At 46.5% G+C, this 60,432-nt stretch overlaps 2 protein-coding genes across 2 annotated transcripts; one reads left to right on the forward strand and one right to left on the reverse strand.

Annotated features, from left to right (window-relative positions):
• Window positions 1-1,561: 1,561 nt before the first annotated feature.
• Window positions 1,562-46,572, forward strand: LOC116629055 (ectopic P granules protein 5 homolog; the record flags this gene model as incomplete). The annotated part of the gene is made up of 19 exons (XM_032399341.1): window positions 1,562-1,664; window positions 2,770-2,932; window positions 10,879-11,021; window positions 12,644-12,800; window positions 15,298-15,492; window positions 16,544-16,757; window positions 18,820-18,968; window positions 19,532-19,733; window positions 20,291-20,363; window positions 21,767-21,867; window positions 26,410-26,585; window positions 29,006-29,191; window positions 29,697-29,906; window positions 30,634-30,778; window positions 36,739-36,981; window positions 38,465-38,681; window positions 38,869-39,084; window positions 41,369-41,483; window positions 43,810-46,572. Coding segments are annotated over 19 exons (3,191 nt in total), but the record flags the coding sequence as incomplete, so codon positions are not given.
• Window positions 46,573-53,880: 7,308 nt separating this feature from the next.
• Window positions 53,881-59,337, reverse strand: LOC116629056 (sialic acid-binding Ig-like lectin 15; the record flags this gene model as incomplete). Its single annotated transcript, XM_032399342.1, has 5 exons — window positions 53,881-53,962; window positions 55,655-55,685; window positions 57,096-57,476; window positions 58,522-58,905; window positions 59,278-59,337. Coding segments are annotated over 5 exons (938 nt in total), but the record flags the coding sequence as incomplete, so codon positions are not given.
• Between the last annotated feature and the right edge of the window lie 1,095 nt (window positions 59,338-60,432).

Below are 60,432 nucleotides of genomic sequence, written 5' to 3' on the forward strand. Positions count from 1 at the left end.
AACTTGCACAAAGCTAGGAGTCTTTTCCAGTGATGAATATCCAACTTTGTTACATTCTGTGCAGAGTAGTTGTTCTAGTGGAAAAACCCCGGCTTTACAGGTCGATCCCTCACTTGACCTGTTTGGAATGTTAAATTCCATCTGTTTGGGGTGCAAACAATACAGGTCTTTTTATGCCAAGTAAAATCCTGGCTATTAAGTTGTCTTAAATTTTCTTGAGAATAGAAAATGGAATGCTACATCTGGAATGAAGTTGGAAATTCATAGTAATCCCTTAAGTATTTGTTGACCTGACTTACTGATTGAAATTTCCTTGACCTCTCCTATCCCCTGTTATCTTTTGAAAAGAATCAGGTCTGTGGCAGCATTTTTCTTCATGTTCCTCAGTCCCCACCTGCTATATGGTATGTGTCCAGTGCAATACAGAGAGAGGGTGGGAAGATAGTAATTTACTGGATACCTGTGTGTGGTCAGCTCTGTACTAAGTGTAGAAATAAAAACACTGAAATTGGATTCACCAATATGGGATCACATGCAATTGAGTACAAAGTTGGATGGATAAATTTGCCTTTACTTTCTTACATGGCACCTGATTTCTTATTTGGACTCTATTATTTTAATGAGTAAGTGAATAAATGAATGCATGACAATATAATTATGTAATATAAGTACTGTAGTAGTTTGTGCCCATGTCTTTGTTCATTTTATACTAGTCTCAGCCCTCCTGTTCAAACTTTGGCCCAATTTAAGATTTTTCAGTCCGTCATATTCCTTAACACCCATTTTTTTTTCCTCCTCTTCCTATGAGGTTTATCTGGATGATTGCATTAAACTCTTTTTTTTTTTTAATTGTATTTATTGAGAGAGACACAGTGAGAGAGGGAACACAAGCCGGGGGAGTGGGAGAGGGAGAAGCAGGCTCCCCGCTGAGCCAGGAGCCCGATACGGGGCTCGGTTCCAGGAGCCTGGGATCATGACCTGAGCCGAAGGCAGATTCTTAACCGACTGAGCCGCCCAGGCGCCCTGCATTAAACTCTTAATGGGACTACCTGCCCTTTCCCCCAATCCATTGTCTGGTGATAGCTACCACCTTTCTCAGGCTTGTTGAGAGCTGTTCACTACTAGTATCAAGTCCAGGCACTGCAGCATGTCACGCAAGGCTGTCTAGGGTAATAATTTAAGATCATGAGCTTTAGCACTTAAACTGTCATTAAGGCTTTTTGGATAGGAATTCTGTTTATTAATCATACCACATGCTTGTGAGCTCCTAGCTCCCGGTAGAATATTAGTAGCTGGGTGGGGGCTCCCTCAAAACTTGTAAGTAACTGAAGATAATGATTTTATTCATTTAGGCCTCTGATGGTTTATGTAACTGTTCTATAGATCTTCAGCATTCTTCTCAAAAGTAATAGGCCAAGGCTTTGCACCCATTTAGTATGTTACTACCTAGTGGTAGCCATTGCTCGGTAAGTAGGACTTAATTTTCTTTCAGCTAAAGAAAGGGTTTTAAGTAACTTGCGGAAGCATGAGGCTCCCCAGCCTCCCCTTGACCTGCACCCAGTGAAGCCTCCTGTGCCAGTCATTTCCTCAGCCGTGCTCCTGAGTCAGAAGGATGCCACCCAGCTGGTGCGCACGGACCTGAATGTGTTACAGCAGCAGGCCAGGTAAGACCATGAGACCTCCAGGGCCGTGCCTTTGTGCTCGCTGCTGTGACAGCTTGGATGACTGCGTACCTAGAAGGGCTTCCTCATCAGCCACCTCTCCGTGAGGGTAATTTGACCAGGCTAGCCCAGTCAGTTACCTCAGCTAACCAAGTTGTGACAAGTCTCTTAATTTTACATTGAAATGATGTGGTGCTTACATGGACGATAAATTTTACATTTCCTATGGTGGCATTTCTGAGTGTCAGCGGTGCCAGCCAAGTGTTTCTTAAGCTTCTCCTGAGGAGACTTTCTGATATTGGAAAGATGGTGTTAAAAGGGTATCCAGTGAGATTTGCTTTCTTTTGTCACTGCTTCGCTCCCTAACTCTTCATGTTCTTTAACAAATTGCCACAGGCGCTTGATCAGAGTGTGGGAAAGTCATTTAGTGCTCTGAGTTGAAGTAGATACAGAATGATCAACTCTTGAAGGTTTGATTCTTGCTTGCTGTCTTGTGAGAAGGAGTGTGTGTGGAGTGAGTCTGTTTTATAAAGTAAAAGAGTCTTATCTTTGCAAAGACCATGGGAATCTATCTCTTACTGGCTTTTGTTTCCTTGGCTGTTTTTGGTCCAGGTATTTATTGTGTGTGTGTGCGCGCGTGCGCACGCGCGCCCCTGGCCCCACCAGCGCATGCGTACACACACGTAACAGTATCGACACCCATGTAAAAAGTTAGCTTCCTCCATCTTTGACAGTTCAGTTTGAGTTGCTAATACCTAAGAAATCACTGGTGCTTAGAAGTAAGGTACCCCTTTAGGAATGTTTTAATCAGGATGAAATACTCATTTGGTCTTGTTTATTTAAGGGTCTGTGAAAAAAACATTATTAATGTAATACAGATTCTAAATGAAGCTTTGTTCCTGGCTAAAAAGTCGTCCCACTTTCCCTTCTTTTCTTAACTTTCTTATCAAGGAAAAGAGAGGATTTACACACACCTTTGGTCTTTTGCTCCTGTAGAATACTAGGTCTTGTTGCTCTCTAGTGTAGGCTGGGGGTAACCGGAAGCCTTTATCACTTACCATGAAACCCTTCCTAAGCCGTTCTTCTACCTCCTGATGATGTTTTCCAGAACTGCAGCTCTTCGAGAATCCCAGCAGGTTGCCCTGGAGAGTGAGCTGTTGGACACAATGCCCAAACAGTACGTGAACAGGGAAGAACAGGCCACTCTGCATTTGGAGTGTAGAGGTAGTAGCGGTAAGAAATGCCAAGGACCAGCCGTTGTCACAGTTCAGGTAAGATTGTGGAAGCTTCTTCATGATTCACCGAATTTTTAATTGAGTCCCTAATATTGGCATATTGTTGAGAGAGACAGCAAGAAGTTCATAGCACATGATTCACGTCCCAAAACATTGAATAGTTTTGTGGGGGGGTGACGGCCCACACGGAGCTAATCATGTATTTCCGTAGTGCTAATGTGTCCTGCAAGACAAATTCACAGAAAAGCAGTTAACTGAGAAGATTCTTAGAGAGAGGGGCTCACACTGGTCCTTAGAAGACTTTGATGATGACGGTTTGGAGTCACTGGGAAGGAATGTGGGAATGGAGTTTTCTGGACATAGTTTAGGGGGCACCGGCTAGGTCAGTCTACTTCAGGTGGTTTCTGGCTGTGGTGGTGGGAATTCATATCAGAAAGGTTGGGGTTTACATCGGAAAAGAGGATCCTTTGGGAGCTCCAGCCGTGTGCTCTGGCCAGTGGGGAGCCACTGAAGACAGACGTGGAGGGCCGTGTGGAAAGCAGGTCAGTTGGGTGGAGCTTGCCAGGAGGCAGAAAGAAAGAGATGTGCAACTGTAAGATTAGGAATTCAGCCGCCTCTTAGAGTCAGCTTCTTGGGTTGGAAAAACAGGCTCAAGTTGGGTCTGTGACATCGTAAGGACGTCAGGGTGGAGCTTAGCTTTAGCCAGCACTGTCTAAACACGCTGCAGAACTTACTTTATCCTCCCCACAACCCTGTGAGGTGGGTATTCTTGTTATCTCCAGGAAATAAAGGCACAGAGAAGTTAAGCACACACCCGAAGTGGCACAGCCGCTGAGTGGCAGAACCAGGAAGGCCCGGGCAGTGTGGCTGCAGAGCGCCGCTCCCCCCCGCTGCACCCGAGTCCTGTGCGAGGGCCTTCAGGTCCCCAGAGCCGGGAAAGAACCACTCAGAGATAGACTGCCTGTTGCCTGACTCCATTTGCACAAACATGGCTCCTATTCTTTTGTTACCTTTTAGAAATTAGGGAAAATTTCTTTTACTGACTCTTGATTGTCTTTCCAGAATTTCCTTTTGTTCTAATCCACATTTGAGCAGTTCTGATGTATTCCTGATCAGTCTCCTTGGGAGCCTGTTTTCCCTAAAATGACTCCTCTGAAGTAACTTTTATACTTGTATTTTTCATTACCTTTAAAATTTGTTTCTGATAAAATAATATCTTTGTATGCATCTAAAGTTCAGAAGTTTGTTCTGGGATGGGAGACTTCTAAACACTGAGTAATGTATTTGGCCAGGTGCTTTATAAAGTTAATTTTCTTTCAGTGTAATTTTCCCCTCAGTTACAAATACTTTAGTAAGACTAGGTAGGAGCATTTAAGAAGGATCACTTGCTAAAGGAATAGTGCTGGAAGACAAGTCTGTCAGTTTCGGATGGAGTTTGAATTGGTGTGAAAAAAGCTGAAATGTATCCAGTTCTAATTAAAAAGGGTGTCTTTCAATCTGTGCCTTCACAAATACGGTATTTTTCCATATTTTGGAATTACATATCTTTGCCAGGCTGTTAATTCTATACAGAGAGGGGAAGTCTCCTCCGATGCATTTTTGTAAATGACTGGGTGAAGTGAGTACAAAAATGTTTTCCCAGTTCTGGCCAGTAGCTTGCTCTGTGAAGAGTTGTGAATATTTGCTGCCCCAGCCAAAGAACACGTCTCTTTGCCTGACCTGTTAACTCTCGGGGTCTTGCGGTGGAAAATACCACCAGGCAGACTTGGGAGCTTTAGCTCCCAGCCTACAGTGACTTGGCGCTTTTCCTTTCCTGAAGTAGTCTTGATTTGTCTGAACCCTTGAATTGAAATTTCTTTACAAACTTTTGCTTTGTTGATTCTGAAATAGAAAGGCATACCTTTCCTAAAATTCCTTCAAAGTGATTTTGATTAGAGGGAGATTGGAAAGCAGATGATTTATGATAAGAATTAAAATGAATATGGTTTAGATTTTATTTTTACAAACAAATAAAAATATTTCTTTCTTTTCTCAAAAGAAAAATTGGTAGATGCTAAGATTGCTTAAAGAAAGGAAGCAAAAAGAGAGGAGAGGGGGGAAAAAGATTTTATAGAAGCCTAAAGAATGTGAAAAAATAGCTGTGTTTTGTGGCCATAATCTCATTAGAAATATCCAAGTTTTCTTAAAGCACACGCTCTGATTTTCTGCTGGCCTTACTAGTTTGCCCAGTGCTCTTCCTTTCAGTTCCATTTGGGAAGACCTAGAAACTTGGGAACCCCCACTGATGGCTCCTAGAAGTACCAATATCGACACGGTATCTACTTCAGCCATTATTTTGCCTGGTGATGCAGATCTGCCAGGGAAATTAAAAATGTGAGGATAGTGAGCAGCTTTTGTAATCTGATTCAAGTAAGATTTCTTTGGAAAGTTATATAGAAATTGCTAACTAAGTCTATCCTAGGCAGTACTTGCTGGTTGATACTTCCAGGAATTGAAGACAAAAAAATTTTTTTGGCTACTCCTTGATAGCTAAGAGCAAGGTAGAAGAAAGTTGAAACTCTAGCTGTCATGAAGTTGGGGCATTATCTAATTGATGCAAGTCAGTTAGATTCGCTCTGAGTTTTGGTCAGAGATTGTACTTGAGTCTAAAGCTGTCTCTTACACAAATGGATGACTTTGGTTATGGATGTCGGGGTAGGGAAGGTGAGTTCTGACTGTTTAGGACTCATCATGGAACTGCCACTGGGAGAGCATATGCCATACAGAAGGTAGATTGTTATTCTTATACAGAGAATTGTAGCCCCTCTGTGTCTGTGTGTCCAGGGACCACTTTATGGCTATATCCAGTAGTTTTGATCCTGTTTAACATAATTCTATCATCTGGCGATGCTGAACGTCATGAGGTCTCTTCTAGTCCCTCCAGATCACTAGCCACTTTGCAGGTTCTGTCCAGGGTTCCTCTTCATCAACTCAACCCTTAGATTGCTGGTTGTGAGTTGCGCTTCCCCTGATCCCCTCCGTCATTGTGACATTAGCGGCTTTTGCCTACTATTTGTGTTGGAGTTGCTAATCTAGTGTGGGTGTGTGAATGGTCTTCAGTGGGTCAGTGAAGTCCCTGAAAGTATATGGAAATTTTTTTTCTGGAGAGTTCATAACTTCAGTAGATCCTCAGTAATCCATGACCCCCAAAGGGCTAACCCATATGTTGATGACTCCTGTTCTGCTTTTCTAGTCCAGAATTCTCTGAGTTCCAAATCTAGATTTCTACTTGCCTATGTAATGTTCTGTGAATGTCCAAAGATACCTCAAACTCCACAGGTCCCAAACTAATCCCACTTGGACCCTCCAAACCAGTTTTTCCTGTAACAGGAAATGGGGACCTAGGCATCAGTGTCATCGCCCCACCCTCATACGTCCCATCTAGTTACTTTCCAAGTCCTCCCGGCTCTGCTTCTGAAATGACTTTACATTTGTTTTCTTTCTCTTCGTTCCCATTGCCCCCAGGTAGCCCCGCATCACTTCTCCCCTGAACCATTACGTAAGGCTTCCTGTCCATAGACTCTCATCCTGTCCAGTCTGTTTTCCATTCTGCCACCATTCATCTTTTTATTTTTTTTATTTTTATTTTTTATTTTTTTAAAGATTTTATTTATTTATTTGACAGAGACACAGCGAGAGAGGGAACACAAGCAGGGTGAGTGGGAGAGGGAGAAGCAGACCTCCCGCGGAGCAGGGAACCCGATGTGGGGCTCAATCCCAGGACCCTGGGATCATGACCTGAGCCGAAGGCAGACGCTTAACGACTGAGCCACCCAGGCGCCCCACCATTCATCTTTTTAAACACAAAGCTCATCGCATTTGCAGGCTGACAACCAACATTGGCTCTCCAGTATCTATAAGGAATAGGACTCTTGGGACCCCCGTAATCTGTTCTTCATCAGTTTCTAGTGGCATCATTTACCCTTTCCTGATCCCTAAACATTGTTTTCTAGCCACTCAGGCTTTTTCCATTCTCTAAACATGACATGCACATTCCTACCTTCTGTCTTAGGCATGCGCTACTTGTCCCACGCTCCTGTTGTCGCATGAGAGCTCCTTCCTCTCATCCTTCCAGTCTGGGGTCAGGCAGTACGTCTTGAGGTCCTAGCCCCTCTAGTCAGATTGAGGTAGTCTCTCGTAGCAGCTCGTGCATAAATGCTGTGGTAGTCGCCTGCTGTCTTTCCTGCCAGTCTGTGAACTCCTCGGGGGTAGAGTTCCTGTCCTTAGTCGTCTGTGTTCCTGTACCATCGAGCATGGCTCCTGGAACATAATAGGTGCCCTTTCACGGCCCTGAATGAGTCCATGAAAACCACCAGCACATCACTCATTAGGCTGAGTTACAACTTGTTTTGCATTATGATCACCTCTGTCGCTGTGACTAGATTCTGAGTTCTGTGTGTCCGGGACCTTGTCTTACTCGTGTTTCTGTTGTCAGTGGCTCAGTCAGTGCCATAGAACTGAGGTGTTTGAAGGAGCAAACAACTGCAGATTTATACTCTTCACAAGTAAGATTTTAACTACCCTCAGGAATTTTGTAGATATTATTTGGCTGGAAGTTGGAACTTGTTCCTACTAGAAATTAGCAGTCACTCTTTGACTGTGTTTACCTTAGGCCAATTTATTGCTCAGTTGGCCGACTTAATGCTTTCCATACAAAATCTCGACTTAAGCACCACACTGCTGCGCTTTTTGCTCTAATACAAACGTCTCCTGGGCATTCCATCTTGGAAAGTGATAAGGATGGTCATACTTCAGTATATTACATTATTTCCCAGCTCTGTTCAGTATTTCTTCTTATCACTTGCTGGGGCACTCCCATATCCCAGGTAACATGCTGGTGACTCTGCATACATTATCTCACTTAATCTTCACAAAATGTGGGTGACGAAACAGGTTCAGAGAGTCTCAAGGACCTGCCATAGTCACACAGCTTGTAAGTGGCTCAGTTGAAATTCAAGCCCACGTCTATTTAAATTCAAGACCCATTCTTTCCCACTCAGTATTGGTAAATGAAGCCATTTGCTTTTAGCTATTTCTGCTCCAATTTTTAAGACTAGCTGTATCATTCTGAGAAAGCTGATCATGACCATCAATTTTCATTTAAATTAACAGGTATACCATTTTCTCTCTCTGAGTTGGTGTGATAGGATCACCTTCCCTTTCAGTGATTAGAAAATTCATTGATTGGATCCATTTTTAAAATCAGTTTCACGGACTTTATATTATATTATATATTTATATTATGTTATATATATTATATTATGACTATATTTTAAATATAAATTTTAAGATTAAAATGCATAAGTATATTTAAATGGCTCATTTATAAAGATTTCAAATTATATCATGAAAATATTTTATAGCTTCATAGAATTTTTCTGAGAGGGAAAGCCCTGGAAATTTCCAGCCATCTGCAAATGTTTGAACTATGTATAGCTTGTTAGGGGTATACAAAAGCCAAATATATTTTATGGGAAGTGAAACGTGCTTCTTCTGCGGTCGTCTCTCCCAGTAGAAGCCTCTAATAATTCAGTGATATTCCCTGAGGAAATGGTGTGATTTATAATAGGGTTCCTTTTGTTGTACTGTGGTATTGTGGGGCATGTTCGTGGGACCCAGGATTGATTTATTATCGTGTGAAAAATTTGCTCAGTCCTAGAAATGAAAGATGGAAAAGACCCACTGAAGGCCTCGCAGTATTGTAACAACTTACTTGCTTTTTTCAGCTTTTCCATCGCTTTGTCTCCTTACAGTGACTTAAGTGGAGGGGCTTCCAGCACGCGGCTTTGCTGTGTAGTCCACAACTTCTGGTGATTGTGAGCCGCCAGGCAGTCAGCCCCTCTTCCATCCTTGTGAGCAAAGAAAACTCTCAGTAGAGTTGGGCGCAATGAACAAAAACAAGTAGACTGGGAAATAATGATCATTGTGTGGTGTTTTTGGTGGGAATGTTGCTTTTCCTTACTCTTGGGCACTAGTAGTTTCCACAGCGTGGGGTGGCAGTTCTGAAGCTCCAGTTAACTTAGTCTTGTCTCTGCATTTCCCAATCTGGGGAACCTCTTTCCTTCTCTCTTACCCATTGTCTTTCTACTTCCCTTCATCCTCACTGTCTTCCTTCCTCCCCTCAGATTCCTTTTTTTCCTCCCTGTTTGGCTGCCTTCTCTCCAGGCCAGCCAAGGGCTGTGACCCTCAAAGACCCAGTCTAACCGCAGTTGGTGACATCGTAGGCACAAAACTGACTGCACATGCTCCTGATCACATTTTAGTTTATTAAACATTGGTCTTTTATTTGAAAGATTGGAAATTTAATATTTGTATTGATTCATTATGTGGTTTAATAGAGGTAATTTGATTATTTTATCTTTCATTTGTCCAAAAATTAAAATACTTGTTGTTAACATTATATGTTCTTATTCACTTTCATGCCTTTTGATTCAAACTGACAGTGTATTTTTTTCTTTAAGAAGTTTCGTAAAGCTTTTTAATACAACATTGCTGAGTTTTATGGAAAAAAGTTGTTCTCACGATTGTGAAAGTAGGTGCTCGGCATCCTGTCAGAGTCGTGTTGTACTGGGGTGCTGTGTAAAGCGGAAGAGACCAGACCATTGCACTCCAGGAGCCTTTCGTCTGGAATTTATGATAATAACTCTGGCAGGGACATAAGGGCCTCAGTTAAATAAATTTGTGAATTAAGTATTTATGTTATTTACAAACAAAGGTACCTATAATCATTGCAGTGGTGGGCTGAAGACTGGGTTTGGGTAGGTGCACATAAAGGAAAATGTAGACTGCATTGCTCATTCACATGATTGGGGGAGCCCATTTGAGGAGAATGCAGGATTTAACATTCCTGCCTTCTGAATGTTCTCATCTCTTCAGCATTCTCTGCTGTGCCTGCAGGATAAGTCCAAATTCCCTAGCTTGCTTCAAAGAACTCCCCCAGGACAGGACCCCTCCTCTCTAGACTGACTGCTCTGTGCTATTCATCCCTGACCTCCCTGCCAGGCGGGGCTTCTCCTTGTTGTCCCTGTGTCCTCCTGTCCTCCACAGTTGCTGCCTTAGTTCTATCTTTGTGTTGCAGCCTGGATGTAGGATATGCTCTGCATCTATTCATATCCAAGAAAGGACATTACAAAGCAGTTATCATATAGGTCACCACCAATTAATTAGAGAAAAGGGATATTAACAATCCCCTTAAATAAGAGAGATGTAATCTTAACTAAAGGCTAATCTTTTAAATTGAAATAGATTTAGTTTTTTTTTTTTAAGCTCAATAAATTCTCCTTTCTCACATCTTTACTGAGAATGAGTAAAAATTTTATCAGATGAGCTTCAGGGACCACTGAATCAGTCAACTGCTCTTTTGTAGGCTTGCAGCTGATTTATGCACTTCCTGTATTTTATCTTATTTTGTTGTTTATTTTATAATTACATATCCTTTCTTCCTTTCAGAATGGCAAGTGTTTTATTAACAGCATCTGTATCATGGTCTTTGTATGTGTGGCACCCTGCAGCCTTAGTGTTTTGAGTTGAACTGTGTGTGCTATTGGGTGGGGAGAACAGGGGGGTCAAGCTTCTGGGGAAGATGCCCAACAGAGGAGGGGCGTGGTGTGCTTCAAGGAAAACCTCAGTGGTAGAAGACATTAAGTCTGTTTTTGATGAGAGCTGGGGAGTCCAAACGTAAGTGACAGAGAACATATCCTACAAAAGACTGAACCAGCGATAAACTGACTCAGGTTTGATTCTTCATGAAAAACCTGAGGTTCTTGAATAGTTTTTTGACATTTTTTTTTCCCACCCCTGCCCCATTCAGCTGAGAATTTTGAGTTATAATATTAATTGTAGTAATAATTCTTCATTAAGTACTCAGTATATTTGTAATAAATCTTTGCTGTAGAAACATAATAGGAACAAAAAAGTCTGTTGACCATTTAAATTTTTCTTAGTTTGAAGGTATGCATAAAAATGAAGCAATAAGCCAGCAGCTTCATGTTTTGCGAAAAGAAGTGAAGCAGTTGCAAGCCGAAGCTGCTAAACCACCATCACTTAATACTGTGGAAGCTGCGGTCCATGCCGAAAACTTGATTACGTAAGTTTTGAGAGCATTGTAATTTAAAAATCTATTTTGTTACTACTGATAGTAATCCTACCTGCTACCACACCCCCAGGCACCTACTAATTAAATTAGTACAGGGATCAGCAAACAATGGCCGTTGGACCAAATCTGGCCTGCCACCTCTTTTTATAAATAAAGTTTTATTGAACACAGCCATGCCCATTTATTTACTTCATGTGTATGGCTTTATGCTATAATGGCAGAATTGAATAGTTGTGACAGTTTATGGCCCATAAAACATAAAATATTTACTATCTGGTCCTCGATAGAATAAGCTTACTGACCCCTGAATTATGAGATGACACAGCATATTGAAATTCAATCATGGAGAGATTTAGTGCTTAAGCTTTAGATTATAGTTACATTTACCAGAAAATCATCATCGTCAACTCAGATTACTGAGCAGAGTTTGAAGTGGAATTGCTCAGGGGAATTAGGGCTCTCAACTGTAGTTGTCAGTTTGCATTTGGCCATTGTGATTTTTTTCCCATGGAGCATCTGGCTTACACTCAATGTCCTCTTTCTTCTTAAAGCCACCAGGGCATGACTTGGGAGAGAGGTTGACCCTGCCTTTGATTTAAGGTGACTCCACATTCTAGTACCAGCAACTAATCCCCCAGTAGATTGGGGTGGTGATACGGAGGAGGGCATTGAGTCCTTTTGTAGGTTGGACTGGGGGACCTGGGAAGAAGAAGGAGGTGAGGTGAACAAGAAGTTAATGTTTCTTTTACCAGCAAAGGAACTCAAAAGAGTGTGAGACTTAGAAGAGGTGTCTTTATTCTAGGATCTTACTCTATACAAAAATCTTTTCAGTGTTTTGGATTTTAAAATTTAGAGAACTCAGTGTTCTTGTTTTTAAAAATATGTATTCTATAAGGAATACACAAAGTGAAAGAATAAATTATGAATTACATAGAAAATATGAAAGGGTAATTTTGATAAGGGTAAGAATGTTAATACAGCTGATCCCCACTCTCCCAGGAGGACATAAAAATCATTTCTGTGTATTAAAAATAAGTGTCGGGCCAAGTTGGAAGATACTTACCCCATGGAATATTTTATATTAAAGATTTTATTTATTAGGGCGCCTGGGTGGCTCAGTCGTTAAGCATCTGCCTTCGGCTCAGGTCATGATCCCAGGGTCCTGGGATCGAGCCCCGCGTCGGGCTCCCTGCTGGGCGGGAAGCCTGCTTCTCCCTCCCCCACTCCCCCTGCTTGTGTTCCCTCTCTCGCTGTGTCTCTCTCTGTCAAATCTTAAAAAAAAATAAATAAAAACTTAAAAAAAGATTTTATTTATTAGAGAGAGAGCACTCATGAGTGAGGGGATGGGCAGGGGATGTCTCCCTGCTGAGAGGGAGCTGACTTGGGGATCAATCCCAGGACCCCGGGATCATGACCTGAGCCAAAGGCAGACACCTAACTGACTGAGCCACCCAGGCGCCCCAATCTCATGGAATATTTTTAAAGTGACATTTGTATGGGGCTCTGAAGGACTCTTAAGAATATTGCCTGAGAAGTGTAGAGTACCAGAGAAATACTTGTGAGTCTGGATTCTCCTACTGTAGACCAATAGTCTCACCTACATTTTCCCACAGGGCCTTAGTGAATGCCTACAAGTTGCAGCCTACTCCTGGGGTTCAGAAGGTTGGCATTAGCCTCTTCTTTACTGTTGTGGATTATGTCAGCGATGAAACTCAGCGTCATCCTCCCACAAGGCAGTTCTTTACATCATGCATTGAGATCTTGGGACAGGTAAGGTACTTCTGTGTTTTTTAGCCTTATTCACATCTATTGAGTTCCTGCAGCATCCTCATTAGATATAGTCAGGGTTGACTTCAGGCTTCCATTACAGTTTCGGACTCTTACTTAAGTCAGAAGCCCCTTTGAATCTTGACGTCTCAAGATGTGATTAAAATTGTTGGTATAGAATTTTGCTTCTCATACAATAGATATAAAGTTGCTCATATTTGAAAGTCTCTGGGGAGACGTCAAACTCATATGCTTTTGGTATTGTTAACAATTAACATGATGAAGTTCTTTATTGTTTATAAAACGCTCTCCAGTTCATCCTCACAGTGACTCTATGTGACTGATACCATTCTCATTTTAAAGATGAGAAAACTGGTCTCTAATAGATGAAATGACTTGCCTAAGGAATCCAGCTGGTCAGTGCTGGAGCTGAGCCTGGATCCCATGTGTTCTGCCTTAGCAGTCCGTGTTCACTCTGCCTCCCCACTGCTGCCTCCCAGTTGCTGTTCTCGGTCCCTGTGTGTTTGTTTGTTTATTTATTTATTTGACTTACTGTTAAATATATGGATATTTAAAAAGGCAAGAGCAAGGTATGCATGCATAGTTATGAAATAAGTCGTTAAAGAAAGGAAAGCCACTTGATGGAAAATGTGTAAACACTAACCGTGTACTCTCACCCAGTTTCAGTGGAATGAGTACTTTGTTATTGGATACTTATAAAGAGGTGATGCAGAGCAGATATTAAGATAGATTTTTTAAAGTTTTCTTCCTGATTTTAAAATTGATGTGTGCTTACCATAAGCAATGCAGACAGTATAAAAAGTATAAAGAAGAAAAATTTCCATAATTCTAACCTCCTGAAGATACTGGTTAAATAGCTAACATTTTATTATAGTTTGTCTTGTGTATATGCATGTTAGTGTATGTGTATACATATGTAGAAATGATACATCATTCCTACATATCGCTAAATAGATAGAGATAGGCATATATACCCAAAAATGGGCAAGTGCTATTTTGTAACCTACTGTTTTTCATTCAAACACAACTTTTAGATACTATTCTGTTAGTAAATACAGACTGATCTCATGGTATTTAATACATAGTGTTCCGTGGTACAGATATATTGTGATGTATTGAGCCCGTGCCCTCTGGATGGCTATTCAGGTGGTTTGTTTTGCTGCAATGAGCCTGAGATAAATATTCTTATACATCTTTGTGAACTCTTTGGACTGTTTTTTCCAGGATAATTTCCTAGAAGTATGGTCGCTGTGTCAGAGGGACTAGCATTTGGTGTAGATTGTCACAGTGCCCCCCTGGGAAGTTTTTACCTGTTGCCACTATCATAGCAGGGTTTGAATTTATTGTTCTCCAAACTGTAACCAGTGTGAGGAAGGATTGTTCTTTTTAAGTCTTGCTAATCTAATAGGGCAAGTGTACTTTGTTATTATTTTAAGTTGTATTTCTTTAAGTAATTGTTCACTTGCATGACTTTCCTTATGTTTATTAGCCATTTAATTATTTTTTATGATTTGCTAGTTGTTGTCCTTTGCATGTTTTCTGTTGTAGAATTTCTGTTTTTTGATTGCTTTGAAGGAGGTCCTCAGACTTTAAACCTAGTATCTGGAATGTGTTCTAAATTGATTTTTCTACTGTGTCATTTTCCTTTAATTTTATCATACTTTTTGCCTTATGGAAGTTAAAATTTTTATATATTCAGATCTCTCAGTCTTGCTTTTTATTATTTCTGCCTGTGATCCGGCTTATCAAAGCCTTCCTGACCCTGAAATTATTTAAATACTTATATCCAGTACTTAAAACATTAGAACCAAGTTAAAACATGGTGAAGTTATCTTGATTAAATATTAATTATTAAAGTTAACTTTTTAGGGGCGCCTGGGTGGCTCAGTTGTTAAGCGTCTGCCTTCGGCTCAGGTCGTGATCCCCCAGGGTCCTGGGATCGAGCCCCGCATCGGGCTCCCTGCTCGGCGGGAAGCCTGCTTCTCCTTCTCCCACTCCCCCTGCTTGTGTTCCCTCTCTCGCTGTGTCTCTCTGTCAAATAAATAAATAAAATCTTAAAAAAAAAAAAAAATGAAGTTAACTTTTTAAAAGTACTAAAAGCACATCTCAATAAAATTTATGACCTAGAGGTTTTGTTTTCTTGACAAAATGCAGGGTCACTTTGAATACTTCGAAATTATGGTAGGTACCTTGCAAATTTCTGGATTCAAATTATCCTAATATTTTAATCTTTTAGAAATTCTCTATGGCTTGTCCAAATCAAATTCATGGATAATCCAGAATTTTTAATATCACCATCATTGGAAGTGTTAGGTTTATCTGTGTTGATTTTAGATTATTTTGATTGTTTCATGTTTTCATTTAGAAAAAGTTCTCTTTGCCTTCTGTATTAGCCCTTAAAGCTTGGTTGCTTAAATAAAAGTTGTGGGGGAAGGCAGTGCAGAATCTGATGACATTTTCCTTTTCTAATTCTTTCAAGGTGTTTATCAGCGGCACTAAGTCAGAATGCAGGAAAGTACTGGAGACCGTTCTGAAGAATAGAAGGCTCTGCTCTCTGCTGTCTCCTTTCTTCACTCCCAATGCTGCACCCGCGGAATTCATTCAGCTCTATGAGAAAGTGGTGAAGTTTCTAAGTGAGGACAACAGTGATATGATTTTCATGCTGCTGACCAAGGTGAGATGTGATTCTGTGCTGATGCCGTCATGGAAATGTAGGATCTGGTGGTGTTTCCCACTCCGTAGAAATGAAGGGCCCCCTGGAGTTCTGTTTCCTGGTAGACCCTTTTCACATTTTGTATCATCTTCAAGCAGCCTGATCCCGCAGCTTCTTCTTGTGGGGGCAGTGGTTGTGTTGTGTAGAGCAGTCTTACTCCACATAGTAGAAAAAGGACTTCGCTCCCAAGCCCTCTTGAGAAACAGTACCGCTTTGAAATATTCATAATAGTAATTTAGTGTATCCTTCTTTTGAATATATCCTGAATTTATGCTGAAAATGTGTTTGATAAATGAGATGTCATATATCAAAGTCTCTCATATTTGGAATAAGCCAGATATAAGCAAATTGCCTTTGTCCTCATTCCAAGTAGAATATTAACTCAGGCCCAAGCAATGAATTTACTTAACCACTTGAGAATTGCAGAGCCTTAGTGATTTTGCCTTCAATTGTATTTCTCTAACATCTATAAATCATAAAACCTAGGCGTTTTTTAGGGCCTAGAGACTGCTCTCAGTCTGTAATGGGGGCAAACATTTTATAGTTGGGAATTCTGGGAGGTGATCGATAACCCCCTGAAGTTTTATTAACTGAGATACATTACTACTGCAGACTCAGAAATGTGACTGTATCACATGGAGACAGTCCCATAAAGGGGCTGCTTGTTTCTGGCACTGTGACCAGTGAGGCAGAACGACAGAGTTCTGATTCTTGCCTTGTAGGGAGAACTTAACCAAACATTCTTACGTTACAGAAAAGCACGCAGAGCTGAGAAAACTCCCCTCTGTAATCCCAGAGGGTGAAGTAGAGCTGGCGGCTTACTGACACCTATTAATTATTGACCTGCATAGATTCTTTTAAGTACTTGTATATACGTTTTAGTTTCAGTCTTTATACAAAGCTGAATCTTGAGTGATGTTTGACTTTTAAACTAAATTTGCACATAGTTTTCTCTACTTCAGTTAATTTTCCGGTGTCAATAAAACTGCTTCTTATTTCTTTTTCTTTTTAGTTCAATCTTAAGCAATGGTTAAACACCACTAAACCTCCTCTGTCTGATCGTACCAGGCTTCTGGAGTCCATTCATTTGGCACTTACTGCCTGGGGTCTTGAACCAGATGAAGATATTTTGATGCCATTTAATCTTTTCTGTAAGCACTGGACTTACCTTCTTCTCTACCAGTTCCCTGACCAGTACAGTGACATTCTCAGGCTGCTGATGCAAAGTAAGTGTCTTTTAATTATAATGATTAGATTGCAGTGAATATTTAATGTGACATTTACCATTCTACAGATGTCATCCAAAAATGTAAAAATAAGACCAGTATGTAGGAGTTTTAGAATCACTAATTTCTACCTGAAGTGCTTGATGAACAATGCCCAAAAGGGTACTGTCTGTAAAAAAGGTCAGTTATTGTCCTAAATGTTCAAATGGGCCCTGATTCAGCAAGACAGCACTTAGTATATGGTGTTGAAGTCCACAGTCATGCACCCACCTCTTTCCCTTGACTTTGCAGCTGTCCTGAACTGGGCTGGGTTAGGAGTGGGCCTGCTTACTGTGCTGACTACAGATTTGGTAAGAGAAGGAAGTTGCTCCGTTGCAATATGTTTACTTTGCCAACTGGTTTCTCTGTAGATCCAAATAGTGGATAAATTTTGGTTTTTTTCTCCCACCTTAATTTTTTTGACTCATGTTTTTTTGCAAGTAAATTTTATCTGTATGTAATGGTAGCCTGTATTTATATTCACCAAGGGAAAGAGCAGTGTTCAATTTTCTACATTCCCACCATTTCTTTTTCCTCCCACCCTGCAATTTTCCACTAGAGTATTGGAGATAAGAAGAGGAGTAAAAAGGTTGTTAGCTTTTTTATTTTGGGAATTTCACTAGGTAGGAATTTTATTGAAATTTGATAAATGTGAGATAGTATTTACTTTTTTCATGCGAACTTCATACAGTTTATAGATGTAATGGAAAACTAAGTTTTGCTTTATGCCACATTTTTGTGTTACTTAATATTAAGAAACCATTTAAGGAATAAGGTAATGATTTTATATATTGAACTACCTGAAGAATACTGAAATGTGTGCTCTCGTTTTCAGAGTACTTCAAGCTTTCATTGTTTCTGTGGAGGCAGGTTGAGGGTGGGTGGAGAATGGGGTAGGGAGATGTATTTGTACAATTTTGATGCATGCTGGCCTAATTTTTGCTCTAAATTTTCAGAACTTGATCAAGTATATATTGTGTTTTTTTCTCCTGAAACCTTTTGAAGAGCTTGTAAGCAGTGTGTATAGGCAACCATTGACTTGCATTTAATAGGAAATTTATACTTACCAGGAAAGTAATTTCAGTTAAAGGCTTAAGAATAACAGTACCATCACTGGCCAATTCCGTGACCTCCAGCCTCCTGGTTTAACCTTCCCTCCCTGGACGCCATGTTGGTGTTCTTGGGGCTCTAGCCTTTGCTTATCTCTTCTCTTCATTCTTCATGGACAAGCCCCTTGTTTTCCCTGGCTTCCCTGCTGTGTTCTAGGTGTGCGTGACTCCCATACCTGTAACTTGATTCCAGGGCTGTGTCCTCTAAGAGCCAGACCACAGTAGCCATTCGACACAGACCCTTCACTGTTCCTTAGACAGCTCCCAGTCAGCAGATTGCAGCTGCCTCATCATCTCTCCCCTCGATCTACTCCTACCAATCTCTGTTATCCTGTGTGATCCTCAGGCCACTTCTGGGTGGAAAGGGCCGGAGGAGGTATTAGTCCTGGCCTCTGGGATGGGAGATTTACCAGGAGCAGAGTGCTGGCTGTAGTGTCTATTTTGCGTGCTGTCTCTGTGTTGCTTTAGGTTTTGCCCATTGCACGAGTGGAGTTTCAGGGGTAAGTATGAGAAGAGAGCCTGGACTCTGCACTTGCGTTCTGCAATCCAGTCTCCCTTGTCCTGTTACTGCTGTTTCTCACAGCTTCAGCCAGGAAAGTGGTACCTTGACCGTCCCCCAGTTGGGGGCTGGTAGGTGGGATTCCCCCCCACCCCCGGATTCCAGCTCAGATGGCTCCAGCTGTGCTCACTCCCAGCAGGGTTACTAGGAACCAGGAAGGTGAAGTGTCCAGGTGAACAGTTCTTTTCATAAGTTCTCTTTACTGCAATCTCTTCACCATAGGTCTTTATGAATTAGTTCTGGATTTTTATTGAATTTTCATTCCTTTGTAAAGTACACACGTTATTTGATTCAAGTTGAAAAAGTTAGTTTGTGAAAGATGCTAACCTGCTGTCTTCCGTCCCTGCCCCATAAGGCTCCGCCGAGCAGCTGCTGAGCCCCGAGTGTTGGAAAGCCACTCTGAGAGCCCTGGGCTGCTGTGCCCCAAACTGCCAGCAGGGGGCAGCTTCTGCAGAGAGCTCGGTGCTTCAGAGCTCTCCAGATGTTCTCTTGTCTGACAAGCAGGTGTGTCGCTTTTGGTGTCTGAAGTTTATGTCTCTGCATTCCTTTTCTGTTTCCTTTGCTATCTGTTTTTTAAACAGTTGGAACACATTCAAAATTTTTACCTAAAAAAGCTGCACTTCTGTGCATTATCTTTAAGAGCCCTGTTTTTGTCAGTCACTTTCTTCCTCCCATGCACCCTTTGCCTTTCTCTCACACCTCAGAGTCTGTCTTGCTCACCCGTTCAAGAGCAGCCCAGACCCACCCTCTGGGTGTACCTTCCCTCCCCACCTTACCCCACCCAGTTAACCTCACACCCCTGGCTCCTGTGGTCAGGTTCTCATGCAGCATCCCACAGAGCCCTCGGTTCCATCAGTGTTATGTGATGTGGGGCCGCATGACAATGTACTGGAAAGAATGGTTCCTCTGCTTTAGAAAAAGAGTTTGAAATCTGCTGATTTACTTTTCCTATGCAAACACCTTTGCAACTCTATTAAAAAGTCCGAGCCCTCCATCACAGTCGACCCTAGTACTCTGCTGAAAGTAGACCTTTAGTAAGGACTCTTTGCCCCGTCATTCTCTTCCAGGTAGTGGAGACTATACAGTGGCTTTCAAACTTTTTTTATAAGCTTCGGTTATCCACATTGGACTTTAAAAGCTTTGGTTTATTCTCAAAATGGAGTCCTTACATGGCTGATATGAAGACACTCTTGGGCTATCTTGTAAAACGGCTGCTTGATTCAGAAATGGCCTGCTTGGCTCAAGACCCATTTCCCAGCAGCAAAACAGGTAATATGCCCTTAGTGCACCACGGAGCAAGGTGCTCTGACCTTCCATTAGAAGAAACTTGAATAGACACGTTAAGATATTTAAATCTTAGCAATAAAACTATATATCTGAGTGTCAAGAAGAAGAAATAGGAAATATATAGTATAGGCGTGAACCCATCTATGTATCATACCTATGTTCACTCGCACACTGTGTGCTTGCTTCAGCTTGTCTCTGCCCCTCCTTCATGGGGCACGGCACACGGAGATAGGTTTCAGTCTCCAGCTCTTTCTTCCTATATTTATCTTATTTGGGAAAGGGTTCTTAAACATTTATCTTTTAAAAAATATACGGTATAAAATTATCCATGACACTGTGAGGTAATAAAAATTCCTCAGGAAATTCCATTGCAGCAAATGATGAAAACATGAGCTTAACTTAGTTACATGAAATGTGTTGTTTATCAACATAGGTTTGTGAGTATACAGATAATAAGTAGATTTTTTTTTAGCGTTATTAGTGATATTGACAAAGGATGAGCTTGTTTCTTGTCTCTAAAAATTTTGCTTTGTTTTTAGTGCTGAGATCCCTACATTCAGTAATCATCCAGCTCTTTAAGCCATGGATCTTGGTTTTAGAGGACCATGAAAGGTAAATCGTTTTTCAGAGATTCATATTCTTTTGAAATTTATAAAGTTCTGATGGTATTTTGTTATGAGGGATGCGTCACGGATTTAATTTTTTATGTAGGGCCATATTAAATTTAGAAAATGCTTCCTTTTGAAGGAAACTTAAGACATTTTCTGCTTGTGGAATTGTTAGTTTGGTTGATCAGACCTATTAACTTTGAAGCAAAACTAGACACTTATTTCCAGTTTTCTACAAAAAGACGTTGAATAAATTTTGGTACTTAATTTCAGAAAAATGGGTGTTACTCTCCTGAATTAGATTTTGATAATATACTACTGTAAAATATGAGACTAACTTGATTTTATCCAGTACCTCGGTTATTTATTTTTTGGAACTAAGTTGGCTTTTGAATTACTGGGTGGCAATGAACCCCTTTCACATGAGTTTGGAGACTAAATGAAAGCATGATGTTATGAGCATTTAAAACAGAGGTGTAGAAACTGTTCACATGCCGGGAGTTGCCTTCTGAGTCTATTTTCCCCTAAAAGCATACAAACAAAGCTAGGTGAATTTGTCAGGAGTTTGTTAAAATTACAACAGTGCTAGATATCACAGTGTTTAGGTGTTTTCACAACTATTAATCTGTTACTGAGACTCAGAAAACATGAGTGGCTTTGCTTCAGTCCCACCACGAGTGAGGGCCAGAGCCGGGAGCAGAGCTCAGGGCTTCCGACTCCCCTGTCAGGACTCTTGGCATTAGCCCATGCTGCTCCAAGAGCTCGCTGAAGAAAACAGAAAAGGTTCTGGATCTTTGCGTTTGCTAGAGGACTATCCTCAATCTGCAAGCTTCAGGATTCTGTGCTGACTCCGAGACTGTTGGCAATAATGCAGACTGCTGTTTATTTCCAGGAAGAATTAATGGGATTTATTTTGATATTGAATTTTCTGGGCCCAGTTCAGAAACTAAAATGATCATATAAAGAGTTTTTTTCTTTGGTTATTTCGAAATCTGTCCGTTTTTGGCCATCTTTCTGTTACAGGGATTTTTTTTTCCATGTTTTAGGTAGACAAAACTGTTGAAGCCACTTAGTGGCACGCGTCTGAGGCATTTGAAATATAACCGAGATACACAGGGGTGTAAATTGAATTTAAAAAGGTGTTAATCTATGTAGACAACACATTTCTGAAACATAATTGCATTGGAATGAAAGGTTTAGAAGGAAAGTAAATAAAATTGTGTGATTGTTATTATGAGCTACGATTCATCTCCAGGAATTCACAGCGGTTAAAGTGGTCAGAATGTGTTTTGGGGCTACATAATACAGTGATCTGTAGGACTGAGGCAGTCCCTAGACTCTGGGACCTAGAGTGATTTAACCACGGTGCTTTCCTTTCTAAGCGTGTGCTTCTTTTATTTAAAGCAGCCAACGACATTACCCCTGGCTGGAGAGTGATGCTGTGGTGGCCTTAAGCATTGTGCAGTTGTTCACGGACTGTATTGACTCTTTGCACGAGAGTTTTAAAGGTAGGAAGATGTTATGTTATGTCTCTGGTTAGTTACCACGTTTTTCCTAAATCATTCGGTTACTCTTTTGCCTCTGCTTTTCCTACTTTGTTTAATTTTATTTTAGTTGAGAGGCAGTCATCTTTGACCAAAGGAGGTCACTGATAAGTTGGTTGGTGTGAAGTTTGTAACCTCTTATTGTTTGTAAGGTAGCTCTGAGCTGCATCAGCCTTGGAATATAGGCAGCCATTCTCTTCAAATATTTCTGTCCCTCATGTTGAACCTCATTCTATCTTCTGTGACTCCAACTTCTTTTTCATGTTTTCTTTCTGTGCTTCATTTTGGGTGAATTTTTGAGGACTCTCTTCCAGTTTACTTAGTCTCTCCAGCTGTGTCTCATCTGCTTTAAAAAAAAAAAAAGCCTTTGGATTTATTTCAATTTCTAGAAGTCATGTTTGTTTTTTTTCAAACCTATCCTCCTTTTTGATAGCATATCATTTCTTTTGTTTAAAATTCTAATTTTTGTTTGTTTGAAATGTTTAAACATAGTTTCCTTTATGATCTGTTTGCAATAACTGAAGTTACTATTGGGGATGGCTTATGCTACAACTAGTTAGATGTTCCTTCAGATTCTTACACTTAGAGGCTTGTTTCCTTGTGGATTTTTAAGTTTTGTATTGTGAGCCCGCATTTAGAGAGATTCTCTCTGTGGGAATTCCGTAAAGACAAGGGCTTGAGGGTGTGTCCTCCAGAGGAGATCTGCACTTGTTGCCAGCGGGAGTTGTGTAATTCCTTGGCCTGTGGTTTCTCACTGTTGTGCTGTAAACAGTCAGACCCCAGGCTCACTCGCCGGCGGGCCTCAGTGATCACTGTCAACTTGTTCCTCTCCTTGGCTCTGAGTCAAGGTGAAGGCAGAGATCTTACCCTGATCTGCTCTTTCAGTGAGGGCGCAGTCCTTAGGAGACTCCTCATGCTGTTAGAACCCCTCAGAAGCTGACCGTCCATGGGCAGCTGAGGCTTCAATGTCTGTTCAGTACCCAGGTTTCCTGGTCTCTCTTTGCTTCTGGTCCCTGTTTCTGGCCCTGTTTACTTCCGTTGAGCGAACGTAGTTCTGCATTTTCAGAGATGTTTTATTCAGAGATGCAAGATTCTTGCAATCGCCTCCTGTTTTTCCTATCTCCAGTTTCTGTTCCTGCCTACTGACTAGATTGATTTTCGTGAAATAGTATTTATATCCTATCATATTCATATTTCCAAACTTTAAAGTGTCATGTTTCTGCCCAGCTTTCCGATATGGCTGGCCCAGTGTACTTCAACATTATGTGATGGTTTCTTCATGGAAACCTTCCACTCCAGCCATACTGCTTGACGCACTATTCTGCGAATGTCCTTGGCCCTCCCCTCGCTGCCCTTGCTCATGCTGATTCCACTACCAGATGAAGCCTCGGGTACTTTATATTCTTTCGCACGTGTGTTTATGTGCATGTGTTTCTCGCCTGCCTCTGAATCTTCTAGCGCACCTCTGCGGTTTGAGTCCTTGGGCAGTAGACACCGTGATGGAGCCCAAATGCCAGAGATCTGTTTGGGGCGGTGGCCTCGGACCCCCGCGCAGGTGGGGCAGCTGTGAGAGGCGAGTGGGAGGGAAGAGCAGTGCGCCTGCCTGCGGTGCAGCTCCGACCAATGGGCGGCCAGGCCAGCAGCCGGCGCCAGGCAGACATTCCGCCCTACCGCTCCCACGTTGGGCAGAAGTGGCCACTCTGTGCTCAGTTGTTGGCTCCCCTCGGGCACTGCAGTGGGTCCTGAAGGAGCGCGGCCTGCTGGGCACCTTCTGTTTCTGACTGGTCTGCCTCTGCGGCGCCACATTCTCTGTGGCTCGTAGTCGCCGACTTAACAATGTGGCCTTTGGTCCTGAAAGACAGATGTGTGTGTGTGTGCAGAACAGATTTAGGTTTGCAGCCAAATTGAGCAGAAAGTACACGGAGTGCCCATATGACCCCCCTCCCACACCTCCCACACACAACCTCCCCTCCTATCAACACCCCCCCCCGCTAGAGTGGTATGCTGGTTACAGCTGATGGGCCTACACTGACACCTCATTGTCACCCAAAGCTCATAGTTTACGTTACCATCCACTCTTGGCATTGTACATTCTGTGGACTTTGACGGCTGTGTAATGACACGTATCCACCATTATGGTATCCTGCAGAGTAGTTTCGTGGCCCCAAGGATCCTCTGTGTTCTACCTACTCTCCCCCTCTTCCACCTAATTCTAGGTGACCACTGATTTTTTTTTTCTTGTCTCCATAGTTTTAGTTTTTTTAGAATGCCAAATAGTTGGAATCATATATTGTGTAGCTTTTCATATGGGCTTCTTTCACTTAGTGATATGCATTTAAGTTCCTCCAAGTCTTTATATGGCTTGATAGTTCATTCCTTTTAGCACTGAACAGTATTCCATTGTCTAGATATATATATATATATTTTTTTTTAAGAGAGAGAGAAAGCGCACAGGGGGTTGGCGGGGGCAGAAAGGAGAGAGAGAATCCCAAGCAGGCTCCACACCCAGCATGGAACCCGACTTGGGGCTCAGTCTCATGATCCTGAGGTCATGACCTAAGCCGAAATCAAGAGTTGGAAGCCCAACTGACTGAGCCACCCAGGTACCCCATCATCTGGTACTTTTGATTGACCTTTTACATACATGCCAGATCTCTTTAAAAAAAAATTTTTGACCGAACTGTAAGATGTAAACTCTAGGTCCAGAAACATTATTCTTTTTATCCCCTATAAGACTTATGCAGTGCCATAATCTCAGTATCTATTTGATAAGTATTGGTTTAATGAGTAACATATGAAATACTAACAGTACTCACTTTTTTTAGAAAGACAAACTTCTAGCTGCTTATCATCATCAAAAATATTTGAGCATCAAATTATAATCACAAAGGCACCATATATATATATATAAATTTTTTTTTTTTAAGCAGGCTCCATGCGCAGCATAGAATCCAACATGGGGCTTGAGCTCACCATCCTGAGATCAAACACGAGCTGAGATCAAGAGTTGGATGTTTAACCGACTGAGCCCCTGTATGTTTAGTTTCTTAGTATAGGGGACAAGCACTCTCTCAGGCTCTTGCGTGTGTATATAAAATAAGAAAGTGGCTTGGGAACAGGAGGGTCCATGGCTAACATCAGGAATTGGTAGCTGAGTTCAAGGAGAGGAAACAGAACTATGCAAAGCAGGAAAAAGCATTTTATTATAGCCTTTTAGTGAGATCTTCTGATCCAGCTCCCTCCTTTTATTCATGAGAAAATGAAGACCCAAAAAGCAAAATGAATTTATCTGAGCTCACAGAACTTAATGTGTGTCTGGGCTGGAACTAGAAACTCAGTCTTGTCCTCAGAGATTACCTTTTAGACATCCAACTATATATCCATCCTTATTTAAACAGAACTATCTTTTATTCGTATTTAAATAAATGCTAACCTTACCTTATCTTAAAAGGTTAAAAACATGTTGATGTTTCATGCTGTAGAATAAAGTAAGGACTGTGAATCAAGGGCACAGGTATGTTGGAAATGATAAATCGATTGCTACCATGGGTTGATGCTCATTGGTCATTTTTCAAAAGCCACTACTAAGAACCACCATCAGGTGTTGTTGTGGGCGGCTGGCTCTCTCTTCTTTGACTACATTCATTTCTTTGCGTAGAACCAGAACATCTGAAAAGTTTTGTTTTAGACTAAATGCCCCTTATACTGGCATTCACTCTTGCGGGCACTGAGGTAATTGATACTTGTGACTTTAATACTGAGTGATCCATGTCGCAGAGGAGTGTCGTTTTAGAATAACTTAGCCGAGTGACAGTTAATCATCTAGTTGCACTGCACCACGGGTTACGTTTTAGTCATGTGCAACATTTCCTTTTGAGCGATATTGGATTCCTCCAAGGCGCCAAATGAATGAGTGCTCCATGCTGGTGACTGATTATATGCTGAGGGCAGCAGACTGGAGGGATGCCTAGAAGTGGGTGGGGTTGTGCAAGTGTATTTGAGTTAAAAAGCCATTTAGCTAGAAGTTTTAAAGAAAAACTGATCGCCCCTGCTATCTCCCACCTACCAGCTTCTCATTCTGGTTCCCCAAGTAAGTAATTACAGTACTGGTCTTTGCTATTAATTTGCCATCAGTTGTTTGTTTTTTTTTTTTTTTCCTGGCACATGAAAATCTTTGAAATTTGGTAATTACTGAGAACCTTAGGTTTTAGACTTTTAGTTCAAATTTTTGTTTTGTGTTTGTTTTTTGTTTTTAAAGATTTTATTTATTTATTTGACAGAAAGAGACACAGTGAGAGAGGGAACACAAGCGGGGGAGTGGGAGAGGGAGAAGCAGACTCCCCGTGGAGCAGGGAGCCTGATGCGGGGCTCGATCCCAGGACCCCGGGATCATGACCTGAGCTGAAGGCAGACACTTAACGACTGAGCTACCCACGCGCCCCATGTTTGTTTGTTTTTAAAGATAACCCAGAAGGTCTTCAGCTGTGTTTTCTGCTTGAATTTTAGATAAGCTGTTGCCAAGTGATGAAGGAGCCCTTCGGTTACACCTGATGCATTATTGTGAAGCGTGTACAGCCCCCAGAATGCCAGAGTTCATTCTGTACGCCTTCCATAGTGCCTACCGGAGACTCCCATGGAGGGACCTGCACCCTGACCAGATGCTCATGGAGGCCTTCTTCAAAGTGAGCCCTCGCGCTCCATGTCGCAGCCTGGCTCCTAGGGAGCAGCCTGCTCACTGCGGTTCTCAGGCCCGGCTGCAGTGGGTGCTAGAGTGGACTGTGCTCGCATTCTGTGTTGCCCAAATGCTGCTTGTGGGAAGCAGCGTTCCGTGGAATTCATTTTACTGTGGGAGTAGGCAACTGGAAGACATTTGTAGGACCATTTTTAAACCCAGGGAAAGATGTTGACTGTAGCATGGCTGTCACCCCTGGACTTTCGTAATATTGTTGTAGGAATACATGGTTTAATGACTTTGTCATGCTCAGTCTTGGTGTCTCTGGGTTTGCATCTTTTTCTAGGACAGTATCATCAGGCTTCCATGTTGTTAAATGTTCTATTAAAGCAAAATGTAATTGGTACTCAAGCCATTAGTTTCTTTAAGCAGTTACATAAGGGAATAATGCTGTAGGAGACAGAAGTGCATCGTAACAACCAGTGACGCATCATAATCATATAAAGACCCGAAATGACTTGGAAAAATTGCTAATATGTATGTGAGTCTTAGCAGTAGAAGCAATGGTTACAAAAAACAGCCCCAGTAGCATCACTTACATAGCGCCCGGCATTTTTGTTGTTTTGTTGTTCTTAGGTTTCCATTTTTAAAGATTATTTATTTATTTATTTATTTGACAGAGAGAGAGAGACAGCGAGAGAGGGAACACAAGCAGGGGGAGTGAGAGAGGGAGAAGCAGGCTTCCCGCCGAGCAGGGAGCCTGATGTGGGACTTGATCCCAGGACCCTGGGATCATGACCTGAGCCGAAGGCAGATGCCTAACGACAGAGCCACCCAGGCGCCCCTTAGGTTTCCATTTTTTTCCATTTCCCCTTATCATCTTGTCTTAGCTTTTTATAGTCATTTCAGTTTATTTATTCAGAGTCACCAGTACTCTTGTGTTTACTCCTCACTTGACGTCACGTTGATGACTGAGACACCGTAAGTGCTTTAATTCCTGCAGGTCCACGGTGGTCTCTGATGGTCCGGGAAACGTACGGTGGTCTGTTAGCGCTGACCGTGGAGAGCACCCAGGGCTGCGCTTGTCAGCCGCTCCTCTGCAGCCAAGCTCCAGGGAAGGCTGAGGACGGCTGTCTCTGAAATAAAAGCTTAGGAATGATTTTATAGCCGGTTTAGTATATGAGATAGGTCCCGAGTAGATATTTATCACTACTATGAACATGGAAGAGAATGTTTGCTTAAAGAGCTGTAGGGTGGCTTGAAGCGGGCGGCCTCAGCTGTGTGACAGATGAAATGTGAGCACAGCCCCGAAGAGTCACTGTAGACTCGGTGCCTCTAGGTATTTTAGTCTAATGAGAGATGGTGCTGACCTGGCCGGAAGCAGGAAGCCTTTCAGTCCTGTGTGTCTTTCTGGAGTAAGAAGGGATGTGTTTTGAGGGGTTTGGAGTGAGGATAGAGAACAGGTGATAAAAGAGGATGAGGAATCATTTTCTAAAAGGGAAAAGAAGCAGCAGTTAATATGATATAATGATGGTAGTCACAGGAGGGCATGAATCATCACCAGATTCCATTGACTGATTTTATAAATGGCTTTTTAATCTTCATTTTAAATAGAAAAATTTATAGCTAGCCATGTTTTATTTTAAACAGACTGCTGAAATGGGCTAATAAGAGTTAACTCTGACATTGATTATATACTGTAAAATACATTTACCACCCGCCCACCAATCCCTAATATATTTTAAATATCTTTTAAATAGGATTTAATTAAATATTACGCAGTCATCAAAAATCACAAAGTCTAATGATGTGGAGACATTTTTATAACATAACATTATACCAAAAAGGCAGTATAAAAATTATATACAATAATAGAGCGGGTCTCAAAGTATGGTCCTAGAACCAGCAGCGTCTGCACCACCTGGGAGCTTGTTAGAAATCCAAATTCCTGCTCTCACCCTAGATGTAGGAAATATAAAATTCTGGGGGTAGGGTCCCACAATCTGTGTTTTAGTGAGTTCTCCAGGTGGTTCTGCTGCACAATCAGCTTTAGGAACTACTGACTAATAGATCTCAACCTTTGTTCTATCTTAGCACATCTGAGGATTGTGACAGAGCATTGGTGACTGTGGCAGGGATTTACCACCCTGGTTAGAGCTAGGGAAGGTCATTCCTCTCCTGTTAAGAATTAGTGGAATAAATAATGAACTCTAAACAAGCTGAAAAATGTATGCATTCACTGAGGATGGAAGAAAAAATATTACAAATGTCAAGTCTAAATCTTTGCGGGGAAGGATTCAGACATGGTTTTTATAATTTGGGGAAAAAGTTATTTTTAAAATTCAATTTAGTAAGCATTGATTTATACACATTTTTAAGAACACAGACAGTTTAAAGGAAAACATTGATTTTGATTCATTTCCCTTTAAGGTGGAACGAGGAAGCCCTAAGAGCTGCTTCTTATTTTTGGGGTCTGTCCTGTGCGAAGTCAACTGGGTCAGTGTGCTCTCTGATGCCTGGAGCCCCAGTCCCCACCCAGAGACCCGGAGCATGATTGTCTGCCTCCTTTTCATGATGATTTTATTGGCAAAGGAAGATCAGCTGGTAGACCAAGCAGTAAGTTTGGAGAGCCTGTGATGAAGACTTGGCAAGGCTTCCTAGAGCCCCACTTCCTACGAGGTTGTAGCTTTTCACTTGTTTCCCTAACACCTCTGTCAGTGTGAATATCTGCTTGGCATATGGGATGTGCCTTCAACTAGGCGCCCGATTTTCTGGGATCGTTCATAATCTAATTCTGGGTTATGAAGGGAAGCACACTGAGTTAGAGAATGCAAGTCAATTTTATTTTACATCTCATTAATTGCTAGTTCTGCCACCAGATCTGAGAGTTCCTTTGAAAATTGGGTTCTGAATACTTACAGATTTTAAAGTTAATGTGTTTTTGCCAAGACCTTGGTTATTACTTTCACTAGTACTTCTAGCTTCAGTAGATACTTACTTGACATCTTAACTGTTCAGTGCTTATCATAGGCCATCTTAGTGATCACTCCATAGACTAGAGATACATATTTCTGGGAAACTGAGAACTCCGAAACTAAAGGAATATGTGTTTTATTTTTAGGATTCACCTCTCCTGAACCTCCTCGGACAAACAAGCTCACTCTCGTGGCATCTTGTGGATACCGTGTCCTACCAGAGCGTGCTCAGTTATTTCAGCAGCCATTACCAGCCAGCCATCATCCTGGCAAAGGAATCTTCTGCGGAATTAATCATGAAGCTCCTAAGAGTGTCTGCGGGCCTTTCCATTCCTACTGACAGCCAGAAACATCTTGTAAGTTGAGTGGGTGCTTTAAAAGGCAGAGTGTTCTTCAGGATTGTGGTAGTGGAGGTGCTGCTGAGGACGGTCTCAAACCCTGTGATGGCTCAGGTGAAAGAGTTAGAGGATGTGTACCATTGTGTACTCCTGTTTTGGCCTCTCAGATCCTTTAGTTTTAATTATCTCTTTTGCTAAACCTTCACTTACTAGCAGTCCCACACGCTAACAAGAGGGCGGCAGGATTGAGGGCGGCAGCCTGTGGTTTAGAGATCTGGATGTCACTGGCAGCAGAATGGCAGTGAAATGATGAGCATGAATTTGAGGTCTGACAAACTCCGGTCCCCAGCTCACGGCCATTCCGACGTTGGTTTTCTCATCTGAGTTGGAAATAGTACTTTGCCTCAAAGTGTTGTTGTGAGAATTAAATTAGGTAGTGAATATAAAAGTTTTTGGAAAAGTTTCTGGCAAGTAATCAATGTGTAGTTAACATTGCTATTGATGTAGTGAAAAAGGAAGAATGTTCTGGAATTTGGGAGAATGTGGGTTTTGGTGTAAGTGTTACCACAGATTTGCATATCCCTAGACACAGGGCCCTTAGACACACACCTGTCTTCATGTGGCCTCCTGCTCTGTCCTCGCCTCTCCCTCCCGAAGCATTCAGAGCAGTGACATGCCCCCAGGGAATACTCAGTTTACACTGCTCGCATGGATTCAAATGAATGCTCCTTTTATTATTTGTCAGGATGCAGTTCCAAAGTGCCGAGCCTTCACTCATCAGATGGTTCAGTTCCTCAGCTCCCTGGAACAAAATGGAAAAATCACCTTAGCAGTCCTAGAAAAGGAGATGTCTAAGCTCTTGGATGATATCATCGTCTTTAACCCACCTGGTGAGTGGCCCATGGGCCATCGTGTCTCCATTCAGTGGGTGAATCCCTGCTCTTGTGAGATCAGGGGCCTGGGCAGGACACTTTCAGTCTTGTTCCCAGAGAAGTGGTGCTCGGAGAGAGGATGGGCTGTCAGATGCTGGTGTGAGATTAACGGGACTGAGGGCTAAGCTAGACAGCTGGATTTAATAAGTAGGAGGGAACCAGAGACAGCCAGTGAGCAGCATCCCGAGATGCTTTCGCTCTTCACTGGGAGAGCCCTTCAGAATCACCTGTAGACGTGTAAAGAGACTGTGTGTGGAGAGCTTGTGCTCTTGGCAGTTTGGTGGACTGGGTATCCTGACTGCTTCTGCTGAAAACAACTAAGAATGCTGGACAAAATGTTTTTAGGAAACCGACAATGAAACTTGTCATGAGGTGCTGGAAAATCTTAGAAGTCAGAAGCTAAGTGAAAGGAGGAACCCATAAACGTAGATAGAGTGCTAAACTGGCTTCCCCCTTGAAGGCTTTTACGGGATCATCTTAGACTGGGGTGGGGTAGGGGGGCACTAAAGCCCAGGGCGGCTGGAGATGGGGGCCTGAAAGGAGCTCGTATACATCACCCACAGGATGGCATCTTCAGTGTAAGGATGAGCCAGAGATAAACCTGCCCCTGGGAGAGGAGAGCAAAGACAATAATCCGTTTGACCTGGGTGTTGGGTCAGATGTCTGTGTGGTGGGGAAAGAGAGCTGTCTCTTTTGAAAATTAGTAGGCATAAGCTGACCCTCATGTGTGTCTGAGCCACAAATTCCTACTACCTAGACTGTCCAGAGAAAAATCCCTCAGCCTGGGAACTGAGTACAAGTTGTTCTGGGTTGGCAGTGCCATTAGATGCCCAGGGGAAAGCACCCACAGAGCCGCGTTGGAGAAACCCATCTTCAGCTCGGGCCTCAGAGTTCCAAGGAATATGAACTCATAGTAAAAAAAGAAAAAGTCATAAAACACACAAGGAAACAAGGCACCACAAGCAAGTCAGCAGAGAACGACTTAAGATACTGAAATAATTAGTACAGTAAACAAAAAAGTATTTTTATCTATTTAATAAAATAAGAGAAATTTGAAAATGTCGGTAGGAGCAAGAAATTATAGAAATATACAGCTTTGAGAGAGAATCCGATACTCTAGAAATGTAAAATATAGCACTTGTGATAAAAACTTAATGGGTAAGTTTAACAGCAGGTTCAACTCATTTGAAGAGAAAATTAGTAAACTGGAGAATACATATGAACATAGTGTCCAGAATGTAGAACAGACAGAGAAAGAACATGGAAGCGAGGTTAGAGGGCCTGGGGGACAGGCTGGGAAGATGGAACATACATGCAGTCATCCAGTCAGAATTCCCGGAGAGGACAGACAGACCTGGGGGGAGGCAGGAATAGCCGGAGAGACAGCAGGGCTGAGAATTTTCCATGGCCGATGAGCACAACACTCCTTAGATTCAGTGAACCCAGCAGATCCTAAGCGGGCCAGAGAAATGCACATCTCTACACACTGTCACACTGTGGTGATGCTGCACGAGCACCAGGGAAAAAGGAAAGAACTTTCACATCCAGGAAGGAGGGACGGACGGACACCTACAAAGGAACGTTTACACTGCTGATTTCTCAATAGCAACAAAGGAAGCTAAGACAGTGGAACAGCTTCAGTGTGCTGTGCGGAAGTGACTTGTAACCTGGAGCTGTAAACTAAGAGAAACCATCTTGCAAGGATGAGGGTGATACAAAGATACTTTCATTGAAAACTGAGATTGTTTGTCCCCATGACATCACTTGAAGGAAATCCTAAAGCATGTTCTTTGGGTAGAAGTAGAGTGATCACAAGTAAAAAGGCTTGGATTATAAGCAGGAAAAGTAAGCAGAGAAAGTAGTAAAATGTTAGGCACATATGGAAAACTATGTAACCATGCATTTAGGGGTTTAAAAAGCAAAAGCAAAAATTAAACTATATGGCCACAAGTACATATAAGTTAGGAAGGAGGTTGACTTAAAAGCATCTAAAGTTTTAGTATGGTTTGAGAGGGTCAATAAATTGACTAAATTTACATCTTGGTAAAATGTGAATGTTGAAATTGCTAAGAAATTCACTAAAAGAATAGAAATAAAATGTATAATTTCCAAGTTAGTGGAGGGAGATAAAAAGGAATGGCCAAAGTGCATTCGGTCCAAAGAAGGCAAGAAAAGAAGCTTGGAGAAGGTGAGAAAAATAACCAAAATAAGATGGTAAAATTTAAATACATCAGTAAATGTAAATGGACAGATATTCAGCTTAAAAGACGAAAGTTTGTCAGACTGAATTAATAATGAACATCCAGCCTTAAGCTGTTTCTAAAAAGTACATATAGAGCAGAGGATATAGAAAGCTTTCTATAAGGCAATCATATCAGGCAATTATTAAAATAGAAAGCTGGCGTAGTAGATTAATATTGGGCAGATAGGACTGTGAAGCAGAAAGCATTACAGAGCCAGGTGATCTCTAGGGTGTTTCCCTGCTTTGAAGTTGCATGACAAAAAATAAATAAAAGCATTAGTAGAGATAGAGTCATTGGAAATTGATAAAAGGTTTAATCCACCAGGAGCATATATTAATGATAAATGTATTTGTACCTAATAATACAGCAGCAACTGCAAATATCTGAAGTGAAAGCTGACAAAATTAGGAAGAGAAAAGTCAGATTCACTCACAGTAAGAGATTTTGCCACACATCTCACAGTAATTGATGAAGTCGAAGGAGAATCAGTAAGGCTTTAGGAAGTCTGAAGAGCCCCACTGGGTGTAGTGCGCACGTGGACAAGATGTGCCCTGTATATGCGGGATGAGTCCCCTGCACAATGGCTAAGGAACCTCACCCTTGTTCAGCTTAAAGCCAGTCTCCACCAATCCCAAAGGACTGGTGTGCAACAGACCACAGTGCAGTCAACTTAGGAATCAGTAACAAAATACAACTGTACCCTAGAAATTAAGAAGCAAACTTTTAACTAACTGATGATGACCAAAGAAGCAGTCATAATAGAAATTTAGAAGATTTGGAACTGGATAAAAAAACAGAATGCATCCAAACTTGTGGGGTGCAGCTAAAGTGGGACTTAGTTTCTTGGCCTTCAGTGCTTATATTAAAATTTTAAAAAGATGAAGGCTAATAAGATAAGAATCCAGCTTAAGAGGTTATAAAAAGAATAGCAAAATACGATCAAAGACTGTGGAAAGAAAGAGATAATAATCTGGAGAAGATAAGTAGGAAGAGAGTGAGTGTGAAGAACAATGAAAGTGGCAGATAAACGTGTAGGTGAATCTACATGAAACATGACTGTCTAAAACAATAATAATAGAAATGCCTCCCGGGGATAAGGCACCAGCAGGGAGAGCTGGTAGGAGTTAGAATGTTACAGAGCCCTGGCACTGCCTTGGAGCCAGTTAACATCAGACTTTTGAAAAGTCAAGAGTGCACGTGTAGTTGGTAAGGCACCTGCTGTAAGAATGTTGGAATGGTGTTTAACTTCCAGACCAAAAGAGAGAAAATAGAATAAGAAATAATGAAGTAAAAGAGAGAAAAAGGGATGTAGAATTTGGGGAATAAATGGAAAGTACATTGTAAGATTGTAGATTTAGACCCAGTTACATCAGTAATTAACATTAAATATGAGTGACTAAAATGATCACACTGGATAAAAGAAGGGAGAAAAAGACAACCCAGTAGAAAAAATGAACAAGACCCTTGAATTGACATTCTACAAAAGAGAATATCTAAATGACCAGTATATTTACAGAAAGGTGCTAACCGTGTTAATAATCAGGGAAATGCAAATTAAAACCTTAGTGACAGATGATGACACATCCACCAGAATGAGTACAGTTAAGAAGGTTTCGATACAAAGTTGGCAAGTATGTGGATGAATGTAACTCATGAACTGCTGATCACAGAGGAAATTGGTACAACCAGTTTTAAAAGTTTGGCATCCGTCATCTACTAGTTTGCATATCCTACAATTCAGAATTCCGCTCCTTGGAATATTCCAAAAGAAATGCACCTGTGCCCTGGGAAACGTGAACAGTGTCTGTAGCTATGCATCTGAGGGGATCCAAAACCGGAAACAACCCGTGTGTTCAGTAGAAAGGATGAATTGTTGTAGTATATTCGTATAATAGAATGCAACAGTGAAAATCTGCCACGACGTGGATGAATCTCACAAACGTTTTAATGTTTAGTTAAATACTGTTTGAAAGTAGGCAACTGTAGTATTTAGGGAAGCACAGCAATTGAAAGCTGGTGTCACTGTCTGAGTTGGTTAGAATTGGTGAACAAAAAATCAGTTGAAATTTCTTGTACATACCTGCAATATAGATTTACCGCACAGGGTATATAATATGGTAGGTAAAAAGCAGATTCTGGGACCAGACTGCCTGGGTGTTCCACCTGCTGTGTGATCTTGTACAAGTTGTATAACTTCATCTGCAAAGTGGGGATAATAGTCATACCTGTTTCATATGGGTGTTGTAAGCATGAAATGGGATAGTGCACCTGACCTTTTAGCATCAGCCCCTCTAACCAGTAACACCCAGTCAGTGTTAAAAGAAAAAAAGAAAAATTAGCAGGCGATACCAGAGAAAGGGTTTTAGAGTTGATCAAATGTGTTTAGGCCGTGAAGGTCAGATAATAGCTGGCCAAGCACAGGAGGGGAGGGTGTTCTAGAAAGATCTTCCTCAGAAGAATGACGGGATCAGATCTGGTTTTTAAGAAAACATTTGTTGGCTGTGTTGATGATGCATAGGGAGAGGAGAGGAGAGGGTGGGATCTGTTAGGAGGCTTACTGTATGAGTTTTTTGTTCCTATGAGTCATCATTAAAAGGCACATTAAAATTACAGTTGCTTTTGAGCTGAAATTCAGAGATAAGGCCTTAGAGAAGAATGCCCATACCCATAGGAATACATGACAAAATATGCACTCACACATAGACATTGTTGAACTTACGTCTAGAACTTTGGTTCCTGAAGTCCTTGCTTTGATCATAATAAGTAGGTCTTACAGTAACGTTGTTAGAGTTTATTTAACACTTGCAGGTGGGCGAGTTTGATTTGATAGGTGTGGCGAGTATGACCCAGACTCCCCTGCCCTCGCTGACGTCAATACGGGAGGCTTGTGGTGACAAAGCCCCACTTCTATTCCATTAAAAAAATTTTACCTAGCTTAAGGAGAGCTAGAAGTAGTTGGCAAAAACTATAGCCTGCGAAAAAGGTTTTCTGTTTTGGGATGTGAGGAAGGAATCTACCTCCGTAACCTGCTCATTTGCAGGTGTCTTGTACAATGAATTTGCTTTTTCTTATACGCTGTGCTCTTTTCATCTCTCAGTTTTTTTGAAAGACCCATTTAAATTATCAGTCTGTCCACTTTTCTTTTTCCATTTAAAAAACAAGGAAATAAGAGCTGTTTAAGTTAGGAGCTCTTTTAAGAAGGTTTAAAAGGTGTTTCTTTTCCTTACTTTTATATTTTGTTTTAAGTAATAACCTCTATTCCTTGTAAATCACTCCAGGATATTGATAGCTTTGGTAGTGGTGAGGGTGGAGGTATTTTTCTAGTCCGTTTACCAGGTGACTTCTGAGATCTGCCTACTTGGTTTTCCAAATGAGCAAAGTTTGGAAGCTAAAGTCTAAGTAAGCATGTTCTGATAAATAGTTTAGTCTTTCATGCCAACTTGGTATGTCTCTTTATTAAAGTATTGCTCGGCCACCTGCTGTAACCAGGGGTCTCTCAGTGGTTCCTACTGTGCCCTTACAAAGTACTGATGTGCTGCATCCTATCCTTACCAGCTAAGCACCATCCACAGTATTTGTAAATTGTAAAATGTGCCCAGAGTGCAGCCGAAGTTGCTCACATTCGCGTCGCCGTTCCGGCAGCCTCTCACGGGGTGTGTCTATGTTCCCCCGCAGACATGGACAGCCAAACCCGCCACATGGCCCTCAGCAGCCTCTTTATGGAAGTCCTAATGATGATGAACAATGCGACTATTCCAACGGCAGAGTTCCTCCGGGGCAGTGTCCGGACCTGGATTGGACAGAAAGTGCACGGGCTGGTGGTCCTGCCCCTCTTAACAGCAGCCTGTCAGAGCCTGGCTTCTGTCCGCCACATGGCCGAGACCACGGAAGCCTGCATCACTGCCTACTTCAAAGAAGGTGCGAAGCTCTCTTTAGGTTGGTCCTTTTCAGGCGAGAGCAAAGCTTTGTCAGAAGGAGGTATCTTTCCAGACCCTCCCCAGCGGGTGATTGCGCCACGCAGATTTCCTTGTTAATGTAGCTGATACTTCAGTATGTATTTTGTTTTGTTTGCAAAGATCTGCAGTTAGCGTGAGAACCTATGGCCCATGTTTGTCAGCACAGCCATGTTTCCGTGGAGGGAACCTCTAATTCACTTTACAGTGGGTTTGGATGTCAGACCGGCCCTTTTATGGGAGGCACGTCGTGTAAGTCACAGGCCTAGCTACGCTCTTCAAAACAAATGCTATAAACCAGAATCTTTTTTTTTTTTTTAAAGATTTTATTTATTTATTTGAGAGAGAGAATGAGAGAGAGAGAGCACATGAGAGGGGGGAGGGTCAGAGGGAGAAGCAGACTCCCTGCTGAGCAGGGAGCCCGATGCGGGACTCGATCCCGGGACTCCAGGATCATGACCTGAGCTGGAGGCAGTCGCTTAACCAACTGAGCCACCCAGGCGCCCCTAAAACCAGAATCTTTATAATAAGACCCACTGTGTTATTTTTCTCTATTTTGTCACTTGTTAAAATGAGTTTTCATGTAAGTTTTTTATTGCTTTTTGTCACATCTTTTGAACTATTACAAAGAGGTCAATCTCCACCCCACCCCTACCTTTTAAAAATCTTTCTTATTCCCTAACCTCCCTCTAAACTCTGATTCTGGAAACAACATGGTCTGGTTAAGAAGAATGGCTTGGATTAGCACTACTCAACTCTGATACCCAGATATACATTGTGCACACAGTAGGAGAGAAAGAAGGGTGTTAGAGCAAGAATGCCGGGAGGTGCCCATAACCTGCCCCTGCCCTTTCCTGGCAGACCATGACCTGTACCCGTGTCCCCCCATGGAAGGTGCTGTGCATGTCACCGTCTCCCCACCGTCATTCCCCCCAAAGACTTGAGAACCATAAGGATAACACTCCTGCTTCAAATTCATTCATGTTACTAAAATCAAAAAAAATTTTTTTTCAATTGATTTCCGTCGAGGGATGAATCCAGCTAAGCTTTAAAAAGGGGAAATACTTCAGTTGGATAGAATAATAATTTTCCTTGGAAAAGCATACATTTTCATAACATACTTAAAAGGTATTAGATGAAGTTAAGACCCTTGGATGACCGGACAGGCAGTGTCTACCTGCGATTTTAATGACCATAAAATGATGAGAAGGGTGACTCTGAGAACACAGTGCTCAGTTCTGACTTCGGCCCCTCCACAGTGGCTAGCAGGGGATAGGCACTCAGTGTGCGGGCTTTCCAGTCTGAGCCTCCCGGCATGCTTCCCTTGGGTGGCCTCCGGGGTCCCATGGGCTTGATGTGAAGCCTCAAGTGAAAAGATTCATGACAGCAGTTAAATAATTTGATTCCTGTTTTTATCTTGCTGTCTTTTCTTGGTGCTCTTTTCTTAGGTTCCCTCAATCAGAATTTAGGCTGGGGCCCCATTCTGGTGTCCCTTCAAGTTCCTGAGCTTACCATAGAGGAATTTCTGCAGGAGTGCCTGTCCCTCGGCAGTTACCTGACTCTCTATGTCTACGTGCTTCAGTGTTTAAATAGTGAACAGACTCTGAGGAACGAAATGAAAGTGCTGCTCATCTTAAGCAAGTGGTTGGAACAGGTGTATCCAAGGTTTGTTGGCCCTGTGGCTGCCATATTACACTCACTATATTAATATTATCTGTTAGCCTAAGCTTTTAAAGTACTGAATGTCCCCTATACTTAAAATTCAAATGTGGACTTTCAGTTAAATGCGAGTGGAAAGAATCCACTTCTAATTTTATTTTCCTCCTGGGCCTCCCCCACCCTCCCACCCCAGCTCCATGCAGGAAGAGGCCAAGCTGTTTTTGTGGTGGCACCAAGTCCTGCAGCTGTCCCTGATTCAAGCGGAGCAGAGTGACTCGGTCTTGATAGAATCTGTCGTTCGAATTCTGCTCATGCTTCAGAGCAGGCTGAGCCTGCTGGCCGAGGAGAGGCTCAGCTCTGGGATTCTGGGGGCAATTGGGCTGGGCCGGAAGTCACCCCTGTCTAACAGGTAAGGAAGCACCTTCTAAGTGGGCCTCAGCTTCTGCTCCTACTTAGGGATTGTAATACTTTAGTAGGTTTTTTGACTTAAGGGCTAGGCTAGGGTTCCCCTATAGATTAAGGGGGAAAAAAATCACCTGATTACACCTTTATATTTTACAAAAACATTTTTTTTTTCTCATTTTAAAACAACTTTGTTTTCACGTTTAAAGAATGTTTTCTTAGTAGTATCTCTTGTTGTATTTTGGCTTTGTAACCTGACCACACTGCTGATTTCTGTCTGGTTTTGAGCCAGTGACGGTGTGCAGGGTTAGGTGAAAATACCCCAGTTAGCTGCTTCATTGCATACTTTGTCAGGGCTGCCCAGGCCCCACGAAGCAGTCTCCTAGAACTGTAAGTCAAGATGAGTTAAAGTTAACTGATAAGAAGAATAAGTAATGAGAAACAAGTCTTAAGTTTTTGTTGCTAAAAAATTCTGAGGCATGAAAGAATTTGCCACTAGCCTCCCATTTTATCTTACTTATTTGCATAATGGTTTTCTTTCCAAGCCCTTATCAGTGTTGAAACGAGTTCTGCTCCCATTCTCATGTCAGCATTCTTGGTGGAATAGCCCATCCTCTTGTTGCAACTTTGGGAATCACTCAATCCATACGGGTTCACACCATGTCTCTTTCTTTGTGATAGAATTTAACAGGAGTATGTGATTTTGATTCACTTAAGTTGTGGTAGACTACACGTAACATAAAATTTATCATGGCAGCTCTTTTAAAATGTACAATTCAGTAGCATTTAGTACATACACAGTGTTGCAGCCATCACCACATGTTTCTGTCACCCCAACAGGAAATGCTATGCTCATCACATAGTTACTCCCTAGACCCCTGTCCCCTGCATCTCTGGCAGCCACTAATTGACTTTCCGACTTTATTGTGTCTCTTCTGGACATTTCATATAAATGGAATCATGTAGTATGTGGCCTCGTGTCTGGCTTCTGTGACATAGCATGAAGTTTCAGGACTCACCCATGTTTTATCATAAGTCCATACCCCACTCCTTTTAATGGCTGAGTCATATTCCAGTATATGATGTGTCCCACATTTTGTTTATCCATTCATCAGTTGATAGGCATTTGGGTCGTTTACACTTTTTGGCTGTTGTGAATAGTGCCGTTATGAAATTCGTTTACAAATTTTTGTTAGAACACCTGTTTTCTGTTCTTTTGGGTATATGCCCAGGAGTGGAATTGCTGGGTCATATGGTTACTCTGTTACCGAGTAACTGCCAGAACCGATTTTCTTGCACCATCTCTCACATTCACACCAGCAATGTCTGAGAGTTCCAGTTATTCTACATGCTTGCAGCACTTTTTTTTTTTTTAATTTTATTTTTTTTAATTTTTTAAAATTTTTTTATTGTTATGTTAATCCCCATACATTACATCATTAGTTTTAGATATAGTGTTTCATGATTCATTGTGCATAACACCCAGTGCTCCATGCAGAACGTGCCCTCCTCAATACCCATCACAGGCTAAGCCATCCTCCCACCCCCCTCCCCTCTAGAACCCTCAGTTTGTTTTTCAGAGTCCATCGTCTCTCATGGTTCTTCTCCCCCTCCGATTTCCCCCCCTTCATTCTTCCCCTCCTGCTACATTCTTCTTCTTTTTTTCTTTCTTAACATATATTGCATTATTTGTTTCAGAGGTACAGATCTGAGATTCAACAGTCTTGCACAATTCACAGCGCTTACCAGAACACATACCCTCCCCAGTGTCCATCACCCAGTCACCCCATCCCTTCCACCCCACCCCCCACTCCAGCAACCCTCAGTTTGTTTCCTGAGATTAAGAATTCCTCATATCAGTGAGGTCATATGATACATGTCTTTCTCTGTTTGACTTATTTCGCTCAGCTATATACCCTCCAGTTCCATCCACGTCGTTGCAAATGGCAAGATCTCATTCCTTTTGATGGCTGCATAATATTCCATTGTATATATATACCACATCTTCTTTATCCATTCATCTGTGGATGGACATCTTGGCTCTTTCCACAGTTTGGCTATTGGCAGCACTTTTATTCTTGAGTCTGAATGTTGCTTACATTGTTGGGGCAGTATAATGGAAAGGAAGATTAATGCTCCTTCTTGATCTTTTTTAAGATTTTCCTGCAAATGCTAACAGCAACATTAGGTCTGAAATGTGTTTATCTTGTTTTTAAAGAGAAAATGTGGTATTTACTTTAAAATATTTACTTTAATAGTCATTTACTTCTGACCTCTCCTTGACACCTAAGGTTCCGAGTGGTTGCTCGAGGCATGGCCGCCTTCCTTTCAATTCAGGTTCCTTCCGAGGATCAGATCCGTTTGAAGCCTGGCACGGAATTACATCTGACCCCAAAAGCTCAGCAGGTCAGTAAAAACAGCTTTACAGTTCCTGGGTAGGAGTCCTTCCGTCGACCTGCCCAGGAGGCGGGGAGGGGGCAGCGCTGGTCCTTACACACGACGACAACACGAGGTCATGGTTTTCAGGAGTAGCTCATCAGTATGCTCTGCGCCCCGGAAAATGGTTACTGCACCGGCCTGCGTCAGATTTTAAACCGTCTTCGTAGGCGCTTGCCTCGAGCACTGTCACTGCCGTCGTAGAAGAAGCAAGGCCGTGGGCAGGCAAGCCAGTCCAGGATCAGATCTGGTTCTGATGAACGTGGTGTGCTGACCGGCCACCTGCTGGGGGCTGGGCACTGGCCCAGAAGCTGGGGTCACAGTGAAGACCAGTGAGGTTAGCTGAGCTGTAGCTGGGAACCAAGGAAGCAGCTCCTGTTTTGTGAGTCTGGAGGTTGACCACTGCTGGCTGCTGTTGGAATAACCAAACCCGGACAGAGCGGCAGCTGTGAGAAATGCTAGTTTGTTCTAGAACACGGACGGCCACGTGGCAGCGGTCCCATTCCTGTACCTGCAAAAGGCTGGCCGCGTGCGTACAGAGGTGGCTCAGATAAAACGATGGCTAGCGTTCTTGAGTCCTCACTACGTGCCAGGCCCTGTTGTAAGTCTTCACTCACCAGACAGACCCTCCTAACCACCCCAGACGCTAGGGACGGTTCCTGTCCTGGCTGTGTGTGGTGAGGAAGGGGAGCGCAGAGGGGCGGGCGCGCTAGCTTGCACGTGCTGGGCCGGGATCACTCAGCCGGGTGGCTCCACCTCGCCCTCTTGGCGCTTGCACCCCCAGCTCTTCCTCCTCTGCAGCCTTGCAGTGTCCAGGCTAGCCCCGGGCCAGGTGACCTCCTGGGTATCGAGAGCAAGCGTCCAGTGATCCAGTCGGCAGGTTCTTCACAGGCTTCTTGGTCTATGTAAGACCTGATACTTGTCCCGGACTGACCTGACAACTGCTCTCTCAGTCCCCAAAGTCATCGGTGAGCCATGTGTGAACCCCACAGGTGGGCAGGTGATTGTCCCGAGGGCCGGTTGTGAAGTCAGCACAACCCATTTCCGGGTGTATTTGAGACGTCTGACGCCCTCCTGCATCAGAGGAGGTCCCCTGAGCCTTGCCTCTCTGCCTGCGTTCCCTTCAGGCCTGGCTCCCGCTCAGCCCCAGTGCTTCCTGTTCTTAGGTTGAACTCTCTTCACACAGCAGTTAGGTTGGTACCCAAATCTCTTCAGTTTATTTTCCACTCCAAGACTTCTGTCTCCAACCCTCTGGCCATTTACTTCTAAGCTGCCAGTTCGTTTACCATCCTCAAAATCTTCTCCGTCCTTGTTTACTGAGCCAAGCAAATTCTGCCATTTAATCTATATTCGCTAGTGCAGTGGTCCGCATCTCTGAGAGGGGAAGGTGTGGGGGACTTGATGGGCACATTCACCATCCTGGGGGTGGGTGAACTTGTATAGCTGGAAAATAAAACTCTCCCTCCACTAAGAACTGTTACCCTGATTTTGTTTTCTCCAAATAGTCTTTTTCACTTCTCCCACTATGAAGGAAAGAAATTTTAAAATTATGGGATTAAAGAATGTAAAGAGGGGCGTGGGATGCCTGGGTGGCTCAGTCGTTAAGCGTCTGCCTTCAGCTCAGGTCAGGATCCCAGGGTCCTGGGATCGAGCCCCACATCGGGCTCCCTGCTCCGCAGGAAGCCTGCTTCTCCCTCTCCCTCTGCCTCTGCCCCTGCTTGTGTCCCCTCTCTCGCTGTCCGTCTCTGTCAAATAAATAAATAAAATCTTAAAAAAAAAAAAAGGTCATGGGAGCACCTTCATTGTTTCTGGCGGGCAAAGCCGGAGGAACTTGATCTGTACTTCGTTTGTTGACTGATCGAACTACCTTATTGTTTATCCTCAGCAGCACTTAGACACTGGTTTCTTTTGAATTTCATACAGTTAGCTTAATATGACATGATTTTGTAACGTGAGAACAAACCCAACAGCAAATCAAACATCGCACAGGCCATTGGCACCTGGGATTTCCGGTTGAGGGGCTTGCAGCAGGGGCTCTCTGTGCAGAAGGGTTGGGAAACAGCACAGGCCAGGAGGAGGGAGGGCTGGATGTGGAAGGCGGCCGAAGCCGGAGAAACTTGAGTTGCTGGCTTCCTTCCGCTGTGGTTAATCAGTGAGTGCCTGCCTCTGGGACCTGTAGTTCTGTAAGCTTCCCGGAGGCTCACGGTCGTAGCAGATAACGGCAGGTGTGCTGCACCTGAGGGAATCACGTTGTATGCGTCTGTATGCTTAACCCTCTTGTCTTCGTGTCTTTTAGGCTCTGACTGCTCTTGAATCCTTGACATCAAATAAGCAGTATGTTGAATACCAGGATCAGATATCACAAGCTGCACAATTTATAAAGCATCCTGGCCATTGCCTCCAAGATGGGAAAAGCTTCCTGGCTCTTCTTGTTAACTGTCTCTATCCAGAAGTGCATTATTTGGACAACATACGATAGTGACACTGAGTATCTCAAGAAACCCTGTTGCTGTTTACATTTACATTTAACTTTGCTGTTGCACAAGTAACTTCGCTCAGTCTCACTGCAGAGCTCAGTTTGGCCAATGAGTTTGCTGACTGCAATGCAAGTCGGGAGGCACTAGATAATTCTGTTGCGCATACGCATGTGTGTGTGCGTGTGTGCGTGTGTGCGTGTGTGTGTGTGTGTTTTCTTCTTGAAACTTCTTGGGGCCTTTTTAGTTTTTATGTTCACCCGACAGGAGAAACTTACTGAGTCCCCCTTGGGCACAGAACCACTCTCAGCTGCTGGAGCCCCAGTCACCTCACAGGACCCCACACAGAGCTCTTCTGTGTCTCCATTTCTGTCTTCCCTATTTTATTTAAATCTCAAGACTGCTGTGCCAGATCCAACCGCTTTGGGAGTCATGTAGAACCCTCACTTTTGAACCCCATTTGTGTTCTTTCCAGGTAAAAAAAGCTTAGAAAATTTCTGCATTTCTCACAGGTGGGGAAATACACCAGCTTAAAAGTATCACTTCCCTCAGAATGGAGATAAGAACGCTGAATTAAAGTGAGTCATTGTCTAAAATGGGGCCACTTGATCCTGATTGTAGTGGACAGCAGAGATGGTGACAAGTCCATTTCCATCCAGCTGTGGTCCTTATGGAGAAGGAGACATCCCTGTGAACCGAGGTGGCACACTGGTGGCGTGTTTTGTGTGACCCCCATGGTGGAGAGTGTGCTCACTGTAGACATAATCTCTGTGGAGCCTACCCCAGCCCATTCCCTCACTCAGGTCACTTCCTCCGTCCCTGTAGACATCAGAGTTCGCAACTCTTGTTAGACACCAGGCTTGAAATCGGAAGGCCTTGCTGTCTAGAAAGAGACAGAGTCTGAGAACTTGATGCTCTGGGTCCCTGTGTGTTTCTTCATTCCACATGTAAAGTCAGGTGAAGTTAGCACACCTGCTGAAGCACTTGTCCATGGACATTGAGCTTTTCCCAGTAGCCCTGTGCCTTCTGTTGTTGGTAACAGCTCACTCATTACCAATGCCTTTCTGTAGTGTGGCCTTGTTCTGTCGCCAGCTTCTTGCTCTCGTCATTTCCCCCCCGGAATGAACAGTTTGACTTTTGTCTTCCTAATTCTCTTGGCTCAGAATTGGTTTTGTTTGTTCAGCTTGCATAATATGTCTTCTGTTCATGGGTTACTTATAACCCAAGGGTATTTACCTAAAAATATCTGAACTGAGAGCTCTTAGCAGGGGGTAGGGATCTAGGTTAACGGAGTGATAATCTCTTTTTCAGATATCCTATGTAGTACTTCCCCCAACATGTGGAAGTGTGCAGGAGCTGTTCTTCATTTCAAACTTCTCTAGTTGGACAGAACACTTCTGCCTCACAGAGCTCATCCCCGTGCAGCCTCCGAGTTTGTGTAGGTCACGAGGTGTCCGTCTCAGAGGGGCGCGTCACAGAGCTAGCCTGCGTTTTGCTTCTCTCCACTTTCAACATCAGGCAGCTTCCCTGTGCTGTGTAAGAAAGTGTTAGAAGCTGTGAGCAGTTTGGTGGCCGATTTGGCAACAAAGATTTTATGACAGGAGGGGTTTTGTGTGCTCTTTTCTCTGAGGAAGCTGTAATTATTGGTATCCTAGAATGTGAACATTTTTGAGTGACAGTATGTACATTTTAAAGAAAATTATGATTATTAATTTTCGAAGGTTTGTAATATTTATAATGTGTTTGGTCTGTAAAAATCATCAAAAATAAAACCAACCTTTGGTTGTAGCTGGCAAGACTACGAATTTTAGGGACCTCACACTATCTTGTCAAGTATTTCAGTTGAAGTCGATGCAGGCTTTCGGCCTGATGTGCTCTGTTTCATTTGACACTGGAACTTGATTATCAGAGGGGGTCGGTGAAAGCGCCTCCTCTCTGACTCCTTCGGGCTTAGCAGCAGTGGGAGCTTGGCTCCCCGCTCGGTTCCTCCGAGCTGCTCTGGGCCAAGAAAGCGCTTTAAAGACCGTGAGATGCTTCAGAAGGTGGCAGCGCTGCTGCGGCCTCCTGGGGCGGAAGAGACCGGCCTCCCCGTTGGCTTTCAGGAGTAACGCGCCTTTGCTGCCGAGAGTAGTCGGCCTCCGGAGCGCGCAGGGCCGGTTTCGGACGCTGTTACCCGTGCTGTGCACGGCTGTCCGGATCCAGCCGGCCCCAGGCCGCCCGCTCCGAGCAGTGCTGGAGGCCCGCTGGCCCACACCTGCCCGCACCTGCGCACACCTGCCCTGCACCTGCCACGGGCGGCACCTGCTTCCCACAGGGGTGTCTGGCAGCTTCCTGGCCCATAACGAGCACCTCCCCTGCTTCTGCCCCCCCACCCCACCCCGTCTCCCCCAGCTCCGCAGCACGCAGAGCTCGGTCCGAGAGGCACCCTCGGTCTCCCTCCCCAGGCTCCCACGCCTGTGACAAGTGAACACGGCGGAAAGCTGGGAGGCGCAGACGCTGAGGACAGGAGGTGGTGCTGATGTGTGCCCAGCCTGCTGGAGGATTTGGGACCCGCCCCGCATGTTCCCAAAGCTCCTGGGCACGCAGAGGACCTCATGATCTTGGGGCTCAGTCACATCTGCTTCCTGGGGTTGCGGGAGTCGCTCAGTCCTGAGGCGGGGGCAAGCCTACCCAGAAGATGCAAACCCCCAGAGTAGCCTGACCTCACTTTAACCAAGTGCCAACCGCGTTCCTCCCGGTCGGTTACTAAAGTCAGTGTGTCCACGTTGTACAAGGTAGAGTGTGCATGGCCTTTCTTCCTTTTGAATGAAGGTGATACTCAGTTTTCTACTGGGTTTTTAATACTAAGCTTAATGATTTCTTCTGGAGCAGGAAGCAAATGCTATACAATCGTGACTGAAGTCAGCAAATGCTATACAATCGTGACTGAAGTCAGCAGGGACATTAAAGCTCATCTGGTCCCACTTCTCATTCAGCAGGGATCCCCAGCCCTGCTCTTCCAGCCTCCCCTGCTGACCCCCTCCTGCCTTCTCCTTTGCCCCTCCCCGGCAGCCCCCAGGCCAGTAGTCCCCCCCTTCGTGGGCAAGGCCAGGTGGCCAGTGACCAGCTCTCTCTCTCTAGTTCTACTTTACATAGCACCAAAGCTGGCCTGATAACATCGGTAACGGTTTGGCAGGAGCAGGCCAGGCCGGGGCTGCTCTACTCCTACTCCTCGGACAAATCTTCCAACACTCCCAGACCTCCTCACGCCTCTGGCCCCACCCGTCCACCTCTTAGTCTTCAGGCTAAATGCTCAGTGCCTTCAGTTGGCCGTCTTCCACCCAACGTCTAACAGGGCTGCTCTTTGGGAAAAGTGCCCACGTTAGCGCATGGTACTCCAAAAGGGCCGTGTCCATGAGTAGCAGGGCCAGGACTCGGGAGACAGATGAGGCTCCAAGGGCACAAACTGGAGGCGGCACTCACCTGCAGGCATCTGGAGAGTGTGCTTCCTTCCGTTCCGTGCCCTCTGCCTGGCCCCTGCCCTGGGGGTCAGTCACCGCAGCGAGGGCCCAGCAGCCATGTCCACTGCCCAGGCCCCGTGGACGGCATCGGCTCTCAGCAGCTGTGCCCCGCGGTTGGCACATTCAGTTAGTGGTGGATTCAAACTCCAGACCTTGTTTAACGTCGTTTCCTTCCAAAGACTGGTCTCACCTGTCAGCACAATGAGCTTATAATAAGGCTTTGCACATATCTTTTAAAACTGCTCTTCATGGGGCGCCTAGGTGGCTCAGTCGTTAAGCGTCTGCCTTCGGCTCAGGTCATGATCCCGGGGTCCTGGGATCGAGTCCCGCATCGGGCTCCCTGCTCCGCGGGAAACCTGCTTCTCCCTCTCCCACTCCCCCTGCTTGTGTTCCCTCTCTCGCTGTCTCTCTCTGTCAAATAAAATCTTTAAAAAAAAAAAACAAAACTGCTCTTCATTTTGGACCAACTTTATGGCTTATTTTGAGGTAGTAGCTGAATTTTTTTCTGCTCAGTTAACTTTGTCTTATTAAACAAAATGGAGAGTATAATGTTGGAAACAAACATGCCTTTTTTACTTTTAAGTATCCTCGTACTGATCTTCCGTTTGAATCTGGGTTGAGCTGGATAAAGTTCTTGGCTTACAGCCCGGTGCTCATACTGACCTTGTTCTGGTCTGTGGTGATCCTCACACTTAATAGAGCCACCAAGTGTCCTGTAGAAACTATAGTTGATGCTTCCTCTAGTCCGGATGGGTTCCTGATTTCTGATGACAATAACTTGAAAAAAATAAACTACTGACCCTGTTTTGGGGTAATGAGATCACTTAAGGAATGAATGTTGTTTATTATAACTTTCATTTTTTAATGTACAGATGTAGTATGTCTGAGCACTGAAGGTTACAATTCATTTTTCTTTCAATGGCTTAAAATCACTTATGGGGCAACAAGTACTTCCTAAGTGTATTTAACCCTTTCCTTCCCACGTGTCTAGTGTGGCCTTACCACAACTTATTTGTTCATTAAATGTGCAATATTCACTTCCTATTCATTGTTCAGCATTTTACAGGCTTGTACAAAGGATGAGTTTTTATGTAATGATGATAAGCAGGGAGAAATGAGAATTGGTTTAAGTAAAATTCTGCAAATAAACCAGATTCAAATTTCACTTACATGTGGTGGACAGGTCTCATTTTTTGGCAAGTTGGTTGGCAGGTCTTGTCATCCAGAAATCACACTAAGAAAAAGGTGAAATTAGAAAGCTCATAGTGGGTAGAATCTATATATTGTGACAAGTCACCACACCGCACACAAGGCCTCAAAGAGAATTTAATGTTTGGGGGCTTAAGGCCCGGCGTAGACAGGAGGCCCCCTGGTGATCCCAGAGAGTTCAGGAGAGTCCTTGGAGTCTGATGTGGTTGTGACCTGAGGAGGAGGAGGGATCGGAAGCTGCAGGAAGCCTCCACCGCCAGAGTTGGTGGGCGGGGGTGGGGCACCTCGGAACCTGAGCTTGCTCTTACTATTCGTTTTCATTAACATTTGTAAGACACATCTTGAATGGGCCAAAGTATGGTGGGAGGGTCTGCACTTTTGGGAGTAACATCAGTTTGGAATTTCACCCAGGGACAGGGCCCCTTCCACCCCTGTCTGGGTTTGGCTTCCTTTTCCAGATAGAACCACAGGATTAAGGGATTGGAAAGTGGCTTAGAGGCCAGCTGCGCCACCTCCTTGTAGTGTAGGAATCCGGTTACCTGTCTCTGGATGAGTGGGCTTTCTTGCTGGGCCGGAAGTGGTCCCTGGCACCGTGGGGCAACCCAGAATAGAGAAGGTCTTCATCTTCCTCTGAAAACTCCTCCTCTTCTGAAGACAGTCCTCTTCCCTCTTGGTCTTCTTTGTTAGCCAAACCCTTGTAGGAAACAGCCCTGCATTCCCTGGTCTGTTGGTCAGAGTGACCAACATGGCCTCTCACCTGGACGCCATATTTTAATATCGCCTAAATTTGTGGCTTAGACCAGATTTACCCTGGACTCTCTCAGCCTTCCCAGGCTGACCTGCTCCCTGCCTTGTCCTTCTTAATCAACCTTCCTTAAGGCCCCTCTGCCTACCTTCCCTTTCCCTTCCCCCTCCTTCCCACTCTTAGCCTCCCCCACCCCTCCTCCTCCTTTGGTGGAGGTATGGAGGTGAGTGTCTGGGCAATCTTCTGCTCTGGGGACCCTTTGAGGTCACTTGCACACAGGACTTGGAAGTGACTGTGGAAGACAAAGGTCTGGGGGCCCAAACCCAGGGAAACCCAGAGAGTTCCAATCCCAAGTAATTCTATATCCTTATACTGGCAGATCATGTTTTTCTCCCTTTAGTTCATAAAACAGGACACAGAGGAAGGGCACAGGAGAGGAGGAAAGCCTGGGAAAGAGGAGGCAGCACATGGATGTGGAAGGAGCTGGGACGGGGCCACTTCCCTCCCAGAGATTTTCCCTTCATTGTAAATGAGGATAATTGCAGCCTTTCTTGTCCCCTGGGTTTATAGCGAGAACTCCCTGAGGTCACAGAGGTGGAGGCACTCAGGAAATGTGAGGGGCTGTTGTTGGGGGCGGGGGACCAGTATCACTGACCTAAGTGGCCAGGGCTGGTGGTAGGACAAAGCCTGGGACCCCTGACTCTGGGTCTCTAAGGTCCCACTGGCCTGAAGCCCTGTGAGCAGTGGGGCCCCCCGTCTCTCCCGTCCAGGCTAGCAAGGGGGCTGCATGTGAAAACTCAGCCCCACTGTGGGTCACTTCCGTCCCCAGGCAGGGCCTACCTTCAGTGTAAATTATCTCACGGAGACACATCTTGATATAAAAGGTTAGCTCCTCAAGGGCAGGGAAAGTGTGTTGGGCTCTTGGTGGATCTGGGTGGGTACCCAAGGCCATTGTCATCTCTTCCTCCCGCTGCCCATCCCTGGGGGCAGTTGGTGGGAGGCAGGGGAGGGCAGTCTCCGGGCTGTCAGAAGCCCCTCTTGGGACTAACGGGCTCACGTTCCCAGAGCACTGTACGGAGGAAGGGAAGGCTCTAGCTGTGTGCCCTGGGCCACACTGGGGAGTCCGGTCTTGAAAACGCTCAGTCTCCTGGGTCTCTTCTCTCCGCGGCTTCTTCGGGGCCGGGGACCACGTGCTGACTGCGCCTGTCGCCCGTGGCTCTGGTCCTTGCTTGCCATGACAGAGCCCCTGTGCTCTTAGATGGTCTGGTTGGGGAGGACGGTGGCTCTGCTCCGCGGAGACCTCCCAGTAGCAGCTCCAGGCTCCCAGGGGTCTGGTGATGGCCAAGTGCACCCCCCACCACCACCCTCCCCTTCTGCTCCTAGAGCAGCTGCGTTCTCTGGAGACCAAGCAGGAGGCCACCTGTGCCCTGTGAGCAAATTGGTAGAGGGAGTGCCAGAGGGAGCCTCTGCTGTCCCTCCTCAGGGTGCTCCCACGGCCCATCACCACGTGTGAAACCACTCCATCAGAGGCGCATTTCTTTGAGGAATGCCGCTTCTGCAGTTTCTGGAAGACCTACTTCGCACTGCACACACCACAGGAAGGAACACTGGCTGGTTAGCTCGCTCCCTTGTAAGTTGGGCCAGAGCCAGAGGCATTCTCAGACTCTAGCTTGCTTAAGAATTGCCTGGAGTCAACTGGACCCTGGCTAGAGACAACAAGCTAAAAAAACCGTTTTGAGAACTGGGTAAATACAAATGTGGGCTGTAAGATGGTATTGTTCAATTATTGTTAATTTTCTCCAATGTGCTAATGGCATTGAAATTATGGGGGCGCATGCTCTTGTTCTCCGGAGATGCAGCTGACGTATTTAGAGGTGAAGTACTGTGGTGTCTTGAATGGTTTACTCTTGAATAGTTCAGCCAAACACACATGTGCGTGCATGCTTGCACACACACGTGCATGGGCACATTAGGAAATACAGCAAATATGGCAAAATGGTAGTACTGTTGAATGTGGGTGGTGGGTATGTGGATGATCATCTTTTCCAGCTTTGTGTGTGTGTGTGTGTGTGTGTGTGCATGTTGGAAAATGATCACAATACAAAGTTACGGGCAAAATCACGTGAGCATTTGTTTAAGATTCCAGTGCCCACCCTCAGAGCCCACTTTTAGGAGGCCCAGGTGGCACTCAGAATGGGGATGTGAGCAAGCTCCCCAGGTGCTCCTGACACAGGTGACCCTCAGAAACCACTGCAGCAACACTGCTCTGAGAGCCCAGGGTGTCCAGGTGGAAAGCGCAGCCCAAGCGCGTGGGGTGTGTGGGGCAGGTGCAGCGCCAGGCCGGGGAAAGCATCCCGCTGGGCAGTACGGGGAGTCAGCACCATGCTGGGCCGCTTGGGTGCCCGGCTCCCTTCTGCTTCTCGGCCCTGTTGGGGGCAGCACTGGCCACCGCGTGGGAGGCTCCTCTCGCTGCAGCCCCAGCTCCAGCCGCCGTGCCTCTCTCTGTGCTCACATCCCAGCAACTTTCAGCTGCTTCAACATCATGCTGTGTCCGACCTCCTGGCCTTTGCCCAGACTGTCCTTTCTGCTTAGAATCACCTTTGTTCTTAACCTTCCAATTTCCATCCTTCCCCATCACACATACCATCTCCATGTCCCCTCCTCCAGGAAGCCTTCCCAAGACTGGGTCAGTGATCCCTTCTGTGTGCTCCCACAGCACCTTCAGCATTTTCCACTTACTGGTCTGTGGCTCGCTAACGTGAGAAATCCTGGAGTCTTACTGTGGAGCCCTCAGGGCTGTGCCCCGGGCTTCGGGGTTTCCTCACTCCAAGTGGTGGCAGGTTTCACTGCCCAGCCCCTTGAGGGTTAGTGGGGCAGGTGGCTAGTCCTGCTCTCAAGTGGGAGACCCTCTAGTGCTTTCTTTTTATCTCCAACCCAACAATCCACAGCGAGAGATGCTGGATCCGTGGGAGCCCGGGACCCCGCCAGTCCATGATGGGCACGTACCTTCGGTAAGAAGAAACCCTGTTTTCAGCCACTGTGATTTGGGGGTTTGTCGGTTAGCACAGCACAACCGAGCCCAGACTGACTGATAGACACCCCTTACTCATTTCCGTACACACGCCTGGCCCAATTCCTCGCACAAAACGGACCCTTAAGAAGTAATTGCTGTCACAGTTTTTCTTGGCTGCAAAACAGGCCTCAAAGTCCATGCAGATGTTTCAAGACACACCACCCGTGTCCCTGGCTTCTTCGTTGGTGATATAGGACCCTCCATGCAGATGCCCACGGTATCCTCGTACAAGGAGGTGCAAATGCTGACGCATTTTTGGCAGTTCAAACAGCCTCCTGGATGGATCCCCAGTTAACCATGGGCTGCTGACACCCACAGGCCCTGGCGAAGGCTCTGGTGAGCAAGGGCACCTCGCCACCCACTGCCCTGCTTATTAACTTGTGAAGATCCCTCCACTTCAGGCCACCTCCCCAGAAGAGCATGAGCCAGGGCCCCTCCCCACTCTGGGTTACCAGCCTAGCTTTGGGAAAAGCTCTGAGGGAAAGTCCCCATCGCCTCTTCAGTCCCCTAGCTCTGTGACCCTTTCCTCTTGCCAGCTTGCCTGGCTCTCAAGCACACCTGCTCCCCCCCTCTCCTGACCCCAGGGACTGCGGGAGCTAAAATGCACACGCTCGCACTGACGTGTGAATGTGGAAGGCAGCACTCCACAAAGTCAGCCTGAGAGGCCTAGGGCAAATGCCGTGAAATTGCTGGTGCTTTTGGACCTCACACGTCCGGGGAGGGTGCGGGTCATAGGGAGAGGTCGCTGCTGCAGCTGCCTTATCCATGGGACCCTGCAGCCCAGACTGGCCCCTAGCCTCTCAGCGTTGGGTCCTTGAGGGCAGTGGATCCCAGATGCAGGAGACGATGGGTTCCCAGGGGGTCCCAGCTCAAGGAGCGCAGAGCAGCCGATGGGATAAGAGGTGGGCAGAGGGTGGGGGGCAGTCACAGAGGAGACCCCGGGAGGCAGGGGGACCAGGCTTCTCCTCACCGCTGAGTGGATGTTCCTGGGACCACAGGTTTACGCAGCCCCAGCCTCAGAAGCCCCGGCCCTGTCTGTTCTACTATGACGTTCTGTGTAGGAAAGGGCGAGAGTTTGTCCTTGAGTTTCATGCTGGAGCTTGCACGCATGTGTGCGTGCACACACACACACACACACTCAAAATGCTGGTCCCATTGACATAAATATCCCGGGGGCTCTGGGACAGACATCCTTGTAGGAGACCACTGAGCCTCTGTGAGCGGGATCTTGACACCCTTTGTGGGAGGTCGCCCAGCCAGGGGCTGCCCACGTGGCTGGGAGCCAGGAAGGGCTGTCCCAGCCAAGCTTGGCCTTGGCCTCTGCTCTTCATGGGGTACAAGTGGATACCAGTGGCCAAGGGGCTCCTCATGGTACACATGTGGCCGCTGGTGGGTCCCGAGGGCTCATCTGGCTCAAATTCTCATAGTTGGACTCCTGAGCCTGGGGCCTGTGGACAGGAGAAAGTGCGTTGACCACCCAATACATAAGTGGGGGCGCCGCCAATTGCCCACACCATGCCCCAGCCACAGGCAGGAAGGAGAGTCGAAATGGGTGCCCGGCCTAGACCCAGCAGAGCGTGGGGACTAACTAAGGTTGGAGAAAGGAGAGCGGGCGGCAGCGTCTGCGGAGTAGGGAGGAGGCTACCATGGAGGACGGCCTCCCAGACCCCAGAGGCACTATGTTCTGGAAGGGATCTCGTCGGTGGCATCAACACCGTCTTGTGCCTGGTGCCCCCCACACTGATCTCCCCAGGCGTGGCCCCCTGAGCTCTAGCTGCTCTCCTGACTTCTCCCGCGGGCATCTCAGACCTACGTGTGGGCGCTTGCACCCCCTCCTCCCTGTCGTCTTCATCTCAGTCAGTGGCACCCAGGCTTACAGCGCCGAAGCTGGGCACCCTGGCTGCCTCGCTCGCTCGTGCTGCCCACCCGGCCCCCTGGTCGGCCCTGCCTTCCGTCTGCCCGCCTCTCCACCTCCGCCCTGCCGCCTCCTCGGAAGGCTCCTGGCCCCCAGCCTTGTTCGGGTGGGGCCCCCGGGTGCTTCCCATCAGCACTCAGTGACTTCCCATCGGCCCCTTCCCGGTCTCCCCTGAGCCTGCGACGGGCCCAGCGGCCGCCTCCCTCCCCGGGGCTCTGCTGCGTGGCCCTGTCCATTTCCTTCACAGCTCGTACTTCAGAATCGAAGCTGATCTTGTTCACGTGTTTATCAAATTCTCCACATTAAAACGTGAGTTTTCTGACGTTGGGGCATGTCGCTGTAGCGTCAGCACCCGGCACGCTGTCTACACAGCAAGTACGCAGTGTCTACCTGACCCCTCGGCTCTCTGACCTAGGTGACTCGGTGTGCTAGTCAGCGGAGCAGAGGGACACTGCACGGGTTTTCAAGGACGTGGGGGATGGCTGGACGGGCAGCTGGAGAGAGGGGCCTGGGCTGGTAATACGGCTTCTCCCGCCCTCAGGGCACAGGCAGGGACCAAGTTATGGGAACGCCTGCGCTTGTCCAGTAGGCCCTGAAAGACTGGGTTCTGCCCCCCAACTCCCCAGCATCCCAGGCACCCCGCCCAGGGTGAGTGAACTGGATTCTTTCTTCCACGCAGACCTTCACTTGAACAGACACCGAGAGAGAAGGGGAGCTGGACTGCAGCGTGAGCACGTCCTAGCTTAAACCCTCTGAATCTCTAATGGCATTTTGTTTGAGAAGCCTTCAGCTCTGGGGCAGAATGAGCGCCCCGAGCTGGCTTTCGTGTGAGTCTGCCTATTCTAGAATGCTGGGGAGCCCAAGAGGAAACACAGGCTCTAGGAATCACATGTAGGCGCGGACATAAGACAGAAAAATGACCCTTCGGCACCAGGATACCAGGCAGGTCCGGGAGAGATGCCAGTGTGAGGCCCAGACTGTAAATGCTGGGGGAGGGGTGGGTGGGGAGAGCAGGTCAGCGCAGCCTGGTTTGGCCAAGAAGGACTTGGGAGACTGAAGAGCAGGGCTTTGGAAGGCCGTAGGGAAGGTCGAAACCCTGGTCGAGGCCCAGACCCCAGCCCTGCCCCTTTGCCTGGTCTTTCTCCTTATGCTACAAGCCCTGGGAACTCTGTGTGCCTTGGCCAGTGGGGACTTAGACTGGGGTGGGTGAAGGCAGGGTACTCACCGTGGTGGGGTGTCCTGGGCAACTGGGTGCTCTGTAGGAGGGACAGAGAGAGAGAGAGAGGCATGAATCTCTATGGTAGCCTCAGGCGACAGGCCCTGCTGTCCACCCCACCGCACTGTGGAAAGTGGTCCGAAGGGACGTGCGACAAACACTAGCTAGCCGGGCATGAAGCGGCCTTAGAGATGACCAGGAGTTAACGATGAGAAGCGTGGAGGGAGAAGCCGCCCAGCAGAAGAACCCGCCTTTCTCAGGACCGTGGCGCCCAGAACGCTTGGTGGGTCTGAAGAACCGGCAAGGAAAGACAGCAAAGCCACAGGAAAGGCAACAGCCAGGGCAACTGTGACAAATTCTGGATTTCATCCCAAGACGGTGTGAGGCGGGTGCTACTGACCTGGATGGTCCGAGAGGCTCTGGGAAGCCCCTGTCTGGCACAAGCCGATTTCCCATCCAGCTCAGCGAGAGCAATGAGGGGTGAACGGCAGGTCTGGAGGACACCCTGCTGGCCCACGCGCGCGCGCACCCTGCTAGCCCACGCGCGCGCACCCTGCTGGCCCGCGCGCGCGTACCCTGCTAGCCCACACGCGCACACCCTGCTGGCCCACACGCGCGTGCACCCTGCTGGCCCGCGCGCGCGCACCCTGCTGGTCCGCACGCGCACACCCTGCTGGCCCACACGCGCGCGCACCCTGCTGGCCCACACGCGCACCCTGCTAGTCCACATGCGCGCGCACCCTGCTAGTCCACATGCGCGCGCACCCTGCTAGCCCACACGCGCACACCCTGCTGGCCCACACGCGTGCATTTCCGCACCTGTCGCTCCCTCTGCTGGGAATACCATCAGCTCCTTGCTTCAGTTCCTGATCTAGCTGTCCCCTTACTTGTAAAGCCTTCCCTCCTGGCCTATCCGGACGTCCCACCCGGCTGAGGCATGCTACACTCTGGGCCCCTGTGGTACCTGGGCTCCAGGATAGCCCTTCTCCCTGCAGACTGCCATTATTTGCTTACTCCTCAGCACCCCATTCGAGGGCACGTCTTATTCATCTCTGTCTTCCGAGCACCTACACAGCACACAGTAGGTCCTCAAGATGCTTACTGTAACACAACGGAATGGTGCTATTTGGAAGGCCTATGTGTGGTCAGAATCCTCGGGAGGAGTCATTTATGGGGTGTGGGCGAAGGGTGGGAGTTACATTTTTTGGGTCTCTGTCTCTAGGCTCGAGGCAAGTTCCTTCACTTCTCTGTCCTCCGCTTCCTTAGTGTAAAATGGGCTCCTGCTGGTTCCCCCCTCCTGGGCTCTACGCAGGGAGAGGACAGCGAGATGAGGCACAGGTGCAGAAAGCGTGCAGGGGTGAGTCACGCCAGGCGCTCGGCCAGGCGGTCTTTCCTGGGAGAGAGCCCCCGCCCGGCCCCTCGCCCCCACCCTGGCCCGGGGTGCACCCACCTAGGCGGCGGCGGGCGGCGGCGCGGGCGGCCAGAATGCCGAGCAGCAGTAACGCCTTGAGGCCCAGCGCGCCGAGCGGGAGGGCGAGCGCCGGGGCCCCGGAGGCGCCGTGGAATCGGAACAAGTAGACGCTGGCCTCCGCGCGGCCCAGGCTGTTGGAGGCCGTGCACGTGTAGCGGCCGTCGTGGGCCAGCGCGGGCAGCTCGGCGGTCACCTGGTGGCCGTGACCCTGGCCCGGGCCCGGCACGGCGGCCGAGCCGTTGCCCAGGGCCGGGCCGGACCAGTCGAGGGCGGGCGGCGGCTCCCCCTCGGCCGTGCAGAGCGCGCGGAAGGCGTGCGCCGGCCCGGGCAGCACCGAGAGGTTGACGATCCTCGGGGCGGCTGCGGGCGGCGGCCAGGGCGTCGGGGGAGAAAGCGAACTGTGGTCAGAGCAGCGGCGGGCAAGGGGGGGACCCCTCCCAGTCCCTTTTAGTCACCAAGAGATTTGGGGGCGGGGGGCGCGGAGAGGAGGGAGTAGGCGCTCTAGCGCCATGGTGCCTGGGACCCCATGGAGATGTGGCCTTGGGCAAGTTACTCTGAAGCTCCGTGCCTCAGTTTCTTCATGCATAAAATGGGGATCATTTACCTTATGGGGTCGTTGAGAAGATTTGGCAAGTTAATACATGTGGGGTGCTTGGATTCGGGCCTGGCCCATAGCAAATGCTCACTCAACGGTCGTTACCGTTGCTGGAGCTCAGGGCTGGGGGCTGTCTGCCGGTATGATTTCAAGGGCACTTCCCACTCGCAGACAGCCTCACCAAGGTCTAGAGTTGAACGCGGGGGTCTGCGGCAGGGCGGCGCGCGGGCCCCGGGTTAGAAACTGCCATGCACTCGGAGAGGCGGCACTCGGAGAGTCAGGACGGCCTGACTCCACAGGCACATGGCAAGTTCTTGGCAGAGCCAGACTGGAACCCAGAACGGGATCCCCACAGCAGGGATGGCTAGGATTAAAAGCTCCCCAGCTAATTACAGTGCGCGGCCAGGGTTGAGAACCTCGGCTCTAGGGGCCGGGGACCCTGGTTCCCACTTCTTTAGGGGCTCCCGGGGCACCTCCCCAGGGGGCTGCGGGTGCCCTTCAGTGCACAGAGCACACATTCCATCGCAGCCTTGCCATTATTGTTCAACTCGTGTCCCTCCCCCTAGACTGAGAGCTCCTGGGGCCATTCACCAACCCCCCCCCCCAGCCCCCCCCCCCCCCCGAGCTTCATTCCGATGCCCACTCCCGGGCGCCGCTCAGCCCTTCTCGGGGCCAGCATTCTGCATTTTTACCAAGTTGCCGAGCGGCCCGCGTCCATCGCCAGGTGTGCGGCCCCCTGCCCTAGAGAAAGGCGCCGTGTATCGCCCCCCTGGGGCCGCGGCGGGCCGGGGGGAGGGGCGCCGCGCTCACCGGTCACGCGGAGCCGGACGCCGTGGCGGCTCTCGTAGCGGTCGTGGACGTCGCCGGCGAACTCCACGCGGCAGAAGTAGCGGCCGTCGTCGGCCAGGGCGAGGCGCTCGACGCGCAGCGACAGGTCGTTGCGGCGCGGGTTGCCCAGCAGCCGGAAGCGGCCGTGCAGGCTCAGCGCCGTCTGGCAGAGCTCGCTGCCCCGCGCCGCCGCGCACCGGAACACCTGCGGGCCCGCGTAGGCCTCGCCCGCGCGCCAGATGGCCGTGAGCGGCCCGTCGTAGTGGCGGTGCGGGTGCGTGAAGGTGCAGGGCAGCACGGCCGCCTCGCCCGCCGCCGCGCTCACCTCGGCCGGCACCTGCATGGACCAGCGCTGCGCCGGCGCACCTGCGGGCGGCCGGGAGCGTCAGCAGACGCTGGGGTGGGGGGACCCCTCGCCGGGGAGCCTGGAACCCGCAGGACTCAGGGAGCGCCCCGGGGGGGGGGCCGCTGGAAACCCCAGGATTTCAGGAAGCGTCTCCCTCGTGGGGGCCCAGAAACCCACCCCGTGACTTGAGAGGCATCTCCCGGGATCTTGACTCCCATGACTCTCAAGGTGCCTGGACCCTCCCTGCCTCCTTCGGGGAGGTCCCACCTCACCTACAGGCCCACTGACCCCATACTCTTTCCCAGCACCTGCGCTGCTGCAGAAGAGCCTCGGGATCCGTGGTTACCATACAGCCCCAAGCCTCCCACGACGGTGAAAATAAAAACACTTACTGTGCACCTCTGTGTTGACCAAGTTCCCGGTAGTATCTCTTTTGGTGCTCGCAAATGAACCTAGATGGAAGCAGTTATCCTTGGGTTACATGTAATAAACGGAGGCCCAGAGAAGTTGTGTAATTAGGTCAGGCCACACAGCTAGAAGGAGGCACAGGCAGATTCTGACTCAGGACTGCCTGACTCCACAGCCAGCTGTCTAGTGCACTAAAGGCATGGAAGCCTGGGGCTCATCCGAGGAGACCAACACTCCCATTTACAGAGGGGAAACAGGCCTCAGCAAGGGGTGGTAGGTTTTGAACTTAATGTGTGGAGCTGGTAGACGAGGTTCCTTTAGAATCCAGGTCAACCCAAAGGGGCGTCCCAAAGGGGCGTCCCAAAAGCCAGATGGGGAGCTGAGAGACCATGAGCGGTAGAGCTTCGTGCTGTCTTCTTGCTCTGGGCCTAGTTGCCTCACCTGCTGTGCTGGGAGCCTCTGAAGTATGGTTGAGCTCAGGTCTGGGAGCTGTGCTCGGCCTCCAGCTCCGAGATGGCGCCAGAGCCCCGCCCCTGTTGTTGCATGCCTGCCCTGCTTTGGGGAGGGGGCGAGCAGGTGGGCGGCTGGGTGTTGGAGCCCGGCCGGGGAGAATCTGGCTAGGGCTGGTGTCTCCCTGAGGAGGGAGGACAGGCTGGTAGGCCCGCGCTGCTAGAGCCCTGAATGCAGTTCACAAAAGGGATCTTTAGAGGGAATAATATAGTTGCTCTTGTATTTCCCAAGAGCTTTGTAATTTACACAGTTCTTTTATATACATCATGTCACATGACCCGCAAGACACCCTGGGGGAGTGAGGCGGGGGGGGGGGGGGGGGGGGGATATTGTTATATATCAGAAAATGGAGGCCCAGAGTCACACAGGCAGAAGATGGGAGAAACCCAGCTTTTCTGACTCCACGTCCAGTGCTCTTTACTCTTTGGGGGTAGCTGCTGCCTTGGGTAGGAATCCCCTGGGCCCACAGCTGGTGACCACCCATCCTCCAAGAACCCTATCCCGTCTACTCCGCTTCCTCACTGCTTGCTTCATGCTTTCCTTGCAGCCTAGTGGGGTGTGCTGCAGGGGTGTGCAGCAGGAGTGTGCTGCAGGGGTGTGCTGCAGGTGTGTGCTGCAGGGGTGTGCAG

Source organism: Phoca vitulina, unplaced genomic scaffold, assembly GCF_004348235.1.
Source record: "Phoca vitulina isolate PV1807 unplaced genomic scaffold, GSC_HSeal_1.0 scaffold224, whole genome shotgun sequence".
Taxonomy (NCBI): Eukaryota; Metazoa; Chordata; class Mammalia; order Carnivora; family Phocidae; genus Phoca; species Phoca vitulina.